Source organism: Passer domesticus, chromosome 6, assembly GCF_036417665.1.
Source record: "Passer domesticus isolate bPasDom1 chromosome 6, bPasDom1.hap1, whole genome shotgun sequence".
Classification (NCBI taxonomy): Eukaryota; Metazoa; Chordata; class Aves; order Passeriformes; family Passeridae; genus Passer; species Passer domesticus.
Genome location: NC_087479.1, coordinates 46,118,513 through 46,190,153, shown reverse-complemented (window position 1 = coordinate 46,190,153; position 71,641 = coordinate 46,118,513). Strand labels below are relative to the sequence as shown.

General features: G+C 39.0%; 2 protein-coding genes and 1 long non-coding RNA gene across 4 annotated transcripts in view; 1 reads left to right on the top strand and 2 right to left on the bottom strand.

Annotated features, from left to right (window-relative positions):
• The window catches only part of TOLLIP (toll interacting protein), a 23,959-nt gene extending 3,479 nt beyond the window's left edge, over positions 1–20,480 (top strand). Inside the window, exons 2-7 of one of the 2 annotated variants that reach the window (XM_064425186.1) lie at positions 3,335–3,484; positions 5,437–5,619; positions 6,673–6,825; positions 7,753–7,843; positions 11,417–11,437; positions 17,019–20,480. In XM_064425186.1, coding sequence (XP_064281256.1) covers positions 3,335–3,484; positions 5,437–5,619; positions 6,673–6,825; positions 7,753–7,843; positions 11,417–11,437; positions 17,019–17,233 — 813 coding nt within the window. In that variant the 3' untranslated portion in view covers positions 17,234–20,480. The remainder of the gene's footprint in view (positions 1–3,334; positions 3,485–5,436; positions 5,620–6,672; positions 6,826–7,752; positions 7,844–11,416; positions 11,438–17,018) is intronic. The other variant, XM_064425187.1, reaches the window with a different exon arrangement.
• A 5,982-nt stretch (positions 20,481–26,462) lies between these two features.
• On the bottom strand, positions 26,463–59,015 carry LOC135302319 (mucin-5AC-like). The gene is made up of 36 exons (XM_064422689.1): positions 58,991–59,015; positions 58,460–58,721; positions 57,930–58,044; positions 57,222–57,312; positions 56,286–56,395; positions 55,857–56,073; positions 54,792–54,917; positions 54,242–54,359; positions 53,255–53,393; positions 52,106–52,216; positions 50,987–51,056; positions 50,440–50,577; positions 50,191–50,355; positions 49,592–49,686; positions 48,692–48,818; positions 47,705–47,960; positions 47,089–47,141; positions 46,607–46,707; positions 45,697–45,848; positions 45,135–45,273; positions 44,934–45,047; positions 44,239–44,418; positions 42,753–42,992; positions 41,947–42,103; positions 41,660–41,788; positions 41,180–41,306; positions 40,439–40,482; positions 40,151–40,345; positions 31,201–38,931; positions 30,512–30,652; positions 30,086–30,306; positions 29,454–29,628; positions 28,250–28,293; positions 27,243–27,365; positions 27,046–27,144; positions 26,463–26,672 (listed from the first exon to the last, which is right to left on the bottom strand). The coding sequence occupies exons 1-36, from the start codon at positions 59,013–59,015 to the stop codon at positions 26,463–26,465; spliced, it is 12,540 nt and encodes a 4,179-aa protein (XP_064278759.1).
• A 101-nt stretch (positions 59,016–59,116) lies between these two features.
• On the bottom strand, positions 59,117–63,581 carry LOC135303406 (uncharacterized). Its single transcript, XR_010364898.1, has 3 exons — positions 63,367–63,581; positions 60,086–60,130; positions 59,117–59,182 (listed from the first exon to the last, which is right to left on the bottom strand). It is a non-coding gene; the product is annotated as an uncharacterized LOC135303406 (long non-coding RNA).
• Positions 63,582–71,641: the final 8,060 nt, after the last annotated feature.

Below are 71,641 nucleotides of genomic sequence, written 5' to 3'. Positions count from 1 at the left end.
GTAATCCTTCTTGCCCTTTGGAATGCTGGGTATGAGATTTGTCTTTCTCCTGATATAGAGGAGTTCCTCTAATCTCCACGGCCTTTCAAAGATGTTAAAGAGCAGCCTTGAACAAATATCAGCTCTTTCAGGACGTCTGGATGCTTCCTTTCTCATACCAATTTTTTCTTCAGTGTGCAAAGCATAGAATAATAGTTCAAAATTCTGTAATTCGCTTTTTCTTTCTTAAAAACAGTAAAATCATTTAAAGGAGAGTGGTCAGAAATTTTTGAATAGTTGGGTTTAAAGCTCTTTGATGTGTTGAAGACATTTCATGTTAGACTTCCATGGTAATTGCTAGTGTGGAAACGTTAATTATGGTTCTCTGAGTGTATTGTGTCTGGGGAAATGTTTCTGTAATATGAGGCATTTGTGATTGTGTTTGGCTCTGTGTCCCTTTCCCTTACACAGGTGCCAGTACTTGCACAATCCATGAGTTGAAGTTTCTGACAACTTAGCTCCCATTCCCTTCACCTCCAACCCTTGTTTATTTGATCAGGCTTTTACACTGACCCATTTTACAACTCTCTGGCACCATTTCTTGTTGCATAAGAAGCAGTAAGGTGAGACTGAGACAGCCCCATCCTCAGTTACGTCAAATAGCTGTAGAATATCACACCATGAGGTGCAGTTTTTATACCTGCAGCATTCTACTGTGAAGAGCCATTAAACTACCTCTTAGGTGATTGTAGCAGGTGGGAGGGGCATTGTTATTCTGTTTCTAGATAATCCATGTTTTTAAGATGCAATGCTGTCAGTAAAGTTTATTAGAAAGTGATTATAAGGCAGGCTTATTTTTAATTTGTCTTCTGAATTGTAGTTCCATCCCTGTCCTGTTGCTAAATGGAAATAATTTTTTGTTCTGCAGCTAGTGACAGAACACGCTTGCATTTCACATTCTTTCTGAAGTGCCATTAGAGGGAAGTGCTTTTGTTTCAGACTAGTTGTGGAGTAGGATCAGTGACACAAACTTATCATGTATGTTTTCCTTGCTTTTAAAATAAAAACTGTGACTGAATTATGGTTACGTAACTTTGAATTCAGGTTGGGAGGCAGCAATTATGTACCTGCTTTTAAATGCTTTGAGGAAGATGTAAATTGACCTGTTTTCTTTACAGATAAGAAGATTGCATGGTACTGATTTGTCTCCATCAATATGGTATCAGCTGATAATTAGTGTAATATGAGTAATGTATTTCCTTCAGTGAGCATCTGTGAACCAAATCTTAGTCAGAACTGAATATACGAGTGTGTGCATCTCCTCTTCTCCACTCTTCCCTTTTGGAGGGGTTTACCACTCAGATCTTTAGCTAACTTAGTTAACACTAGATAGTTTTAGTTTCTATGTATGTCAGCTCTGCAGTTCTAGGATAAGAGTGTGGCTTTGTGTGAGGTAACTGAATAACCTAGCTGCTGTAAGAAAACTTTGGTCTCCTTCATGGACTTTTTCCCCTTTGGACTTCAGTACAGAGACCAGTTTGTTTATTTTATTTTAGAACAGATATTGGTTAACTTTTATGAAATAGAATTTCAAAAGTAAAAGCTATTATTAGACTTGTGTTGTGAATGACTTCAGCTTTCCAATATCCAGGTGAAGATGGAGACAAAAGAGGCTATCCTGTTTTCTGGGAGTTTGACAGAAGGAGCTTGCATAATATGGAAATGGAATTTCAGGGATGCAGCCATCATTTCTCACTAAGAAATATTTGTGATGTCTATTCCTTGGGGTGCTGATAATAACAGATTGGAAACTTCCTAAGGACCAGGGCTGGAGGGGGACCTACTGTGTTGTAAATTCCATTTCCTTGCTAATTCTGGGGCCATTTCAGATCTTGCCTAAATAGATTGTTTTATTTTAAAGTGATATGTATTCCAGTGAGAAGGCTGTTAAAATACCATGTCTCATTGCCAGCCAAACTTAAATAAACTTTCCTTTAGTATTAACTTCTAGCCTGTTTTTTCTTTCCACTTCTAGGTTTTTAATTATAAAATTTTAAGATGCTTGTAAGGAAAACTGATTCCTTTTTACTCTGCTTCCCAATAGCCTAGCAGCAGGCATTCAGTGCTTCCTCGTGAACTTTTCAGCTGGACTTCCTTTCTGGCATGTGTCACCTACTGTTGCCAGGATCCTGAGGCTCTCACATAATCATACGAAATAGTCATACGTGTGATTTGGCAAGAGCTGCAATTTCTGTCTCCAAGATGCAATGTTGACATGCAAATGCTGTGCAGTCTTGAAAAGCTATGTCCTCAAGGCCTGTTTGCTTCTTAAATTATGTTCTGTAGGCATGCATCTGCCAGATGCATGATTGAGTAATCTTGTTAAGGATTGCAACATGAGAAATTGTGTTGTCTTTTGTCTTCATCAGGTAGACAGTTCTGTATTAAATATGTCATCCATTCTATAGACAGCAGAAATGAATACAGCTTAATTAGAAATTTTCTATGACACTTTTTTCCCTTTTAAAATTTTATTACACCCTTTGTTATTTTAAAATTAAAATCTCTCTACATGTATTTGAATTCATAATGTTCACTGAGTGTTTAAAACCTAGAAACAACCAGAGTTGTTGAATTGACAAATGATGGGTAGAAACTTTCCTTTATACTGTAAAGGTAACAGAAAATCCGTGGGGAGTGCTGATTCATATTGACTCATGTAACAGAAGTTCCCTACTACTACTTTTTGTCCTGACTCATTGTCATGATAGAGTAGATTTTTAACTCCCACATTGTTGTTTTGAATGGGGTGCAGTTTTGTCACCAAGGTTAGTTGCAGGCTGGCTGTGTTTAACACTAGAAAAGCATTAGGACATCTTTATTACATTGCAGGATTTGGGCCATAGGAAATCCTATTTTACAGTCTGTCTTAAAGGTGACTGTGGAAGTGACCTTTCAGATGAAAGCACTGTGCTGTGTCTTGGAATAGGAACAATTGGACACAACGTGGGTGATGAATAATTGAAAGAACTGGATGCCATCAGATATCATATATGAATGTGTTGTAGAACTCAGTGGTTGTGACTTTTGTATGGACTACTTAAATGTTTAGTTGCAGAGCAGCATTTGCTCTCTGTCCTACTTTTTTTTTAAGAGGCTTATGTTGGAAATTATTGTTTCTGAAAAGGAGAACATTTGCTACATGAGTTGGCAGTTTTGTCATTTAATTAGTTCTTTGTTCATGCTGTCAAAACAAGACTAAATTCTCCTTAATTTGTTACACTTTGACTTATATTCATCTCTTTCCTATAATAAAATTTTAAAGTCTTCTTTTTTATCCTCTTTCTTTTTAAAGGTATTTGTTGGTGAGCTTCCTCAAGATTTTCTTCGCATTACCCCAACCCAGCAGCAGCAGCAAATCCAGCTGGATGCCCAGGCAGCTCAGCAGCTACAGTATGGAGGAGCAATGGGTACAGTAGGAAGACTCAGTATTACTGTAGTACAGGTATAAATTATGCCATCCTTGTACAATTAAGTCATTTTAAATAATTAATGCAATTTTTTTAATTGGTGGACACAAAAAAATTTTGTGTTGGAATTTGAGTTACTAAGTTACATGTAAATGGGTAGTAATTCTTAAAGGTTTTGGTGCTTCATTTTTCTGTACATCAGCATTTTGTCCAGTTTCATGTTTCATCACTGCCTGATGCAGCAATTTCCTGTAAACCTTGCTCTTATAGCACATAATCAAATAAACTCATGAGGGTTTTTGCAGTGAACTGGTTTCTCTGAAAACTTCTGTTCAGAAGCTTCCTGTAGTTCCTGTACTTAATATTGGAAGACATTAGTAATTTTGAGGATATTATAGGGAATTACAGTTCCCTTATGTATTGTTCCACATCCTTCTCCTCAAAACTGTTCTCCAGCTAGTTGGTCCAAAGTCTTATTGTCATATTCATTGTTTTTCCTTTTTTGAACTTTGAGATTCCTGTCTGTACACTTTTCTTAGCCTATCAAGGTCCTTCTGAATGGCAGTACAACAGACAAGAGATACTCTTCTCTATTTGTCTAGGAATTTATGCAGGAATGCTATGGAATCATGGCTGCATATTGAGACATGTCGCATTCTGGATACAGGGCTTGCCATGATACAGTTAATCTATAGAAGATGAAAATCTGGTTGAAGCATACTGTATTTAAATGTGTTGATAAAGTATATCAAACATCATGCCTTAGTTCTGTTACTAATAAACTGACAGAAGATCAGAAAACATTTCTCGGGGGGTAATTTGCTGGGTTTTTTTTCCTTGCAGATATTTAGGGGTGGTGGTGAGTTTGTCTTAAGCACAGCTGATTATTGCCTTGTTTTTGATGAAAGTTTGATAAACTGTCTAATCCCACAAATCAGGAGTATAGATAGTGCTTAGTTTCTTCTTTTATTTTTAAGTCCACATTTACAATAAACAGTTTGAGACCTTTCTCACCAGCTCTAATGTATGAATTGATGAACCTGCATGTTTCCTGAAGGAGAAAAGGGCTTTCCAAGCTTGAAGTGCAGCCTTTGTGATGAATGTTACACAGTGCACAGCCTCAACTCTTGCAAGTTCTGTAAATAACTTCTAGGTGGGAGATGCCCTGGGGCACCATGTTTTGTCACTTGTCTTACTATAAAAAGAACCATGGGCTGTTTAGTATAGGTCAAAGAAACAGCACGTGCAAAAAGCCTAACTTCTGCTTGAGCACAGCTGTGCAGCAGTACTCAGTGTTGTGTTCAGGGCTGTCATCACCTTGTTTTGTTCTAGTCTTCTGATGTTACAGCAAAAGAATGTTGGATCTCTTCTGATTCTATACAGCATCTGTTTTTATAGTGATGTTAGGCCTTAACTTGTCCACTGAATTAACTACTGTTAAGTGTACATGCCAAAAGAAGTGTGTAATCACTTTGAAATGTATGATCTACTGTGACTAGTTTACCTCAATTGAACTGCTTTTGCAGGTTGTGCTTTTCAATTTTGTGATATTCTTGAAGGTACTGGATTTCTGTAATTCGTCCTTTAAAAGAACTTAAGTGAAAGAGGACAGGCTACCTATGACATTGCATTTGCGATTGTATGTTGGAGATGAGATACCCAGGGAAAAATTGAACTTGTTACTTGTAATCATGTATTTTGTGGTTTGGTATGAAGTAATTTATTTTAGCTACAGTGAAGATGTGCATTTTCTACAACAAATAGGCTAAAAAGATGTTCCTTTTTCAAGGTCTCCCAGACACTTAATGGTGTTACTGGTTTATGTTTTCATCTGAATGCTGTTTTTATTTTTTTAACTCTTTTCTGTCTGTCACAGAATTTAATCTAGTCCTTTGTTCAATATTTGGTTCTTACTATGAACTAATAATATTTAACTTCTCAAGTTAATGCCAGTATTATACACTTCCTGGGTTTCTTTTCTTTTCAGGCCAAACTGGCAAAGAATTACGGCATGACGCGCATGGATCCGTACTGCCGAATACGGCTGGGATACGCTGTGTATGAAACTCCAACGGCACATAACGGAGCCAAGAACCCCCGCTGGAACAAAGTTATTCAATGCACTGTCCCCCCGGGTGTGGACTCCTTTTATCTGGAGATATTTGATGAGGTCAGAACTGCTATATAATTTTTCTACCCCTCCCCATCTCCAGTTTGGACTGAGGTTTGTGTGAAACCTTGCAAAAAAGGAATGAATTAGCACAGACTTTTTCTCTGGGAGATAATAAATATTTTTCAGAATTCCAAAAGCAGCAATTCACAAGGCTTTGCTCTTCCCCAAGAGTATCAGAATTGTTACTTTTCTTTGGTAGCTGATAAAGGGGCATTAGCATGCTTGCCTGCAAAGGAAGAGAAGTAAAACATGTTTGAGTGCTATTTAAGCTCCTCTTGGCTACCAGAATGCCCTGCAGCTTTGTGTCCTTCACTGTCCCTATTAAAAATAGCCTGTTGTACAATGCTGTTTTACTTGAAAATTCTTTGGTGTTATTGTAACCTAGGAAGAGCTTGAAAGCTTTCCCAAGCTTGGAATTCCTGAGAATAAAACTATCAGCTACAGAGTATGGTAGTCACTGCTATTTATTAGGAGAAACTAAGACTTAAGAGGCTACATCTAAGGCTAAAGTCATGGTTTGCCTGTTTTTTTGCTGCCTCTCTCATTGTGTGTAGTAAAGCATGACAGTGCAGCAGCTGTGGTCATTACACAGGCGAGGCTTTTGGATGCTGCTTTGAGGGCTTGGCTGATTAGTTCAAGTGTCTGTTGCGTTGCTGCTACAGGGAGGCAGATCAGTACTTCTGTCTGCTGGAGTTCACAGGCTATCATAGTAAACAGAAGATGTTCATGTAATGGCCTCTGATGTGATGTCTTAAGATTCACACCAGCTATGACGATATTAGGATGCTGTATTTCTAGAGTGTTCTGCTTCAGGTCTTCAGTTTCTTGCTATTAAATATCTGCAATCAGTCAATAATCCCACTTAAAGTATCCTTCAGCCTTGTTGAAAAGGAGATGGCCAAAATATTTATTGACACTTCAGTAATATCAAAGGGAATAAAATTAACAAGGTTAATAGCATAAAACGGAAGTGTTAGTCAAGGATAATTTTAAGTTTGGGGTTTCTTGCAGGACAATTAATTTGGTAATATTTTTCAAATTATATTTCAGAGAGCCTTTTCAATGGATGACCGCATTGCTTGGACACACATTACAATTCCTGAGTCCCTGAAGCAAGGAAATGTGGAGGATGAATGGTATAGCTTGAGTGGAAGGCAAGGTGATGACAAGGAAGGAATGATTAATCTGGTTATGTCATACACGGTAAGCCAAGTTTGGGGTGTGAAGGGAGAGAAGCTTCTTAAGTAGTGGGACGGAGATATTTTAGAGTGAAGTAGATCTGTTGTACCATACTGGTGTTTGTGTGTGTTGTCATTTAAAATAATTATACCTAACTCTGGGAATAGCAGTCCAAAATATTCGTAAAGACAGTAAATACTTTGTGGTGAGGTGGCAAATGGGTATTTATCTTGTCATCAGAAGTTCCAAGCTGCTGTTCAGTGCACAGCTAGGAACAGATATTCCCTGCTCTTTGAAATTCACATTCTGCCCCAGATATGAACAGTTGTTTCATTATCCTGGGGAGAAAAGAGTATAATTAACCCTGAAAACTACCTCCCTGTTAAAGTGCTGTTCATAATATTAAATATTTTCAAGGATAAAACTGAACTGAAATATAACTGGAGTTATTGTGGTAGTAAAAGGGAATGGAGTTAATGTGATATTTTGTTTAACGGACTGTTTTGCCTAAAAAATAATTTATTTAAACTAAAATTTGCTTCAAGGAGCAGTGTACTGCTTTTAAAAATAAATAAGAATAAAAATCAGATTTTGTCTAATATTTATGATGAATATGTTGTATATGCATTTCACAAGACTAAGGCATGAAAGCTGATTGAACCTGTATTTTAAAATAATGCATTTTGATAACAACATTTCATCACTCTTGTGAAAGGTGAGTTTGACATGATGTGCGTTTATTGATTCGTGGGCAAATTAATTGCCATTTGAAAGATGGTAGTTCAGTTAGTTTGCCAGAGATTTGCTTAATATAGATTTGCACTCAGCATAGTCATATTGTACTGTTGAATGTGGATTTGCAATGTGATGATTTGTTTGCAAACACTTTTAATTGCTGGCATTTTTTTGGCTACTTCCTGAGTTGTTCTAATCTGTGCTTTTTCTGTCAAGTCTTTGCCAGCTGCCATGATGATGCAGCCCCAGCCAGTGGTCCTGATGCCCACTGTCTATCAGCAAGGAGTTGGATATGTGCCTATAACAGGTATGTTTTCTCTACTTGAAGACTGTGAACCTTCCAGATGAAGGTTTGCAGAAATAAATACCAAATTACTCCTGTTTTTTTCAGAATGTCAAGGAAGCTATAAATGATTTTTCTTTAACCACTTTCCCCATTATATGTTTTTATGAGAAGAGGGAACAAATTAAGTACAGGTCTGCCTTCAGTCTTGTATCCTGTTTAATAGAGCTGCATGAGTTTGATTCAATGGATTAAAATGTCTGTCAAGTTATGAAGGCTTCTCTTTTTGAGTATTTATTTTATACTTCGATCCGGTCTCCGAATAGTTGTCTAGCAGGCTGCACTTTAAGTTGTGCTTACTTAAATGGTGGCAATCCATGTCTGAAGCTGTTTGCACTTGAGAAAGTACCTCAGATGAATTGTGCTGTTGGAGCTGCAGCTTCTGTAGCCCACAACAGGATTAATTTTTCTGTGGTCTTTGAAGATGCTTTCTTGGAAGGGAACTCACTACACAGTATGTGAAGTATTCACAGCTCAGTGAATGAAAAATGTTAGGGAGCTCTGAGATAGCTCTTTTTGATGTATTTACATAACTACAGCAGGTACTGTCAGTGCTTTTGGTTGATTCAGTGAGAATATTGGAGTTGTAGAAAAAGATGTGTTAACTTATGTTTTGTAATTTTTCTGTCAAAGATGAAAAGTATAAAGTATGTAAATAAGTTTGAATTTGTCCTGCTTAGGGAACTGATCAGTTCAGTTGAGTTTGTGTGTCACTTACAGCTCTTAAAACCCCCACTTTATTCTATGGCTATCTATTCAGTAGTATGTGTACTTTTCAGGGAAAATAAGAGATAAATTCACATATTTTTAACTTCTTTGCTTGCAAGTTTATGAATTAATGATGATGTGTGTAGGACATAATTAAAGTGCTAAGGGATGACACAGCAGATACATACATTTTATTTTTCTTCTGTAAGACTAGCAGATGATTGAATTTAAAATTCCATTCACTGTAAAAACAAACCTCATCAACAGAAGACTGGGTATGTTTAGGAATACCTCCTGTTTGACTTTTACAGAGTTAAGTTAGAGCAAAATAGGGAAAAGTTGGGCTGCATGCTTTATTCCCTGATGAAAACATGCAGTTTGCTTCATTTTAGGTGTTTTTTATCTCTGTAACTTAATTGTCAGATTTTAAGTCTTGTCGGTGAAGTGCTTTGAACTGGAGTGCACGTTCCGAAGTGTGGTTCTCTTGTGTAAACCAGACCTTCTGTAGTGAACTTCAAACACAGTCATCTTGTTTAGAGTTAAAAGATCTGATAGAAAGTGCTAGCAAATTTCTTGAATAGATCAAAATACGAATATTCATATTGCAAAATTTCTGTGCCAGAGTATAAACAGAAGAAATGCAGCAGAGACTAGTTTCCTGTATAATTGAAATTAGATGTAGAACTGAACAGATAAAACTTACTGAATACCTTCAAACTTGCTATTTGAATACTGGACATTCAAATCATGATGTTCTGTAAATTATTTATCTTGAGAATATTTTCTTTTTTGACAAGTGAAGAAATAACTAATAATTTGCAAGTGATAGTAATGTCTTACCTTTTAGCAGCTAAGAATTTGGGGTCTATATGGTGGAGCATTGTCCTTCTACCAAGATCCAGCATGTTTGTTTTAATTGCTGCTATAATACTATTCTGTATTCAAAATTCTTCCTGCATCTGTGACTTGTATTTTTAAAGCATTGCAAGTTCCACCCCTGAATTTGAACTCCTCTTTTGTTCTGGGAAAGCTTGAGTGTATTTTCCTTGACTTCATAAATGCCAGACTTTTTACAAGCCACCTCTGACATGCATTTGGTACTTTTTACTCTCTTTAAATGTTACTGTGCTTTGTGTTTGCTGTTCTAGAATTTCTGTGGACACCATCAAAATTTGCCAAAGCACTGTGAGTTCTAAAGCTTTGACTTACACACTAATCAATGACCCACTCATAATAATTAGATGGATGTTTAGGTTTGGAGTTGGAAAGTGACTTGGCTGCATAATACTTTTGCTGTTTCATACATTTAATGGCTTAATAAAAGTAATTTCAAATTTTAAAAGGAAACAATAGTGCATCTTAGAAGACATCTTGGAGTTTTTTGAAATACTTTCTGTGTATTGAACTAGATGCTCCTTCTGAATTCTGTAAACTCTTTCAGAAAGGTGCATGGAAGATGCTGGCCTTCCTTGGGCAACTGAACTGTTTGTGTCTTCTGGGTCCATTCTGTTTGCACATTTCCTTTGTAACACTGTACAGTGTTTGCTCTCTTCCTTTTGAGACTGCTTCAGGAAGGGTAATGGACATCAGTATGTTCCTGCTTTGCGTATTTGTAGTTCAGGTTTTTTACCTGAGCAGCTAAATTAATGTAGTCAATAAACAAGTTGTGCTTTTCCTTCTAAAGAGTTGAAGAGCATCATTGAATAGTTTATTATATTTGAGATGAAGGGGATTCTGCTGTAGCAGACTGTCAGAATCAAAGCCTTATTTATGATGGAAATGGAGTGGGTGGACTAAAATGCTTATCCAGACAGTTTTAACAGTTACTTGTTAACTGTCCAAAATAACTGCTTTAAAGAGAGATGATTAAGTCAAATTTAGGTGTATCACAAAGGCCAAGCTGTTTTTCTGTATCAGAAGACTTTTTCTGTATCAGAAGTTTGAACACAACTTTCTAATTAACTAGCCTCCTGATAAATGCTGAAGCAGCTAATTACTTTTACACTCTCATACAAGCTGAGGTAAACAGTAGAAACAAGCAGGTAGTCACTGTGGTAAGCAGATGACCACAAGTAATGCTCATTTCCTCATCTGGTGGTAGGTAGAGCTCTGTTAAGAATAGAAGTGGCCATGGTATATTCTTGCACCATAGTAATTAATTGCAAAATTTTTTAAATTGAAAACTTCTGACAACAGCTGTTGCTTAGAAGCTATAGCTGCCAGAAGTGGTGTATCTATGGGTTGGGTATGCAAAAATTAGAACTTGTGAACCCTGTTGTTGTTATAGAAGTTGAGTTTATCTACCACCTCTTCCTGTTTCTTTTTCTAAAGATTACTTAATTTAAACTGTTGATTATTTTGACATACTGGTACTTGCAGTGTCTTCTTTTAGTGCAAAGTACCAGAGACAGCGAGCTAAAAGTGTTAGTTCAATAAGCAAGCTGATCATAGGTTAGCTTGTGATGTTACTGGTATTTGTTCAGAAAACTATGGATGTATGTTGTCCTTTGTGGTCTGTAAAATATAATCCTTGCTGCAAACACCTGGTGGCTTACTAATTTTGGTAACATTTCCCCTGATTGTTACTTCTGCATAAACAACACATTTAGGGAACTTTTACAGGGTGCTGAAACAAATTAGCTGCGAGACTGGAACCTAATAGCATTAGTTTTTTAGTGTTAGGTAGCTTAGGTTTTACCCAACTGCCTCATTTTATCCAATTTTCACCTTTGGAAGGTAAATAATTAATATCCTTTTAAAAATAGATTAATATTTCTTTCCCATGTCTTATTCCTTTCCCCTTGTCCCTTCATTTTCACCTGTCTTTAGGGCTTGAGTACTTTGCTCTGGGTAAGTTTCCAAGCTCTTTTCTCACTCCCATCCTCATTGACTCAAGAGTCTTTGCATGAACCCACCTAAACAGCTTTATTTGTTACAGCAGACTGCACAACAAGGTATTGCCACTTGGTTGTCACAAGTAGAACAATTTAATGCCTCTTCTGCAAATTCTTAAAGCCTCTGTAACCTGTTGGAAAGTCTTTAAAGGCATCTGCTCATCTTTGAGCTATAATGGTTAAACTGATTGCTGCTGACAATGTTGATGGATATAATGTGATGTTACGATAGTCTTCTGAAGCTGTTGTATGTCAGTGAGCTATACTAGGTGATAGTATTGGTTTTCTAGAAGAGAAACATAATTCTTGCAGTTGTTTGGCCTACTGCGACATCCATGGAGAAGCAGTAATATCATGACTTTTGGTAAACTTGAAAGCAAAAAACTGAGTTTTGCAATGACACTGAGAAGACAACCGCTAATTTTCTTAGTCTTAATTTCATTAATGAATCTTTAAATAAGCTTTCCTTTTAAGAAGTGATACTTTTTTCATCAGTGCATATTTTTCGTGCATTTCTGTTTTACATCCATGTCAAGTTAAGTACCTGACTAGAACTCTAAAGGCAAATCATGTTACAGGAAATCAATTTTCCTTCATTTTAGACTTCCTTTACTGTGACACTTCTGATTTTGAATTGTGCAAAGTTGCTGTGACACCGCTATCTCTGATAAAAGCATTGGTCTTCAATCAAATACATTCAGAAAATTTTAGAATTACTTCTTGTGAGATATGATATAATTTCTTGATGCCCTGAATTTCAGAAAGATGCTGTAGATAAAAACTGTTGTGGTTGTCACAATATATTTGGTTTATTCAGAACAGTGAAACTTTAGCATTTTTCTGCTGTTTCATACACTTAATTTTTCCAGTAGTTTGCAAAGAAGCAACATTTTAAAAAGTGAGATGGTATGCATATTTTAGTAGTGAGATTTTTCCTAGAGCAAATATCATTAAGACCTATTTTGTTTTTTAGAAAAGAATTACCAATTTCTTCATTTAAATGAAAGAATTCATGCTGAGAAGGTTCCTGAGTTTACTCTGAAAGAGTCTGTGGATGGGACAGAATGTTAATGAGTTAAGAAATTAAATATAGGGCACTTGACTGAAAAAGAAAATAAAATTACAAGTGTGTAATGCCTTGTGTGCAGCTGGAAAAAGCTTACCCTGTTAATTCTGCTTTGATGCTTTCATTGCTGCTTGTAGCAACTGACTTGCTATTGTTTCATGTATTGGAATGTCACTGCTTATGCCAGCATGTTTGCCATTGCCATTTCACTGAATTGGAAAAATGCTCCATTCTTCTGATTTATAACATGTACCTAATATCTGAGAGTAACACAGGAGTTCACAATTCCACTGGTAGTGGATTCTTACATTGTTTAGTTCCAGTTTTCACCTGTCAGTGATACGAAGTTTTTTTAGCTTAAAGCAGCTTTTTATTGAACATTGATAATTTGGAAGCTTATTATAACTTTCTCTAATGACTGCATATATGTATCTATTTGCTAAATTTCAGTGCATAATTCTTTAAATTTATGCTTAAGTTTTACTTTCTGTTTTGTAAATCAGAGATTATGGATGCTTTTAGCCTGAGTGCGGAAAAACCCAAAGTACTCTTAAATTGGTATTTGTATAGCTTGAATATTGAATTTCATTAATAGTAAGCATTTATCATGGTGGTATTTATTAAAAATCTGTGATATTAACTCCATTTGTGTGCAGTCTAGTTGTAGACAGCATAAGCTAAAATTATAAGGGCTGAGAAAATGGGTTTTGAAAATTATTGGTGAGAACCAATATGGACAAGAAATTTCTTGTGTCTTAAATTGATTATTTATATTGGAAATGCTTTTTGAGTACTGCCTGTCCATATGTCTGACTTCATAATTACCTATTTTTTATGAAAGCAGCAAGAAAAACTCTCTTCTAGTCTTGATTTTATTTTGGCACTGATAAGATACTGAAAGAGTATTGGTAAGCTGTAGGATGCTGTGGGACTCGAGAAAAGAGCCTAATGTTTAATTTTACTTAATACTTTAAACTGACCTCCTGTATTGATAGTTCATACACTGTTTAGGCTGAATATTGGTTAATGTTAGGGTGTTGATGACTTAGTAAAGTCTTGGGAAGTTTGTTAGAAGTAAAACATAACTTCTATTGCTCAATTCTTTCAGGTGCTTTGCGACTTTATTTTTTTGAGGCCACACATCTTCTTATGTCCCTTTTAAGTGCCCACATTGTAGACAGCATGAGGAATGAGTTGAGGTTTGTTGAAGCTCTAGAAGAGGCAGTGCAAAATGATGCTGTGTGATTGAGTGTATTTGCAGTGCTTGTGAGGACTGCACAATGGTTTGCCTCCAGGATGTCTGATGGGCTGTGTTGAAACACATAGTGCCAGACAGAATTCCAGGGACCATGGTTCAATGGCCATAAAAAGCTGTGGAGCCAGGGTTTAGGGTGTGCAGAAAAGGTGACAGATTCCTGTGGTAGAGGTGTGATGCAGATGGCTGGGCAGAAATATGGTTCCTGTGTGCAGGTAAAAACTTTATGACATTATAACTCAGTATAAACCTTTTTGAGTAGATGCAGCCTGTGTGTTAGACTTAAAGCTTCTAGGTTCCTTTTTTTTTTTCTTCTAATAAAATTTAGAATTATTAAAAGAGGAATTTTAAAATCAAAATTGGAACATATAGATAAATAGGGAGGTGTTTACTAATCAGTAATTAATCCCTTCAGATAGGACAGGAGTCCAAGTTGAGGAAAGAAATAGATAAGAGTATATCAGATGAAATCCTGGGTGCAGTGCTTGCAGTCAAACTATATTCATTGAGTACCTGGTCAGCCAGAGTTGAGGTTTAGCTCATCCAACCTTGAGTGTAAGTTATAATATAGCATTTTTATGCTGACAGAAGAAACAAGTCACTGGGATGCTAAAACATTTTTATGCATTAAAGTGAGTATAGACATTTCTGACTAAATAGTTAGAGTGAAGGAAATCTTGAAGAGACAAGGTAAGTATTGAAACTGCTCTTTTTTGTTTTAGGATGTTAGGTCTGAGTAGAAGTAGTATAATATAATTGCAGTATTTTCAATCACATAGGTACTTCAGTCATGTTAAGAGAGATGAGGCTGCAAAGAGGCACTCTTGAAAATTATCTTAGTTATACATACGCTTTGTTGTTACGAGTTTTGAGCAGCTAGTCAGAATTCAGTAGAAGAGAAGCAGCTTCTGATCTACTCCTGGGTAATATACGAAAGCTGGTTCTCAAGATGTATGATGGTGATGATGCAAATAGTTCATCCATTGTTTAACTTACAGAGATGTAATTAAGGTCATATATAGTAAGCAAACAGATGAACTAAAAACTATAAAGGAAGTTAGATGTTCAAAGAAAATGTGCACCAAATTAAAAAAACCCAAAACCAACACTCAGAGAATCTTAAAAAGTGAGAAGTAAAGCAGTAAAGTATGTTTCTGACAAAAATTGGTAGATCTCCCATATATGGGAATGTGAAAGTCTTAAATTATATGTTAAATCTAAACTGGTTATGAGATTGAGTAACAAGGCTTTTGAAGATCAAATGCGTAAAAGAAACAGAAATTATTTATTTTAAAGAAGCAGAAAACCTAGAATCATGTATGTATTTAAATAATGATAAAGATATAAGTATGTAAGGCAGCTCAGGAAAACCTAGTTGGAATGTGAGATCATAACAGGTGAAGGAAGCTTTGCTTTCTGAGGACTGGAGGATAGCAAAGTAAGGTTTCAGTTAAAAACATTTTTGAAGTAGCCATTTTCTCTCTTGTGTAGAATGATTAAAACCCAGGAAGACTAGAATGAGCTGCTTTGAAGCAAACAGGTAACTAGGTAAACTTTAGGAGGAAGTAACATGGTTGTGTAGGAAAAGCCTGTATGTTAAAATTCACAGGAATTTGAGTGTATAAGAAAGAACAGTGTGGTCTGTGTATATCACCTTCTCAGCTGCATTTGTAAAGTGCTATTTTCTGAGTATTCTTTCTATCATATGATATTCTGATACAATAAAGGTAATCTTGTGGTTTAATATCCATTTTAAAAAGTTGATGAACAAATAAAAATAGATGATTATTCATCTAATGAAAGGAGTTGAATCTGATGCACCTCTTTGGTGAGGTGCATCAGATTTCTTAAAAAATTAAGTGAGTAGACTAAGGCAATTTGTCATACAAGAACTCTTAGCAGTTTTCTAAGCCTCTCTGACTGCCACAGGTTGCAGAAGGATCTGATTGTAATAAAAGGGAAATAAAATCATTTATTAAATCTGGTGTTAAAGTATGTGCAAAGGATAATCTTAACTAATCTTAAGTAATCTTAACTAATACTTCTTTGGTGACAATTTCTCAGTTTGGTCCTTACAGTACAGGAAGGTCTTCGAATTATTGTAGGCTACTTTACAAAAGTATCAGGTGAATAGTCTTTGAAACAGAGCATAAAATGCTTGAAAGCAAATAGAGAACCAATACTAGAACTTTGTTCTGTCTAGCTGCAGGTACTTCTCCTTGCCCTACCTTAGAAATTCTACAGGAAACTGCAGAAGCTAGCACATAAAGGAGTGAGACTAAGATAATCAAGGATCTGAAACTACATAGAGAACAAGTGAAATACACAATTTTCAGAAGTGATAACAAAAAAATGTAGATATCTACTATTATCTGTTTTCAGTTTTATACTAAACAAAAGGTAGAGTTTTCAGCAATGGTCATAGTGATAGATGCTCTTATGTGATGAAAAAGGGATTTTGTCTACTAATTTCTTTTAACAGGAATAGGAATACTCATTTTCTGAAACTGTAAACTGCCAGTGCTTTATTTTACATGGATGTACAAGAAGTTAATGAAAAATGACAGGTCAGATGAATTTTGTCCTTTGGAAAAGAGATGAACAAAGCAGTGTGTGCCCCTAGAGGTGTTGCTCTTTTGCCACGTAGCGACTTTGAAGGCTGGATGGAACTTAAGCCTTATTTGTGTGGTCCAGTCTTCTTTGCTTTCCTTTGAATACGCTGAAGGTTACATTCATTGTCTTTCTAAATATCAGCTGTGTATATTGCTGATGTAAAACTATTTTTTCATCACAACATAAATACACTGGGAACTAAAATATGAGGTGGGAAAAACCAACCACACCTTTCTGCGATGAGCTTAGTGTCTGATTAGTGAATTATGTGTGAACTTGTTTAATGCAAGTTGTACCTAATTTTGAACAGTACCTGTTGCCATGGTGTAGTTTATAACTTCTGGAATATAACCTTGGGGTGAGAGCCTGTTCCAGAATAATATTTTCCAGTTGCAACAGTGTAGGTATAACCTCTGCAATCTTCTTCCTTCTCTGGAGTGCATGTTAAAATAAATAAATGCTGAAGTTGGTGGGCTGGGGACAAGTCATGAGCTGCTTTTGTCTTCAAAATCACTGGGGTTTTTTGTTGTGGGTTTGTAAATTATTTTTTCCCCCTACTCATGTATGTTTTGTGGCTTTCTTTCTTCTGTTTTTAACCTGTAGGGATGCCTGCAGTCTGTAATCCAGGCATGGTCCCAGTGGCAATTCCACCTCCTGCGGTCAACCCTCAGCACCTGTGTAATGAAGAGGACCTGAAAGCTATCCAGGACATGTTTCCCAACATGGACAGGGAAGTAATCCGCTCAGTGCTAGAAGCTCAGAGGGGGAACAAGGATGCAGCTATCAACTCCTTACTTCAGATGGCTGAAGAATCATAGATGCCCACTTCCTGTATAGTCCCTGTCCTCGATGCCACTTATTTTTACTTGCCAAGCCAGGGATTTAGCTAGAGGAAGAATTTCCCAACAGCTTTCTGTTAGTGCATCGTGTGTGACAGATTGTACCCCTTTTCTCCTTGGACAGTTGGATCTTCTCTTTCTTTCTCAGTCTGTACGTACTCAGTTTAGCTTATGTCCTACCATAGAGCAGTGAAGCATCTTTACTATCAGCTGTGCCCTGTGTGGCTATATTCTGATGGGATTGGGAATAATGCTGCTTTGTTTCTTTCTCTCCCCCTTTTCATAAACTTGCTCTTACAAAGTAACTCTATGCAGTACAAGATTTACTAGTGTTTGTTAGATTGGAAAAAAAAAAAAACTTTCTGTGGAAGGTTTGCTGTTAAATACAACTGATTTGTTAAAAGTATTTAGGTTTCAGCAAGCAGCCTATTTTTTCCCAAAAATTAAAGGAGAGACCCTTTCTTATCCTGTGGTGTTTAGTTATTACTGATATATTCACACATTTTAGATGGAAGATTTTTAATTTAATAAGCTAAATTTCTTAGGTTGTACTGTTGGTATTTGTAATGGGCATCTTATTCAATCTACTCATTGGGCACTAAAGCAATATATTACCTGGTGTGCATTTGGGGCTTTGTCCTCCCACATAGTATTGTTATGTATCTGTAAAATCTTAGGAGGTAACTTTTAACTTTTACAGTATGTATTGCTGTAGCAGAGAACAGGACTAAGCCCTAATGTACTCCTACAGTTAATTGCACTCTAACTATTACTTCTGCATTCACATGGCTATTTCAAAGGTTAAGTGCAGAAGTACAGATACTTATACCTGGAAAATGACTGAAGCCGTAAAAAATTATTTGAGATGTTGTCTAACATTAAAAAAAGGAGGAATTTATTATCTGGTTATAAAGCTTCATTATTTATACCTATGTTCCAGCAAAGTTATTGCTTTGCATTAGTGGGAAAATGATTGTATTTTTCCTGTAATGAGAAATAAGCATGAAAAGTAGCTTCAGGGTCTTAGAATGGTATTATGAATTGCTCAGTGACTTTTTAGACTACAGCTGCTGTAGTCAGTTTATTATTATTTGATGCAGATGGAAATAAAATTCTGTGTGAGAGACAATTTAACATATCTGAGTTACAGTCTGATCCTCAGAGGAGGTGTTTGTATTTATTGTTAGAGTAATTTTTTCAAGTAAGAGTTGATTTTGGAGCTGCAGAATCATACAGTTATGCACCAGTTACACCTGTCGGATAAATTTCTGTGGTGTCTGTTCTTGTAAAGTAATGCACTTTAAATAGTCTGCACCAATTTATTTTTCCAGTGATGTGCAATGTTGCTGTTTGTCTCTTTAATGTTTGATTTCAAATACTTTCTACAATAGCCATAGACCTTTATATTTTCAAAGTTGAAATGAATGTATGCTTGAAATCTAGGCTCTTGAGTGATTCATGAGAACATTAAAGCCAGCTTTGAAATAGGGAATGATGACCCATATTGTCTTCTTCACCAAACTTTATGTACTATGTTTAAAATATTTTCTTTATTATCTGATGGAAAACTGATTTTATCCCCCCCAACCTACATTCAAGTAGTCTTTAGGTAGCACTGGCAGTAGAACATGAATATTTATTTTTTTAATAATTAAAAGTAATACTGAAACTTAAAATACAACACCAAAAGTCATCTCAGTTTCTGACCTTTTAAAGTCGTCTTTTCATAATGTACAGTTTTAAGTTATGTTATGAATACCTTAACATCTTAAATTTCCCATTAAAAGCATAAGTGTCTTTGAACATCCTCCAGTTGGATTTTGAATAATGAAATTCAAGGCTATAGTTCTGTGTGCTGTAGTTGTAGAATTGCCATACTTTTGTTTTCTAAAGTTAAATGGGTATTCTTCAATAAACTAGTTTTGCCCCTTCCCTACAGTCATGGTAAATTTTGTGATTGGTCAGGTGTAGAGGCATTTGGTCTTTATAAAAGCAGAGTGTTTTGTGACATCATGACCCAAAAGGATGAATGTTGGTGAGGATTTAATGCTTAGATACCTCCAGGAAGAGTCCTGTGCTCTAACTTTTACATAGGTAGCATGAATTGCTAGGGACGGAACAATTCAGGGAAAATGTACATAATTTAAATTTTTATATTAAAATGGTGGGATTCATACACAGCTTTTCATAAAAGCAAGTGGTCATGGTTCAACTTAATGGCTGGTAAATTGTACTGCATCCTATTACAGCTCCATTTCAAGTGCAGAACAAAACCACCTTTCAGTCCTAACTGCCAGGAGGGTAAGTGCAAAAGTTAAGCTAGCCAGGTTTATTCATAAACTGACTCTGGCACTCTGAGGGAGATTCCTGTTCTTAGATATATTTTTAGTGTGTATTTCTTTTCATAGGCAAATGTTATTCAAAACAGGGTACAAATATGAGTTGAAAATAGGATATGTAGGAGCAGTATGGCCAGTAGATGGATTTCATTATCGTACACTATACTTAAATATTGTTCTGTGGATTTTTTTGTCTTTATTTAATTAAGCATTAGAGATTAAACTCTTACATCAATATGTGCTACTTTCTCTTGTTAAAAAGAACAAAGTGATCACCTACTCAGCTTTTCAGCATACATATCCTTCCAGTTGAGCTGTTTGTTGTTAGGTTTGAACTGGAGAGAGATGAAAAAAGACAGGAAGTGTTTACTTTAGGGTCTGTAAAATTAAGGTATTGGAACTGAAAGTCTGGTTTTTTATTTAAAACAAACAAATCGTCAGTCATGATTGTAGCTTTTGAGAAAATGCTAATGGGGTAATACTGTGTTTGATGCTGCTCCTCTGCTCAACAGCTTCAGCAGCTTGGAGCTAAAGCCAGCTGTGTAAGACAGGCATCTGCTAAAAGTTAGTGCTCTCAGTATAGTTTGAGTCCTGCCAAGAGCCTCAACTTGCTAAAGGTAGGAACATTTTTTGTCTAGCTAGATCCTTGCAACTTCTCTACTGCTCTTTGCATCTGCTGATGGTACTGAATGGGTTTATTCCCCCCTTATAAACGTTATTGCCTGTTTGGTTGATATGTAATACCCTACAGAGGATGTTGTGTTGCTGTAATTATTCTGAAGACATTGTTTCTCTGTACTGAGGTCCAGTGTCCAAATATGTTTCTTGCACTCTAAAGTACATTAACTTTTTCATTCTAATTTAATAAATGTACCATCTGAATGAAAGTGTATTATGTCTCTATTGGAGAGCACCACAGTGTGAGTCTTTGACTGATCTAAAATTCAAGTATTGGTTACTGTCTTCTATTCACTGTCGAACATTGGTTGGCAAACTACACTGCTTCTTAATGGGACCATCTGATGGGAACAGTAACTGTAAATGCTCAAAAGCACTTTGAGAATTCCTCTACAGGTAGGTGCCTCTTTCTAACTCTTCTAGGGGCTGCTTTCTCAAGGAAATATGCTGGTGTTGCAGGTCTGGAGGACAGAAGAAGGCAGTACTGATGCTGCAACTACTGTTGTTTGAAGGACAGCATTGGAGAGCAGGGGAGGAGGGAAGAATGGCATGTGGGTGTGGAGGGAATGCTGCAGTGTGAAGGATTGAGGACTCTGGATGGGAGTGGTGTCCAAGTGAAGAGTTATGAAATGGATCATGTGTGCTATTCCAGCTACAAAAAGAGCTGGCTTTATCTGCTAATATATGATAAATGATTTTGAAAGATTTGGTTTGCATAGCATCTCTTCCTAGTACTGTGATGGTAAAGGTATCTGGGGCCCTCTCTGACTTAACAGCATCACCATGTGCAGTGATGATTGTGATTATTAACCAGTCTGAATATTACTGTTATCAAGCTAACATTTTGGGATTTACTGTCCAGTCACAGTGTGCTTTGTCTCCTAATCAAGAGTTTTGGTTTTTCTAACAAATGATAGTTGAGAGGAATCTTTCACAGCTGGTTTTTCTTTTATTTATTTCCTTAAAGTATTGAGTACCTGCTGTGAAATAAAACTGTGTTAGAATTGTGCTTTTTTCTAGCCCTTGAGTATCAGTTTCTATCCCAACTTATCTTCAAAGGTTACAGTTTGCTTTCACATTTCTCCATTTTGCTGTGAGAGATAGGAAGAGTGAAAATTAGTATAAATAGATGCTGGTGTTCCTGTGCTGCTGAAGCATCTATTTAGCATGTTGTATTTTTATTAGCTTTTTCATTTCAGTGTTAATCATTGATGATGAGTGGGGGTATAAAGAGAAATCAGTATATTTTGAATATTAAAACATTTCAGAACATCAGTGTGAGCAAGGCCTCTAGGAGAAATGTATATATGTGTTTTCTTAGAATAAGAAGGGAAAATGAAAACCCATATTAGCAATCTTCTTTGCAGTTTTTAGTTGTAGCCTACTGAAGACTTGAGCTTTCTCTTCTAGATCCTCAGGAAGCTTAGTCAGAAAACCGAGTTAATAAATTTTTATGCAGCAGTATATTTTAGAAGTATTTTCTTTACTGTCTTGCCAAAAAGCATAATTAATTTTGTAAGATATACTTGGGTTATACTATAACTTTTGAAGGAGAATTTGCATATAGACTGGAAAAGTGAATTTATGGAAGCAAGTAGATTGAAAATTATCTGAGCTACATATGTATTTTCATGGATGAGAGAATTATAAAAGTACTACTGTTTGAAGTATTCGAAGAGTTAGAACATGTTTTTAAAACATCTCAGTGTATGAAAAATAGACCATTTTTATAAGTTTAATGTATTTAACATTGAAAGAGAATGAAGGATGATTCGATTTATTTTAAAATTATCTCCAATTATAAAATAACTCCAGTGAATTACACTTTCCATGTCTCTGGGGTCCATGTTTCTCTGTGGATTACCAGGAACTTAGCACTCACAGGACAATGTTTTTCTGGTTTAAATTTGTTACCTCTGTAATAGTCATCAGTTTAATGTGGAGTATCAAGTTGATTTAAAATGCTTAAAGCTATTTGTAAAATTATTCTTTAAGTAGTTATAAAAGAGTATGTACTGGGGGTAATGGTTACAAATTCCAGCCTCGTATGGCTAGGACACTCCTCTGTGACTACCCCACCTTCCCAGGTGCCCTTGTTTAATAGGTACAAGGCTCTGCAAGTGGAAACCAAAAGATGAGGACGATGGTTCACCTCCATAGGAAGACTCACTAAGGGGAAGTTTCCCTGTGCACTGTGTTGAAACTGCTTCCAGAAAGAAAGAAAGATAAGGTGTTGGCATAGTTCCAGTGAGGGGAACAGAAGGTCCAATTTCCTGGCAAGCCCCACTTCACAGGGAAGTCATCTGCTTCCCTGGGACCTGGGTTACAGATGAGATGAGGAAACTTTCAGCTCTGATACAGCCCTTGAATTATTACCCATTATTGCTTTCTCATGTAGGCAGTTACGAAGTTTGCAATATGAAGGCCAAGGAGAAGGCCAAGGACAATCAGAAGAGGTTTCAGGGCCTTGGGACACCTGGTTACTATGGGATCAGGAGCATGAGTAGTGTTCTCCTTTATCCTTCCAGTTGCAGGGAATGGTGAGGGAGGAAACAAGAACCAGCAGATCGATATTTGGTGGCAACAGCTGGGTGCACCTGTCTCAGACAGGAGAAGGATCTTTGTACGAGGGTACAGTGCTCGCTGAAAGAGCATTAAAGTGGATTGAAGGGGAAAAGGGCTAAACCCAGGCTTGCTGGACATAAACCTGGTGGCTACACAGCAGTGTTGGACCAATGGAGGGGTAGCAAGATCCTTCACAGTGCTCCGTGATGTATGAGTATGCTGGAGCACGTTTGAAATACATGCAGTACATGCAGCATGAGGAACAAACTAAAGGAGTTGGAAATGAGCAAATAAGGAGTTTTTTTTCATCTTTATGCCTTTTATGCCAGTGGGAAGAGCTATTTGGACATGGGTGAAGGAATTTTACCTAGTTCAGGAAGAGGGCTAGAGAATGTACCCCTCTGAGTCAGAATACTTCCTGATGCCATTCATTGGACTCTGTGTCATTTAGGTAATGAAGATGGGTATTGAACAGTCACCAGAACTGAAAAGTACTGAAAGTTTTATTGATCAAATAAAACAGCTTTGTCCCTGTTTTTGAGATGTGTTAGGACTATTATGTCTATAAAAAGGATATACAATAATGCTTTCACTAGGATCAAGAAGGGCAATGTAGATGCAATGTTTTCTTGCTTTATTTTTTAGACTCCTTAATTCTTTTCTGCCTCAAATACAGGTTTTGTGATGAAGCATGTGCTTGCATATTTCTGTAAGTTACATGAGGTATTTTGCATTCATCTGTTTTTACTCTTCAATACCGTAACATTAAAAAAAACCCCAAACACTGCAATTTAATTGACTTTTTTTTAATTATTTTTACAAGTAAGACATGAAAAAAGAATGTTAAAGAAGGAGCACAAGTTATTTTTGGGAAGACCTGATTCCAGCTTCTCTATGGTCTCTGCTTTCTTTTTCTAGTGATCATATCCTCAGCTGAGTTGCCATTCGGAACCAAGCGACACAGCCTGTTGCAGTTGGGAGCCATATTTGCTAGATTGTTGGAACTGGGAGTCAGGTGCTGCAGTGGTTTCTGAAGAGCAAGCATTCACACACTGGCAGTTTTCCACGTAGAGATAGGTATAATTTATGCTGGTTCCATTTTGGCAAGTCAGGGTCACCTCTCTTGTTTGGGTGCTGAGTTCCTGGCAGCAACCACAGTTGTGTTCCATCTGGTTTGCTTCAAGAGAGTACCTGTGTTCCACCGGGGGGAAAAAATGCATCTTGTTAAAAAGACACAGAAAACCCCCTCTGTGATTTTTGTTTTGCAAGTGTTTGGTTTGGTTTTGGAGTTTTTTTAACATCCTCTTCTCCTTATCACACACACTTATGAATGTGATTTTCATTGTCTTCAATAATGAAACTGTTCTTGCTTCCATTGAATCCAATTCAGTACAGTGGAATCACATGAACACATTAACTTTGTTGCTGTTCTGCAGTCATAGAATTACATAGTTGGAACAGACCCTTCAGATCATCAAGTCTAAGCATTAACCCAGCACTACCCAGTCCACCACTAAACTGTGTCTCTTAAGTGCCACACCTGCATGTCTTTTAAATACTTGAAGGGATGGTGACTGAACTGCTTCCCTGGGCAACCTGTTCCAGTGCTTGACAACCCTTTCAGAAGAAATATTTCCTAATATCCAATCTAAACCCTTCCTGGTACAACTTGAAGCCATTTAGTCTCATCCTTTCACTTGTTACCTGGGAGAAGAGATCGACCCCCACCTCACTACACCCTCCTTTCAGGCAGTTGTAGAGTGTGAACATTTCCCCCAAGCCTCCTTTTCTCCAGGTTGAACACCTCCAAGTCCCTCAGCTGCTCTTCAAGACTTGTGCTCCAGACCCTTCTCCAGCTCTGTTGCCCTTCTCTGGACATGCTTCAGCACCTCCATGTCTTTCTTTCAGTGAGAGGCCCAGAGCTGCACACAGGACTTGAGTTGTGGCCTCACTATGGCTGAGTACATTGCCCTGGTCCTGCTGGCCACACTGTTGCTGATCCAGGCCGGGATGTTCTTGGTCATCTTGGCCACCTGGGCACACACTGGCTCATGTCCAGCTGCTGTCAGCAGCACCACCGGCTCCTTTTCCACTGGGCAGCTTCCCAGTCCCTCTGCCCCAGCCTGTAGCACTGGCTGGGGTTGTTGTGACCCAAGGGCAGGACACAGCACTGAACCTCACACAATTACTGATAAAGATATGCAGCAGGACTGGCTGCAACACTGAGCCCCAGGAAACACCACTGGTGACCATCCCTCTGCTGGGGTAACCACTGACACCACCCTCTGGGCCTGGCCATCCAGGCAGTGAACAGGTTTTTATGCAGTAAACAGTCCACCTGTGCAAGCTGTGAGTTCCCAGCTTCTCCAGGGAAATGCTGTGGGAAGTGCTGTCAAAAACTTTATAGAAGTCTTTGTAGACAACATCCACAGCCTTTTCCTCATCCCCTAAGTGGGTCACCCTGTCCTAGAAGGAGATCAGGTTGGTCAAGCAGCAGCTGCCTTCCCATACCCATCCTGGCTGGGCCTGATCCCCTTTTTACCCTGTATGTACTCAGTGATCACACTCAAGATAATTTGTTTCACGTCCTTCCCTGGCACCAAGGTCAGGCAGACGGGCCTGAACTTCCCTGGGAGCTCCATAGTCAACCAGACTGCTGACAAATTACAGAAACTGGCTTTGTAAGCACCTTCTCCAGCAACCTCAGTACCCTTGGGTGATAAATTAACTTGACAAACCAGATAAAGGAAGCCATAGAGATTTTAAATGAACTTTTAGAACTTACATTGAGGAGCCAGGACAACTTCCTTCACAATATGACAGCTGAACAGGTTCAGAAGACTCACAGTCAGCATGGCTGATCACAGTTTCCTTGGTGTAAGGCTTGCAGGTTTTAGCTTCATAAAAAAAGGGGAGGAGAGAAAATATACTTCAGTTCTTTAGTTCTGAATTAAAGGAATTGTAAACCAGTTTCAAAGTGCTTGATGTCCGATTACTGAAAATCTGCAGTAAGTGATGGGATAGGTACTGTGTAATGTATATGGAGTTGTCAGATTACTCTTTGATTTTGGCTGTAAAGTGCATTTGGAAGATAATGCAGAGGCCTGAGTATTGCTGGTTTGATTTGTACTATTCAGTATTAAGAAAAAAAAAAAAGGCATTTTTCTTTTTAATAAAGATTAAAACAGAGGATCTTCTTAAATAGACTATGTGAAAACAGGGTGAGTGAAGAATCCTTCCATTCACTCAAAGATAGTTACAGGTTAGTAAGTATAGTGCTTAGAGTATAGTGCTCTTCAGGCAGAACACATAAACACAGCATTACTTACATTTACATATTTTGCAGCAGCCATCAGATGTAATCTCTGTTTCATCCTTTGTAAAAGAAGAAGGATTTGTATTAGTACATGGATGAAAATCATGAGTAAAATATAAGAATATTAGTTAGCACTACACATACTGGGCAGAAGGCTTCTCTGGGATGAACCCTGAATGAAACAATAGATGACTTACTGTCCTCACCATAGGAGTCTTCAATACTTGTAGCCTCATAAGAAAATACAACGCTTTTCTTATTATCAATCACAGAACAAGCCTAGTTTCATTCTAAAGACATTCCTGCAACCTCAGTGGAAGTGATTTGCTGTAGTCTTCCTTGTCCCTCCTTGTTCATTTAAACTGAATTGAGTCAATGAAAGACTGCTAAAACTTACAGGATCGCACTCTGTGGGGTCGTACTCAGGGCATACTCTTTTAGTTTCCACTGCAACAAATTGATCTTCAATTTTTTCACATTTGTAGTGGCTGCACTGATCAAGTGGCAGGATCTCGTTAACCTAAGATTTTATAAGAAAAGCAGAAGTTTTTTTTTTTTAATTGTCATCAAGTATGTCTGAGCTGATTAAGTTCTCACTCCTCAAAGATTCTCAGATGCTTCTGAACTTCTTTCAAGTGGCAAAAATTAAATTCTACAAACTGTAGCTAGCTTGAAAGTTTAAATCCTGGCTCCTTATACCGTAAGTTAGAAACCATTAGTCATAAAAATCAAGAATTTGATTCTAAATAATGTTCAACTCAGAAAGCTGATACATTGTTTTTTCAGAGTAATTTCAGTATTTTATTTTTACCAGTGAGGGACATGAGTTGACACTTAGCTGTTCTACCTTGTATGGGCTAACAGATAGATCTGAAAATGAAAGGAATACTTACATTGAGCACATGAACAGTGTTGTTTCTGAGTTTGACTTTGCAAGCTACTTCAATACACTTCCCACAGCACTCTCCTTCCTCAGTCATGTACTGGTAACCCTGCCCAGAAAGACATGAAGGAGAAAGTATGTTGAATTGGGGATGGAGAATTCTAGTCTTGCTGTAGCTGACTGGGCAGCCTAGAGAACTGAACTCACCAGCGGGCACGATGTCTCACACTGAACTGTTTCACAATGCATAATGTTTGCATTAGTCTCTGGATCCTTCTCAGAACTGCAGGTGCACTTCTTACATGAATCAATTACTACTGACTTTCCAACCTGCAAGACAGGGAAGGAAAAAAAAAAAAATGAAAAAAACATTCAAATGCCAACAGTTTCAATATAATATAAAGGCAGAGTTGAAAGCATTGCTGAGAACCACTAAGGTTGCTGAAACTCAAGTATGACAGTTCTCAAATTCTCTATGAATGTAGATTTTTTTGGCTTTATGCCTTGCAGGAAAGCTCACATTAAGAGGAAACTAAATGAAGCAATGTAAAAGGGAGCAGTAAATTAATTAAATTAAGATTGGTTTGTACTGGCTAATTTTTTTACCAGCTTTTTAATGCTTCATTTAAGAATATTTTTTCCTCTATAAGGTATGTTCAGTGGTTGTAAAACAATTTTAATTTAAAAGCAGGGATTAAAATAGGCCTTTACATATGCAGATACATAAGCAGACATCTAAATTTGCATATGAATTTTAGTCTTTCTGAAATGTATCCCCAAAGATTCCAGTGCTAATATTTAAATTACAAGTTAATGACCTAAGCACCAATTTTAGCAAAAGGGTTTAGGTATCAATTAAATAAAAAATGTTAACTTTGGGATTTTTAAGGTGTTCTGGGTTTATTTCAAAGAGCAATTGAATTTGGGCTATTCATCAGATTGTCTGGCAAAGTCATTAATTACAGAAGTGAGAGGAAGCTTAAAAAGAAAGTACATCACTAAAAATGGTACATTCTGCTTTTATACTATTAGATGAGGAAGACTTCTGTGACAAATTTGATTTTGACTTTAAAATACCCAAACAATGTCCAGTTAAGGGCAACAGAGAAAAACCCCCAAAAGCATGTACTGGGTAAAGAACTTTCTCAAAGACTTATTTTGGTAGAAAGGATGTAGTTTTCACTTCCAGCAATATACTGCTATATCATTCTTACCGTGTACAATGTTCCATTAATCACACAGACATCAGGTATTGGTTCTAAAAAACAAAACAAAAAATAAATTCAGAATAACTCAAATTGTGAGTCTTCCTGAGAGGTCAAGATGTTATCAGGTTTTGTTAGTAATGCAGAGAGTACTGAAAAATTGAATTCAATCCCCCTATGTACTTAGACTTCATATGTAGTGTAGCTGAATGTTTAAGTAAAGTTTCGTCATTAAAATCAGCTGGCAGAGGTGGAGAGAAATGGCTTGAAACTCAAGCTATGCCTGAAAAATCCCTTTTCTGCCCTTTCAATATCTGGTTCAATTCAAATTAAATTAGTTGTTTCCTCTGGGAACCCTCAGCCTCCAAGTGATAAACAAAGATGCTTCAGTTATTGATTCTATATGACCTTTCAAAACATGGCTTGTATAGAAGATTGACCCTGTGGAAAAAGATATTCCTACCTAACGTAAATCTGACAACATGGCAGAACCCATCTATGTCTTTCACAGTAATGCTTTAAACTTTCCTGTTCCTTTGTTTTGACTTTCCTTTTTCAGGCTTAATTTATGGGTACTTTTTTCTTTTTAGTCTATTGCACAAGTATATGTACATAAAATATATGTATATAAAAATGTATATTTATAAATAAACTGATATAACTGTAGGATTTTTTTATTTTCATGAGGATCTGGCAAGAGTGTAAGTATAATTATTACTTTTCATACACTGTGCATTCAGTTACTGATTACAATTTACTTTGCTTTACAATTTACTATTGCTTCCTGTTACTTGGTCTTGTAGTTCACTGTTAAGCTTTTTTGTGGCTTATTCTGGTATTTATGCATCTTAGTTTAGTTGCATTTAGGTTGATGTTAATGTGCTCCAACGTTCCATTAATAACATGAAAAGATGCATTGATAACATTTATAATTATAGGTACAAAGATAGTTGAGCTACATAGACCAGCGAATGTTCAAAATATTATTCTGCTCTCCCACCCATTCTCTCATCAAAGTTAAATGAAAATAACATTATTTTTTTAAACAAAGCTTCAATGCATATTTAGCAAAAATCATTGTGTGTTCACTGAGACAGAAAAATTTAAGAAATATTTTGCTGTTATTCTATACATTAGAACTTCCTTAGGTATTAATGGAAGTGCAAATGTAAATTACTGGAGTGCTATTTATACATGTATTTTTAATACTTACGGCATTCAAATGCAGGACAACATGGGTCTTTTTGTGGTAGTACAGCCATGGGAACAAATCCTAGGTCACAAATTGTTTGCTGAGCTGTTTGGCATGGGAGTGGCTGGCATTGCACAGTAGCAGTGAGGGAGTCACAGACACACTTCTGGCATTCATCTATCCACTCCTCTCCAGGCTGAAAATATGTAAATTATTTATTCTTAAATGCTCCTTCATGCTAGTTGTTTAGTTTTAACCTATGATATACTCTCAAAATTAGTAGAAAATTCAGATTTGAGTTGTTTTAGCACATCATTTAAGAACAGGTATGCTAAGAATAACCACAGAATTTTCTTTTGCATAAAAAGAATGGTATTTTACATTTCACAGCTAGTCTACTTACGTCTATGAAATGTAAATGTCTTTTATTAAAACCAAAAGTCTTTGCCATGGTCTTAGTGAGCTTTTCCACCAAGAGATTACTTCAAAGTCTGGTAATGCCAGGTTAAATAATTGTGAGGTCTCAGGTCACTTGTTACATGACCAACTTTGTTATTGAGCTACATAGAGGTTGATTTAAATTGGCTGTTAAAGGACAGAAATTGGTCTGGTTTTGCAACAGTGGTGTATTAGAAAGTAGGGAGGGGAACCACCTTTCGTGCAGGGTTGACATCAGTGCAGTTTCTTTCTACTGAAGTTGTGGTGGTTGTTGCTGTGGTTGGTGAGGCAGCTTGTGATGTAGTTGAGGGGGCGACTGAAGGAGCAGGAGTTGTCACAGGACATGGCCCATAGAAGGGCTCAATCTCACATTCTTTGCTGCAAAGTGCATAAAAATTACAGCCAGCTCTATCTGTTCTGTTGTATACCACTTCCCCTGCAGATGAAAATTGGAAGAGAAATTACAAGAATGAAAACACATAGGGAGAAAAACCAAGAAAATATTGTAAAAATCTTAAGTGTATTCATGTATAAAATATTCTGTGTTTAGATGATTTTGAGTTGTTATGTTTAATTGAATAGAGTCTTAGGAGTTCATATTGCTTATGAAATTTTTTATAATTGTAAAATAAGACACTTACCAGGAGAAAATAAAGTTTCAAACACATGACAAAAGCATGGAGGTATTTTGCTGGATGTAACAGATGTACTGGTGGAAGAACTGAAGGTTGCAGGAGTGCTTGTTGTAACATGACTTGATTGTGATGTACCAGTTAAAGCTGCTGTTGAATACAAGTAATAATTTAGTTTGCGGGTACAGGATTTTGATCTAATAATTTTAACATCTTCGAGAAGTCTATTCAACGTTCTGGCAAACCAACTGAACATGTTTCTTGTATTCAAATATTTGACCTATTCATAACTGGAGATTATGGAAATTTTTTCATTGGACATTGAATAACATCTGGCCTTTGGCAAATCTGACAAGATTTACCTCTAAAGTTTTGAAAAGTTTCAACTTTTTAAGTAAGTATTAATACTACGAAGTTAACTAAGCTGACAAATATAAATACTAGCAAAAAAGGGGGAGATTGATTTAAATTTTTTTCATGTTTTTTAACAAATAGAAATGGTCATAGGTTAATATAATCACAGACTGGTTTAGGGAAAGAAGCAACACAACACACATACGAATGTTGGTCTAAAGAAAATGATTCTTGTAAAATTATAAAAAGTATACAAGGACATACATGGGCTGACAGTGGTGTTCAAGAAAACTGTTAGAGTGGTATTTTCTACAGGAGGACAGAAGAATGTTATAAGACTTTACCTGGAGTACTTCCAGACTGAGGAAGAGTGGTAGTGAACGCAGCTGAGGGGCCAGAAGTGGTTATTAATGTTATTTCAGGTGAAGTGAAGACAGTGCTAGTGGTGGTAGTGATGATGGTTGTGCCCTCACTAGCTGAGGCCATGCTGCTGGGGCCAGCTGTGGTGCCTGTGGTGGTTCTTATTTTAACATCAGGGTGTGTGGTGGGAGATGTTGGAGTCTGAGTTGCCACAGTGGAGGTTTCTCCTGGAGCAGATGTTGCAGAAGTTCTTGTGGTACTTCTCTCGGTAGTCCTGGATGTGCTGGCAGTGCTAGTGGCAGGGATAGGTACTGTGGTGGTTCTTATTTTAACTTCGGAGGGTGTTGTGGGAGATGATGTAGGCTGGGTTGCTGCAGTGGAGGTTTCTCCTGGAGCAGAGGTGGCAGAGGTTCTTGTGGTGCTTCCTGCTGTGGTCCTGGAGGTGCTGGCAGTGCTGGAGGCAGGGGTAGGCACTGTTGTTGTGGGTGGGGTGATGGTGGTTGTACCTTCAGTCACAGGGGGAGAGGTGCTGGTGGTGGTAGTGATGATGGTTGTGCCCTCTCTGGGTGAGACCGTGGTGCTGGGGCCAGCCGTGGTGCCTGTGGTGGTTCTTATTTTAACATCAGGGTGTGTGGTGGGAGATGCTGGAGTCTGAGTTGCCACAGTGGAGGTTTCTCCTGGAGCAGATGTTGCAGAAGTTCTTGTGGTACTTCTCTCGGTAGTCCTGGATGTGCTGGCAGTGCTAGTGGCAGGGATAGGTACTGTGGTGGTTCTTATTTTAACTTCGGAGGGTGTTGTGGGAGATGATGTAGGCTGGGTTGCTGCAGTGGAGGTTTCTCCTGGAGCAGAGGTGGCAGAGGTTCTTGTGGTGCTTCCTGCTGTGGTCCTGGAGGTGCTGGCAGTGCTGGAGGCAGGGGTAGGCACTGTTGTTGTGGGTGGGGTGATGGTGGTTGTACCTTCAGTCACAGGGGGAGAGGTGCTGGTGGTGGTAGTGATGATGGTTGTGCCCTCTCTGGGTGAGACCATGGTGCTGGGGCCAGCCGTGGTGCCTGTGGTGGTTCTTGTTTTAACATCAGGGTGTGTGGTGGGAGATGCTGGAGTCTGAGTTGCCACAGTGGAGGTTTCTCCTGGAGCAGAGGTGGCAGAAGCTCTTGTGGTACTTCTCTCGGTAGTCCTGGATGTGCTGGCAGTGCTTGTGGCTGGTGTGGGCACTCTTGTTGTTGTCGGGATGATGATGGTTGTACCTTCAGTCACAGGGGGAGAGGTGCTGGTGGTGGTAGTGATGATGGTTGTGCCCTCTCTGGGTGAGACCGTGGTGCTGGGGCCAGCCGTGGTGCCTGTGGTGGTTCTTATTTTAACATCAGGGTGTGTGGTGGGAGATGTTGGAGTCTGAGTTGCCACAGTGGAGGTTTCTCCTGGAGCAGATGTTGCAGAAGTTCTTGTGGTACTTCTCTCGGTAGTCCTGGATGTGCTGGCAGTGCTAGTGGCAGGGATAGGTACTGTGGTGGTTCTTATTTTAACTTCGGAGGGTGTTGTGGGAGATGATGTAGGCTGGGTTGCTGCAGTGGAGGTTTCTCCTGGAGCAGAGGTGGCAGAGGTTCTTGTGGTGCTTCCTGCTGTGGTCCTGGAGGTGCTGGCAGTGCTGGAGGCAGGGGTAGGCACTGTTGTTGTGGGTGGGGTGATGGTGGTTGTACCTTCAGTCACAGGGGGAGAGGTGCTGGTGGTGGTAGTGATGATGGTTGTGCCCTCTCTGGGTGAGACCGTGGTGCTGGGGCCAGCCGTGGTGCCTGTGGTGGTTCTTATTTTAACATCAGGGTGTGTGGTGGGAGATGCTGGAGTCTGAGTTGCCACAGTGGAGGTTTCTCCTGGAGCAGAGGTGGCAGAAGCTCTTGTGGTACTTCTCTCGGTAGTCCTGGATGTGCTGGCAGTGCTTGTGGCTGGTGTGGGCACTCTTGTTGTTGTCGGGATGATGATGGTTGTACCTTCAGTCACAGGGGGAGAGGTGCTGGTGGTGGTAGTGATGATGGTTGTGCCCTCTCTGGGTGAGACCGTGGTGCTGGGGCCAGCCGTGGTGCCTGTGGTGGTTCTTATTTTAACATCAGGGTGTGTGGTGGGAGATGTTGGAGTCTGAGTTGCCACAGTGGAGGTTTCTCCTGGAGCAGATGTTGCAGAAGTTCTTGTGGTACTTCTCTCGGTAGTCCTGGATGTGCTGGCAGTGCTAGTGGCAGGGATAGGTACTGTGGTGGTTCTTATTTTAACTTCGGAGGGTGTTGTGGGAGATGATGTAGGCTGGGTTGCTGCAGTGGAGGTTTCTCCTGGAGCAGAGGTGGCAGAAGCTCTTGTGGTACTTCTCTCGGTAGTCCTGGATGTGCTGGCAGTGCTTGTGGCAGGTGTGGGCACTCTTGTTGTTGTCGGGATGATGATGGTTGTACCTTCAGTCACAGGGGGAGAGGTGCTGGTGGTGGTAGTGATGATGGTTGTGCCCTCTCTGGGTGAGACCGTGGTGCTGGGGCCAGCCGTGGTGCCTGTGGTGGTTCTTATTTTAACATCAGGGTGTGTGGTGGGAGATGTTGGAGTCTGAGTTGCCACAGTGGAGGTTTCTCCTGGAGCAGATGTTGCAGAAGTTCTTGTGGTACTTCTCTCGGTAGTCCTGGATGTGCTGGCAGTGCTAGTGGCAGGGATAGGTACTGTGGTGGTTCTTATTTTAACTTCGGAGGGTGTAGTGGGAGATGATGTAGGCTGGGTTGCTGCAGTGGAGGTTTCTCCTGGAGCAGAGGTGGCAGAAGCTCTTGTGGTACTTCTCTCAGTAGTCCTGGAGGTGCTTGCAGTGTTAGTGGCTGGTGTGGGCACTCTTGTTGTTGTCGGGATGATGATGGTTGTACCTTCAGTCACAGGGGGAGAGGTGCTGGTGGTGGTAGTGATGATGGTTGTGCCCTCTCTGGGTGAGACCGCGGTACTGGGGCCAGCCGTGGTGCCTGTGGTGGTTCGTATTTTAACATCAGGGTGTGTGGTGGGAGATGTTGGAGTCTGAGTTGCCACAGTGGAGGTTTCTCCTGGAGCAGATGTTGCAGAAGTTCTTGTGGTACTTCTCTCGGTAGTCCTGGATGTGCTGGCAGTGCTAGTGGCAGGGATAGGTACTGTGGTGGTTCTTATTTTAACTTCGGAGGGTGTTGTGGGAGATGATGTAGGCTGGGTTGCTGCAGTGGAGGTTTCTCCTGGAGCAGAGGTGGCAGAGGTTCTTGTGGTGCTTCCTGCTGTGGTCCTGGAGGTGCTGGCAGTGCTGGAGGCAGGGGTAGGCACTGTTGTTGTGGGTGGGGTGATGGTGGTTGTACCTTCAGTCACAGGGGGAGAGGTGCTGGTTGTGGTAGTGATGATGGTTGTGCTCTCTCTGGGTGAGACCGTGGTGCTGGGGCCAGCCGTGGTGCCTGTGGTGGTTCTTATTTTAACATCAGGGTGTGTGGTGGGAGATGCTGGAGTCTGAGTTGCCACAGTGGAGGTTTCTCCTGGAGCAGAGGTGGCAGAAGCTCTTGTGGTACTTCTCTCGGTAGTCCTGGATGTGCTGGCAGTGCTTGTGGCTGGTGTGGGCACTCTTGTTGTTGTCAGGATGATGATGGTTGTACCTTCAGTCACAGGGGGAGAGGTGCTGGTGGTGGTAGTGATGATGGTTGTGCCCTCTCTGGGTGAGACCGTGGTGCTGGGGCCAGCCGTGGTGCCTGTGGTGGTTCTTATTTTAACATCAGGGTGTGTGGTGGGAGATGTTGGAGTCTGAGTTGCCACAGTGGAGGTTTCTCCTGGAGCAGATGTTGCAGAAGTTCTTGTGGTACTTCTCTCGGTAGTCCTGGATGTGCTGGCAGTGCTAGTGGCAGGGATAGGTACTGTGGTGGTTCTTATTTTAACTTCAGAGGGTGTTGTGGGAGATGATGTAGGCTGGGTTGCTGCAGTGGAGGTTTCTCCTGGAGCAGAGGTGGCAGAAGCTCTTGTGGTACTTCTCTCAGTAGTCCTGGAGGTGCTTGCAGTGCTAGTGGCTGGTGTGGGCACTCTTGTTGTTGTCGGGATGATGATGGTTGTACCTTCAGTCACAGGGGGAGAGGTGCTGGTGGTGGTAGTGATGATGGTTGTGCCCTCTCTGGGTGAGACCGCGGTACTGGGGCCAGCCGTGGTGCCTGTGGTGGTTCGTATTTTAACATCAGGGTGTGTGGTGGGAGATGTTGGAGTCTGAGTTGCCACAGTGGAGGTTTCTCCTGGAGCAGATGTTGCAGAAGTTCTTGTGGTACTTCTCTCGGTAGTCCTGGATGTGCTGGCAGTGCTAGTGGCAGGGATAGGTACTGTGGTGGTTCTTATTTTAACTTCGGAGGGTGTTGTGGGAGATGATGTAGGCTGGGTTGCTGCAGTGGAGGTTTCTCCTGGAGCAGAGGTGGCAGAGGTTCTTGTGGTGCTTCCTGCTGTGGTCCTGGAGGTGCTGGCAGTGCTGGTGGCAGGGGTAGGCACTGTTGTTGTGGGTGGGGTGATGGTGGTTGTACCTTCAGTCACAGGGGGAGAGGTGCTGGTGGTGGTAGTGATGATGGTTGTGCCCTCTCTGGGTGAGACCGTGGTGCTGGGGCCAGCCGTGGTGCCTGTGGTGGTTCTTATTTTAACATCAGGGTGTGTGGTGGGAGATGCTGGAGTCTGAGTTGCCAAAGTGGAGGTTTCTCCTGGAGCAGAGGTGGCAGAAGCTCTTGTGGTACTTCTCTCGGTAGTCCTGGATGTGCTGGCAGTGCTAGTGGCAGGGATAGGTACTGTGGTGGTTCTTATTTTAACTTCGGAGGGTGTTGTGGGAGATGATGTAGGCTGGGTTGCTGCAGTGGAGGTTTCTCCTGGAGCAGAGGTGGCAGAAGCTCTTGTGGTACTTCTCTCAGTGGTCCTGGAGGTGCTTGCAGTGCTAGTGGCTGGTGTGGGCACTCTTGTTGTTGTCGGGATGATGATGGTTGTACCTTCAGTCACAGGGGGAGAGGTGCTGGTGGTGGTAGTGATGATGGTTGTGCCCTCTGTGGCTGAAGCCTTGGTGCTTGGGACAGCCGTGCTGCCTGTGGTGGTTTGTATTTTCATAGGCTCTGTGTGTTTTGGGGTGACGATGGTGGTTCCTTCTGTTGAGAGGGTCCTTGTTGTTCCTAGAGTGGTTGTCATTTCTTGCTGTGGAAGTGTTGTGGCAGCAGTTGGTGTTCCTGCAGGTTTTGTTACTACTGTGGTCGTTTCTGCTGGGAAGTATGTTGTCGTGGTGCTTACAGTGGTTCCTGCGGTTGGCACTGTTGTCTGGCAGTGTTTTCGGTCACAGCACAGCACTGAGACCTCGTAGTCGAAGCAGGTGGGGTACTTAATAGTCTGATCCTTATTTCTGCACACAAGCCCCCTGTCAAGACTGCAGTCAAATTTCTGTTCCATTATTTTCACAATTGTGTCAGGGTAGTCTTTAGCTCGGCACTTGATGTCTTGAGGCTTCTCACACAACTCATAGCCAGCAGCTCGGATGTTTTCAAATGTCTCTAAATCTCCATTTTCGCTGCCTGGAGTAGGGGAGTCCACATTAAACCACTGTGTCCAGGCACAGCTCTCCACCACGCAGCTGTCAGTGCTATTGGACATGCGGATAGTGGTGTTGCCTGGAGTTGTTGTTGTGGGTGGGGTGATGGTGGTTGTGCCTTCGGTCTGAGGCGGAGAGGTGCTGGTTGTGGTAGTGATGATGGTTGTGCTCTCTCTGGGTGAGACCACGGTGCTGGGACCAGCTGTGGTGCCTGTGGTGGTTCTTATTTTAACTTCAGAGGGTGTTGTGGGAGATGTTGTAGTCTGGGTTGCTGCAGTGGAGGTTTCTCCTGGAGCAGAGGTGGCAGAAGCTCTTGTGGTACTTCTCTCGGTAGTCCTGGATGTGCTGGCAGTGCTTGTGGCTGGTGTGGGCACTCTTGTTGTTGTCGGGATGATGATGGTTGTACCTTCAGTCACAGGGGGAGAGGTGCTGGTGGTGGTAGTGATGATGGTTGTGCCCTCTCTGGGTGAGACCGCGGTACTGGGGCCAGCCGTGGTGCCTGTGGTGGTTCTTATTTTAACATCAGGGTGTGTGGTGGGAGATGCTGGAGTCTGAGTTGCCACAGTGGAGGTTTCTCCTGGAGCAGATGTTGCAGAAGCTCTTGTGGTACTTCTCTCGGTAGTCCTGGAGGTGCTGGCAGTGCTGCTGGCAGGGATAGGTGCTGTTGTTGTTCTTATTTTAACATCAGAGGGTGTTGTGGGAGATGTTGTAGACTGGGTTGCCACAGTGGAGCTTTCTCCTGGAGTAGAGTTGGGAGAGGTTATTGTGGTGCTTCCTGCTGTGGTAATCTTGGAGGTGCTGGCAGTGCTTGTGGCTGGTGTGGGCACTCTTGTTGTTGTCGGGATGATGATGGTTGTACCTTCAGTCACAGTGGGAGAGGTGCTGGTGGTGGTAGTGATGATGGTTGTGCCCTCTCTGGGTGAGACCGTGGTGCTGGGGCCAGCTGTGGTGCCTGTGGTGGTTCTTATTTTAACTTTGGAGGGTGTGGTGGGAGATGTAGACTGGGTTGCCACAGTGGAGGTTTCAACTGGAGCAGATGTTGCAGAAGTTCTTGTGGTACTTCTCTCGGTAGTCCTGGATGTGCTTGCAGTGCTTGTGGCAGGGATAGGTACTGTGGTGGTTCTTATTTTAACTTCGGAGGGTGTTGTGGGAGATGTTGTAGACTGGGTTGCCACAGTGGAGGTTTCTCCTGGAGCAGAGGTGGCAGAGGTTCTTGTGGTGCTTCCTGCTGTGGTCCTGGAGGTGCTGGCAGTGCTGGTGGCAGGGGTAGGCACTGTTGTTGTGGGTGGGGTGATGGTGGTTGTGCCTTCAGTCACAGGGGGAGAGGTGCTGGTGGTGGTAGTGATGATGGTTGTGCCCTCTCTGGGTGAGACCGTGGTGCTGGGGCCAGCCGTGGTGCCTGTGGTGGTTCTTATTTTAACATCAGGGTGTGTAGTGGGAGATGTTGGAGTCTGAGTTGCCACAGTGGAGGTTTCTCCTGGAGCAGATGTTGCAGAAGTTCTTGTGGTACTTCTCTCGGTAGTCCTGGATGTGCTGGCAGTGCTAGTGGCAGGGATAGGTACTGTTGTTGCCACAGTGGAGCTTTCTGCTGTAGTAGTTGTGATTTGGTACCCTGTTGTTGAAAATTGTGATGTTGTTGTTGTTGTTACTGACGTTTCGGTCTGAGTCGTCGTTCTTTCTCGGTCTCTCATTGGTGTTGTAGTTACTTCACTTTCTTGTTTTTGTGTTGTTGGTATGATTGTTGTCTGTACTGTAAATGGAGTTGATTCTACAGCAGTAGTTGTGAATTCTCTTGTGGTTGTGGTTGTTGTAGTTTGTGCTTCTGAACACGGTATGTATCTGCAGCATAATATTCTGAGTTCATAATTATAGCACTGCTTAGATTCTTGGTCCTGGTTATTGCATATTAATCCCCTGCTTTGACTACACTCTACAGTTTGGTTAAGGTTGGTGATTTCAGTATCTGGGTGTTCTTTGGCTCTGCACTGAACATCGCTTGGGTTTGTACACACACTGTATCCTTTATCCTTGAGATTTTGATACGTTTCATAATCTCCACTGTCCTCTTTGTTTTCAGGCTGAGTGGTGTCATACCATTCTGACCACACACAGACATTTTTCACACATACAGTTGTCATTGGTGTTGCAGTTGTCGTTTCTGTAATTTAAAGAAGGAAACCTAAGTCTTGCCTGTTCTTATTAAAGAGAGTTCCAGGAAGAAATGATTCATCTTCCATACCTTTTTTTATTGTAAATAATTTTTTAATATTAGATCGTATTTTAATGAACTTGCTTTAGCAGTCTCAAATTTAATTTCTAAAGTAGGTTTTGACTTTTTGCCTGTCTTATTATTGTAGAGGTAGTTTCTTTGACATCTGTAGCTAAAGATAGGTAATCTGATATCCTTTGCACAGTTTGTCACTGCTTAGATAATAGATCAAACAATTGCTTTGGTATAAGTAGAGGAGGTTTTATTCTCCCTGGCATTATCTCTGTATTTATTTACACTTAATTGTGTAACCATGCAGATTTTAAAATATTTTGACCAGTTAATGACTTAGTTCAATATTACCACATGTAACATATTTATAAATATAAAATATATAGTTAACATATATGTATTTTATATGTAGTACTTTATAATACAGACTACACATATACTATATATGAAATATATAATCTAACAGGTATTTTCCATGTATTTTAATAAGACTTCATATTCCTGGCATTATGAAGATAATAATGTGGAACAGATACTACTTTCTCAATATGAACATTATTTAATAGATTTAAATTTGAATATTTAGTTCTTGCTTTAGTATAATTTTGTGGATATGTTTCTCACAATTACTCAGAATTTGGTCATTGTAATTAATTAACTGCAGGAATAATATAGCAGTGTACTCCAGAAGTAGAAGGAAACTGTTGGTTTGGGTATTAAACACAATTATGAAAGGTTCCAAAGAATGGTTATAAATAGTTTAAACATTCCCTCAAACTAAATTTCTTACCTGCTCACTAATTTAAGAAATGGCAGCAACTGTCTATGTTTTCAGAAGCTGGTCTAGAACTGCTAGGGTTTTTTGCAAGGAAATGAGAAGATTCTCCAGGATGTAGTGATTAATAAACTCTATTAATTTTCCCCCTGGGATCACCATGATAAAACAGAGGAGACTGAGTTTGTAAGAAATGCTGTATTCATTTCTACATCCTTAACTATTTTTTTTCAACTAAAGCTGCCAGGTGAACTGGCAGATCCAGCAGAAGTCAATAGTTTCAAGTAAAATTATATACTGTTAACTGATGAAAAGGTTCTGTCTTTCAGGTAATTTTTACTTACAGATTTTTGAGTTATTTTAGAGATTATTCGTGCATACCTGAAGCAGCAGTTGTGGGCTGACTTGTGGAAAATGTAAATGGGGTTGTTGTAAAAATGCCACATTTAAAGATGTTTCTGCTTATTGTTCCATTGACATCGCATGTTGCACTGAAACACCATCCAGTTCCATCTGTGGTGTTGTAGATGAGTTCACCATATTTATAGCTATTCCCTTCATAAATGCAGTTGCAGGCTGTAATTCAGAAGTTTATTGTCAGTTCATGCATCTATGAAAAGATAGCATCCAATACTTCTTTTTCTAAATAATTTTTCTTAGCTTTCTTACCTTTATCATCGAACTTGCACTGTAAACCTTCTGATGTGCACTCACTGAAACAGAAAGCATAAAACCCCATATATTTTGTGATTGTGATGTAATATTATTAGACATCTTTCTGACAGATACTGGCATCAAAAGGCAAGGGACTTTGTGTTTATTCCTAGAGTATTCTGTTGTTTTGGTTCCTTTTTGGCCATTATTTTCCAAAATCTTCCTTTATATTAAACCCGAACTTACAAATAGAAGTGAAGTGAAATATTATGCAAAGTTACAGGTAGAAGTCTCAAGGAAGACTTTCCTTTTTTCCTTCATAACACTTTCCTTGCATTTGCAATGTTTTTGTACTAAAACAGAAGGCTAAAAGTGTAAGTCTAAATGCTCAAATGAAGCAAGTATGTTACAAAATCCTTGAAAGCAGGTCACTAATAAATATCTTTACTCATGGCATAACATTTTTCCTGCCACAGGAATGTGAAATAAATATAGCCTAGTCATAAAGGACTTCTTGTTCTTGATGTATCTTAATGCTGAGGATTTACAATATAATTGGGAGCAAATTCATTAAAACATAAAATCACATAAAATCTTCTTATTAATGTAGTAGGAAAACTAGCATTAGATCGTAAGGCATTATTTCATCACAGGTAGCATGAGCTGATCCTGCATGTAACAGGAACATACAACTTCCCCCTGGAGTTTTGATCTTTTTTCCCTTGTATATGATGAGGTTGGTGTGTTAAGTCTTACCATATATTACATTCATCCCGCTTATATATCTTTCCATCTTCATCATCATAACAGTCACAGAGACTAACACACTTCATCTGATCCTCATTAAAATATGGCTTGTCTGGTGGGCAGTTAGGGTAGCAGCCTGAAGGTGGAAAAGGTAAGAATGAGATACAGTCAGCAAAAGTTTTCTTTGCACCAAATGCATTTGCAGGTCTTGTTTTTAATAGTCATCATGTTTTTACTTTATGTTTTGCAATAGCTCCAGGAAGAAATGCAGAGTTACTAGCATCAGCAGAGCCCATCCATAGAGATGGGCTTAGTCCTGGAGATCTTCTTACTGCAGTTTCCATACTCTGCCTCCATTCATGTGCATGTAATGGTATTAGAGAAAATTCAATTGTGCAAATGCAGCTGTTGGAGGAAATATACTTCATCAAAGACAATTTAAAATATGGCAATATGTACCCTCTAGGAGGTACTTGCAGCTATTTTTACCTTCTAAACCTGGCAGGTCATTGAGGCATTTTCCACTTGGGTTCTTACAGGTCTTCATACAGGAAGCACCACAAGGTTTATAGTGCCATTCGCATTCTCCTTGCTGATTGTAGTAATCACAGAACAGTGCTAAGGAGAAACAGAAAGTTGAACATATTCAGGGAAAGAAAAAAAAAAGAGCAAATAGCTTAAGCATGAAAAATTGACACAGGGAGATATTAATGCACATATGTAAGATACTGTACACTTCGCTACACTTTAGGGAGTGTTTATGACACAAAACTTACGACAAATTGTTGGGCTTCTCCAGGCTACGCATACACCAACTTCACTGCATGCTTGAGCATAGGCAGCTACTGCTGTACAAAAGCAATCACAGTCTCCTCCAGTGTCACAGGCACAAGCATCTGTCACACATGCTTGGTAATATTTTGCTGGTTCAACCTGTTATTAAACAGAAATATAATACTATGCATCCTTCCTTCTAAGTGATTTCTTACCTTTGCTAGAGTAGTTTTCTTACAATTGTAGTATCCCAGAGGAAAGGCCTACATTGGTAATTTCTTTTTCTTTTGATAGACACTGTAACACACCTGAAGTGATGCCAAATGATACATCCAAATCATGTACTGCCAGATTGTTAGAAACCTAGACTTGTATCCGGGTGTAAGATTAGATTAATTTAAAAAGAAAACATCAGGCAACTGCAGTTACCTGACAACATTTGTTATGTATTTAGTGTCAGGTAAAGGCTATGCTGACACTTCATTTCTATATTATTATTTCATTGAGCTTGTCTTTTCTAGCTGGTATATGAGAATTTTTATTCAAGTCAGGCTGCAAGGAAATAAATATAATTATGAAATTATTATTATTTCGTAGTTATTTTTCTTTTTTAAATGTATTTTTATTTCTTACAAGTAGGAACTATAAATCTATTCCATTGAGGGTTATTCAGACTGGAGTTTTCCTGGCACAATTTGAAGTGAAACATATTATTAAACAAGGCATGCATCTTAAAACCTATGAGAACAGCACCTTCAACAACCCACAGACTTAGTTTTCCCAGAGTAAATGTCTGCCCTGGTAATACCTGGGAGTGACAGGCAGCAAAGACATTGCTGTTGATGATGCTACACTGCTTCTCTGACCAGGATTTCCGATAAGGGTTGGTAGAACATGGGTCCTTGACACTGGAAGCATCAGGGCATGTAGAGGATACTTTCCAGCTGTTTCCAAACTCTAGGACATTCTCTACTACAGATTGACTCCTTGTAGTAAAGTCATTGACGCTGTTACCATCATAATTTCCACAGAGACCACAGACCTGGCCCTGCAAAAGGACGTAAATAAAAGAATAATGGATGTGAGAAAACTTGAAACAAAATCTGAGACTAAAAGAATACTTAAAGTCTATCTTTTAGAACGGTGGCATTCCATTCTATCAGTCCTAAACATCTTCATACTCTGGGATAAAGGAACAGCATATGACCACTAAGGCTAGAAGGATACTGTTCTTAACTTTTTTTCTTTAAAATATGAACAATAAAACCATCTTTGTCATCATAAACCTTCTGTCTTTGAGGTAGATTTTTAACAAGGAAGTGAGGACTCACAGCTGATTAAGCTTTTAATTTAAGCCTTGTTTTATACAGTAGCTATACATATAAAAACAACCTTCCAACTATTAAGTATTACCAGTTCAGCCACCTAATCTATTAATTGAGTCTTTACCATTAAGTCTGCTCACACATATATAAAGAAATTACATTTTTCTTGTGCATCCAGAAATATCCCTCATTCTGAATGTATGGATCTGTACAACTGTGAGAGGCTGCAATACGTGCTTTTTCTATGAAACTAAGGTGCACACTTTCCATACTACTACTGTTTTTACAAAATGCTGGTGAGTGATGCAGGGAAAGAACCTATGGTACTGAAAAAAGTTGGTTCTAAATTATGCCTATTTTAAATACCTAATTTAAATGTCATTGTGGTATGCAGTAAGATAGAAAATTCTGTATTTACTACAGTTTTTTTGTGACTATATATCATAAGGTAAGAGAAGGAATATGAAAATTTGAATTAATTTTCCTTATCGTCTGTGTAGTTATATGCTTGACAAATACTTGGTGGCATAAGAGAGGCTTTTACTCATTATACAACCCTTGTTCTTGAAGTGTGATAATTTGTGTGTCAATGAGAACTGGAAATGATGGATTATTTTCAAGATCAAGCCTATTCAGTTGATTTATACACCGATAGTTATGTAATTTTAATAAGTCTGATAACCTGTAACAAGGTTCCGTTTGTAATTTCAACAAAGTCAAGTCCAAAATTGTGTTTTGCCAACTCAAGTTCTGTCAGGCCAAATAGGCACTGTAAGCTGCCTTCCAAGCTCAGAATGGCAGCAGGATGATGACAAGGCTTCCTGAGGTACCAGAGGAATGGAAAGCAATGTGGGATGAACGGCAGGAATGCTAGAGACATCATTGTATGGGAACCTGGCAGGGTCTCAACAAGATTCACACCCAGTCAAACATGGACAGTAAATTGCCATTGAACTGCTAGTTCCATACCTTGAAACCAGGGCTGAGCTTGATGAAGATGCTGGTTTTCTTGTCCCACATGAGGATCAGCCCGTTTTTGGTCTCAATGACCAGGTACATCCCCATATAGCGGACTGTGTATGGCACCTCATCATTCTCTCCTCTCTTTACGACACTGACACTCTCTTCACTCAGGATCAGCTCATAGCTCTGAAACAGGAGGAAAAGGTAAGGAGAAATGAGCTCAGTAGCTGCAGCTGTGCTCTTCAAACATGTTTTTCTGCTTTAAGAGTACTATGAATAGTTTATATCATGAAAACAAATAATCTGAATGCAATAAATGAAAGCAATATAATTCAAATTTCAGGTTCCTGGAAGTGTGGTAACAGATATTTTGAATGGCGTAGGTTAAAAAAGTGTCTTTTGACAGTCATGGAGGCACTATATTGTATACAATAAAAGAATCTTCTGACACAATAGGCTAAATTTCTGCCTTTAGACCTTTACTTTTCCCAGGGATGATCTAAGATAGTGTGGGAATTTGAAAACATAGAAAGGTAGGAAGATCTATCAAATATTTCACTTTAATCCAATGTAAACCTAATTTAATAGTTGAATTGCCTTTTAAAATATTTTCCAAATTCTTTGAAGCAGTAGAAATCTAGGCTTCTCCTAAGCCTTAGCAGGTACAAAACAAAACTGCTGTATATGTAAAACCTTCTTACCTCTAAGAAAACTTTGATAGACTTTGAGCAAGTTGTCCCAGTGTTGCCACAAGGAACATTTTCAGTGGCAACCCTGAAGGTCCCGTTGACTGCTCCACTTTTCCCACAGTGATCCTGAATAGAGAATAACATTTAAAAATGTATTATTTTTACAGATAGGATCAAGATTACCTCTGATTTGCTACTGCTAGCTATCAGTACCTGGACTAGTGTGTATTCACAATTTCCATTGAAGCTGAATCTTTTGTCATCAAAGGTATTATAATGACCATCTCCATAAACAGTACAAGTGCCCAGACATTGATCTTTGGTGCATTCCCACTTCCTATTCTTGCATACACTAGAAAAAAAAAATTAAATATTTTAATAATAAAAGAGCTTACTCTTTTGTGTAGACATATCTGAACAATCAATATTTGTTTGACAACCCATCCCTGCCAAATGCTATATTTTTTCTGGAAATAAAACACTCTTTTACATTTTTCATGTAAAGCATTAAAGAAAATTCTGTTCTGCTACCTGAATACCTTAACTGCAAAACTAGGTACTTAATGAACCCTGTACTCCTAAAGGTTTCCTCCCATTCTATGCTTTGGCCATCTGACAGATATCAGAAGGCAACCTTCTCATACTGTGTAATCCAAAACGAAAAGATCTAAAATCCATCAACTGATTAGGTTTGCAATCCAAATCTTTTACGATAAAAGGTCTTCAGGAAGGCAAATGATAGAACCAGGAATGCTGCTTCTGCAGATATACTTACCAGGTGTTACAGTCGAAGTTGATCTTTTCCCCAGGCTGGTACATGGCTTCATTGTGAATACATGGACATTCGTCTTCAGGAATACAACCACCCTTCCCATCTAACACAAGCCCATCTGGGCATATGCAGCCAGATGTACATTGTGAGCTATACTGGGAAAGATAAAAGAAAAAAATTTTAGAGTGAAATTATCAATTATAAAAAGGAAGAATAATTATCATTAAAGGTGCCTTAAGTTGCTGCCCAACTTAAGTAGGAGAGAACTATAAAGTAATTAAAGGGTAACAGAACAAAAAGTTATTAGCCATAGATTTAATAAAATATAAATCTGTCAAAGAGAAACGTTTTATGCATACCAATCCTGATTGTTCTGGAACCTGTGAAATTTAAAACACATTGGCTCTTGCACTTTGTAGTGGGTGCTTTGTGACTGAATGGACTTTTAAAAGAAAGACAAGTAATATTTCTTTCCAGTTTAGCTGAGTTGTATTGAAATCTATTTATCTCATATGGTACTTATGGAAAGGCATGTGCCTACCAAGAGCTTTAGTGGAGTAACATGATTAGATGCAGCATGGTATGAGAAAATCATTTCTCCTAGCCATTTTTAGCCTTTCCTAAAGAAGGCAAATAAGCAGTAGAGCTCTAGATTTTTCACTACTAGTTACTGTTACCTGCAGTAGCTGAAGAAAGGTAGACACTAATCTTAAGAATTAATTTGGATATTTATTATTATATTTTGATCCAAGGGTTCCATTGTTAATGCTTCATAACATCATTTTAGGGCTTCTGCTACAAGAATAATGTATCTGTGGTGTAGGTTTGGAGTTGATCCAATAGATAATTACTTCAGCAGCAAGAGCACAGACAAAACCTGGAAGTACCATTTCATTGGCCATGAAATACTTACACACTGCATATCCAGAGTCTGGCAACTTTTTTGACATTCTGCTCCAGTTGTTCCTGCTGTGTTGTTTTGACAGTCAAAGTAGACCATGGGAGATTCACAGACTAGAGGAAGGAAAGAAGTGGTACAGGGTTTATTCCACAGCTGTAGCCATTTAAACCACCTATAAGTTCTTTGGAAATTCCCTATTTCAGTTAGGAGAGATTGTTGTCCCTATTCAACCTGCTGATTAGATTCACTACAGAGTAGTGGATTCCCCCCCAAAAAAACAACCAAAACACCCCCACAAAATATAACAGAATAAAAAGTCTTTATGTAAAAAGAGGTTTTACGATTAATCCAGTTCACTCCTGCCTTTTATGATAACTGTAGCACTATGACTGAGAAATGCTTCTATTAAGAATCCATTAAGAAGAATCAATTCTGTGAACTATTCTGTGCAAGATATGGTAAAGAGAAAAAAGTAAGTGGAAGACTATTTTTACCTGAAGTAGGATTTGGTGCTCCAATGCAATTCAGTCTTCCCTGGACACAAGTGCTGTAAGAGAGGGAAAAACAATCTATTTTATTATCTCCTCTCAAACCCAGTATTGAGATTGAGATTGACTGATTGTCAAGTTTCAGAATTTTCGAAGGAATTGCAAAAACCTGTTTTGCAGTCTCAGGAAAGAATTTGTCTCAATACCACTAAATGTGCTGATTTCATATGATATCCATTGTTGTTTAGCAGGAAAATTCATAGGTTGTAATGCATATATGTCATTGCTTATTACTTACAGTCTCATAAGATCTCCTCTTGTTTCTGTTGCTGTAATTTTCTACTTGAAAGATTATGGAATTAAATAAAAAATGCACCGAAGTACAACTGCCCTATCAATCTAGAAATATTACGGAATCATAGAAAACTTTAGGATGGAAAAGACCCTTAAGATCCTTGAGTCCAACCATTAACCCAACACTGCCAAGTCCACCACTACACTATGTCCCTAACTGCCAGATCTCTATGGCATTTAAATTCTTGCAGGGATAGTGACTCAATCAGTTCCCAGACTTCAATGAGAAAACACACATTGTTTGAATGTTTTAAAAAAGATTACTTACCATACATGCCCACTTTCATGGACCACTTCTCCAAATGGTACAGGAGACCCTTTGTAGTAGCAGGGGCATTCATTAGCAGGCACACATTTGCCACTGTCATCCATGTAGGTTCCATTTACGCAGGTACAGCCATCAACTGGGACAAACTTGATGCTGCATGTGACATCAGGCTCACTCAGAGAGCGGCAGGTGGGCTGGCAGGAAGAGATGGTATAGCTGTAGCTCAGGGATTTGGGACATGAGGTGGTGTATTTTGCTTGAGAGAGGAAAATAAAATAGATTGTTAATTTCAGACAGTAAATTCTCATGTGAAAAAAGAAAAATCATAGGCAGTAGTAATAACATGTAAACAATACACCTCTGCTTATGTTGCATATTTCATGTAAATGTATTTCTGAATAATTTCAGAGTTTGATCTGAAAAGCTATTGTACATGTGGAGTAAATGATGCATGCAAAGAAGATTTTTTTCAAATGGAAGTTCATAAGGAAACCTCCATTTGGTGCTGCCATTCATTGCCAAGATGCCTAAACTTCTTGAGGAATGAGACAAGATATCTTCCTGAATGTCATCTGCTATGCTGAAAACAGACATACTGGGTGCGCAGAACCCAGCATCAAAGACATGAATTTGCAAGTGTTCTGGTTGGTATTACTAGTGCTGTTATTCTAATACAACACATTATCTCTGCAATAACTTGTGATTCTTGTAAAGCTGCAGTGAAACTCTAAGTTGCACAGAAACAGGTGGAGGCATTTCCATAAAAACAGCCCCTTTCATAATCAAACCACATCTCCCTTCTATTCATATTCACTCTTGCCAGCAATGGATTGATTTTAAGGGGACAGCAGAGAATTACTTCCAGGAGTGCACTTAACAAAATCCCTTCCTCATCACTTACTGATTTGTCTAGAAATGAGTAGAAAATAATCTCTGAGCAGCATTTTTTACTGATGTGTGTTCTTAGGAAATGTGTAGAGCACTTACTGCAGACATCAGTCCTCCATCCCTGCAGCTGGATTCCTTTTTCAGCACAAGCTCTCACATAGGCAGAGAGAGCTGCACACAGACAGTCCTCACTATTTTCACAGTTACATGTGTCAAACATGCAGTTCTAAGAATGGAGAGAAAAATAAGGTCCCAGCACTGGTAATACTGTCAGTCTTTAAAAAATAGTGAACTTTATCTTTCAAGTCTATTTCCTTAATCTTTCTTCAGATATGCTCACTCATAGACAACAGTAACACAGCTTTATCACTTTCTAGTCTTTGTCTAAGGTTCCTGGCAGGGGAAAATGCAGGTAATGAAAATCCAGTCAATTACTACAGTTATAATTAGGAAATAGTGGTCTTAAAGTCTGTTATACATTTTGCAGCTTCTTGGTCCTCTGAACCTTTTTAGTGGATATGCTGCACAACAGCACCCAAAGCTCTTTCACAACGTGCAGTCCAGACGCCCCATTTCACCAGCGTCAACATCTGGGTGACTCCTAGTGAGAAGAGTGGTTTGCAACACGTTGATAGTAGAATGATGGTAATTAGGTAATGGGCTTTCTGTTCCAAGCAGTTATTAATGAGATGCCAGGCTGATAAGGTAACAATTGACTGATATGCAAACAAGCATTTGACAAGCCTTTAAATACACTATCTGGCTTATGTGTAAAACCATCCGGGAGTAAATAGCTGCCTTTGCATCGGCAAACAAGTCAGGATCTTGAAGCCAAGACTGACAACCAAAATAAAGCAATGTTGCAACACAAAGAGAAACACATGCTGAAAGAAGGAAGTACTGCACTACAGCAACGGGGATACAGGCATTGCCTAAGACACGTCTGGAACAGCTCCTATTTCTATTGTTTCCAAAGGGAAAAGCAGTCGGGCAAAGTACCGTGTGGTAAACAGCGGGATTCACTGCATAGTGACAAGCAGCAAAAGGTCCTGTGCTGTTAGTGAGCAGTCCACACCAATGCTGAGCGTATTTTTCTGTGAAATGAAGACACAATAAAAATGCACATTACTCTTTGCACTTCATTAGTCACAAACCCATGCTTGCCCTGGCCTAAGCAGACAGTTCTGGCATTTCCATTAAATCTCTTCTTCTCCTGTCTTTTTTTTTTTTTCCCCCACTCAGCTTGTGGGTCATGGTTCCTAAAACCAAAGCAGAGGACTTGCTGAAGGAGATGAATTAAAGGTTTCCAAAGATGCTCCTGTAATCCACTTCTCTGACGCCAAGCTGTCAGCTTGGACATCTACTCTATTTTCAGTGACCTTGCAGTTTGCTTCACTTATGCTTCTGTCACTCTTTTTTTACATTGTTGGCTATCTTCAGTGTGTTCATTTTGAATATTTGTTTCCGATTTCAGATGTAAGTTTTTATCAAATATTTAAGTCTTTATTTTTTTATCTTTGCTTTCCAACAGATGTGTTTTCCTTAGAGATTAGCAAAAAGAAAAAAACAAACCAGAAGAAATTCCAAGAAGCACTCACCATTATCAATGCTGAGTGCACAAGGATTCTCAAAACTCTGCTGGATATTAGGGCATGAAGCCTGAGTTTTCCATGTGTTAGCAAATGCTGATGCTGTTCCTTCAATTATTCCACTTATGACCTTGAAGTCATCAGTTTGGATGTTATTGAAATTTCCACAGAGACCTGTTGAAAAGGAGTGAAAAGTTTACACTGCTCTGACTACAAAAAGAGACATTGATCAAGGAGTCCTTTATTTCATTCACTCACCACAAGTGTGGTTTTTGAAAGAAGCATCCAGACGCACAAACACTTGCATCACGGGTGTGAACTGCACCTCAACCTGGACGCCAAAGCTTGTGTCCATGATCATGAAGAATGAGGAAGGTCTGAACAGGGTGACATTAGCTACACAATGAGAAACAAAATGGTCACTTTCTGAACAAGGCCAAATGCTGAAAACACAATACTGTTCTTTTTTAATTTCTATTGCATTTTTTGCAAATTCAGAAGTGAAATAAAGATCTGGAGGTCAAAGATATCACATGGAATCCTTAGTTGTTGAAACAAAAATAAAATTTATTTCTAAGCAAGTGTGAGCACAGGGGTAGTAACAAAAAAAGAGGTAAAAGAGGTAAAGAGATGTCTTCTGCCTTCACTTTTGTACAGTCAGAAGGAAGTAGATCTGAGAGTAATCAAATCAGGAGACTGTAAATCCTGTTTGCTACTTTTTGTGTGTGCTTGTCCAGCATGACACCAAACATCCCACTTTACTTCAAAAGCAGTCGTGTAATTTACTCTTAGAGGGAAAACCTACCTGCTGACATGGGCAGCTGGGTGTAGATGGAGTTCACAAACACACCGCCATCAGGTTTGACCTCCACGATCTGATAAGGAAGAGCAACAAAATGTGAATCCTGGAATGGTTTGGCTTGGGAGGGACTGTTAAAGGTCATCCAATTCCAAACCCCCTGCTGTGGGACACCTTCCACTAGGCCACGTTGCTCAAAGCCCCAGCCAACCTGGCCTGAACACTTACAGGGATGGCACATCCACAGATTCTCTCAGCAACCAGTCCCAGTGTTTCACCACCCTCATGGTAAAGAATTTCTTCCCAATATCTAATCTAAACATGCCCTTTTCAGTTTGAAGCTATTCCCCCTTGTCACATGACCTCGTGCCCTAGGCACAATGTAGGCTCATTTTAAGGACTAAAAGTCTCTCCAGAGCTTTCCCTTCTCCAGGCTGAACAACCCCAACTCTCTCAGCCTTTCCTGACAGGAAAAGTGCTCCAGCCCTGTGTTAGTCTTTGTGGCCTCCTCTGGACCTGTTCCCACAGGTCCATGTTCTTCTTATGATGGGGAGCCCAGGCTGGCCTTCTGGGCTGCCAACCATGTGTGAAAAATAACTATAGTCTAAAGAGTAATAATGAAGAGGACCCCAGTGATATTAATTAAACCAATATTCAATAAAAAGGTAGATCTTTGTGATTTCACTTCCCACTTATTTCTACTTGGTACACTTTACTAATTTTCCCTGCCAGGAAAGAATTACTTTTAAAGGGACTTTTTCAGCTTTTTAGGGGATTACATTATCTTGTTTTCTTTGAACACATCTTAGTGATTAATTACCTCACAAACTGTTGTAATCATAATTACTAACCTTGAAGCTCGTGGTCTTTTCTCATCTAATTGGCAGAGAAAATAGCTTTTTTCTGCTTTGTGAGTACAATGTGTTTCTTAATGAAATCCACAAAGCCAAATTTATGGCTGATCTGATTTTCCTAACAAAATCCACTTCTTTTTGCTTGATTAAAAATATCATCTACTCATCATACATATGCTGAAAACCTGACAGAGAAATGCAGCTGCCCCACTGATTAAGCCCTAGTTTCTTTCCTCCCCACATTTTTATTGTGCTTATTTTGCATGCTTACAGTTTGTCCTTTATTCATGTTGAGGGTCACTGACTTCAGGCAGGTCTCGGTGTCGGTCAGGCCACACTTGCGTAGTTCTGCCAGGATGGTAAATTTTTCATCTTTACAGTCCTGGGGAAAAAAAAAGTCATTTCACAGAAGACTAATTACAGAAGTTTTCCCTATAACATTTTCTCTCAGTTCTGAAGAAGTATTTCTTTTTCTGGAGAAGATACAGACTGTAGCAAATTCCAGAGCTTCTTTGGCTGAAGATTCAATTTTTCCCTGTTTGAAATATTAGGAACAAGAAATGTAGAATCAAGATTTTTTTGATTGTATCCATATGGATGTCAAGATGGAGATCCATATTCATATTTGGTGGTTTTATTCATGACAACTTCCAATGTTTGATTCAATTCTATTGTAACTCTCTGTAGCTGGTATCAATGCTAGACAAAAATTTCTGATAAAATATGTTTTAGGTGAACAGTAACATACAACATTTTATTTCCACTTATTGAATGGTGCAGATGGGAAAAAAGGAAAGCAAACAACAAACAGAAAAAGCCCCAAAAAGATCAAAATATTTCACCTGCACATCAGTAATTAAATATTTTAATTATAATTAATTTCCAAATTTTCTGTTTATTCTGAGTTATTTTTAATGGTTAAAAACATTTAAAATAAAAACATTTAAAAGCTAAGTGAAATGCAATTAACTTGAAGTGTTTTTCTGTATTTAAACTCCACAAAAATGAAAAAAAAAAAGGCTGGTTTGTAATCTTTATTTTTAAGAACAGTTACTGTAATTTTTAGAGTTGTACCATTTGTCCAAATACCTTATAACAGAGTAACATGGCAAAAATTATGCAACCCAGTAAGAGAGCTAGATTAGCTGTACTGAAGGTTGCACACTAGGCAAATTCTTAAAAAGACAGTGCTCTTCAATTACTCTCTCACAGAACTGGAAATTTTCCAGTGAGCAGCACACATGGTTGCATGACATCCTAATAATTACCTGATGATTGTCAGTGAAATGGCAGCGTGGCAAACACCTGGCTAAGTGGCAGGGAATTTAATGTCTGTATTCCGAAGTGCTAAGTTTAGTAAGTGTTTTCTTTCTAGAAATCTATAAGGCTTTATGACCTAGAAGTACCCTCTGAGTCCCACCTTAGAGAGGACGTAGGTGCAGTCTCCGTGGTGATCATAGTGCTTCTTATCATATGTGGAAATGTGGGAGCCTCCCACGACAGAGCACGTTCCTGGGCATGACTTGTCTTGGCAGCTCCACTGGCCTCCATTACAGGTGCTGGAAGAATAGAGTTAGGTGAAATCAGTAAGAGTGGTCCAGAACAAGAGGACGTACAGTGCTGTTAGGTGCAGCTGCTTTGCTATTGCTTTTCCCTTCAAGCTGTGGTTTGACACACAGGTTTAAGAGTTTCCAAGTGCGGCGAACTTGTGATGCAATGTATTAAAATCAATTTCTCTGGTAACCATTCTCCTTGCTTATCTAATTGGTTTCCTTCTTTGGATAGGTGAACTCTCCAAAACAGATTTGGATAAATAATTGTGTGGCTTTTTTCAGGTAACATAAAGTACAATGACAAGTTAAAATATCTTCTGGGTGGTTTTCTTGTTTTGTTGGGTTTTTTTTTTGTAATACAATTGTATCATGGACTAATAAAAAAGAAAAGGTAACTCCACATCTGCTCCTGATGCAGACTGTGTCTATTTTCAAAGCTGATGTGGTAGAGCACAGGTACAGGATTAATAATTGTGAAATCGAGCTTGTATTGTGTCATCCCTTGCTTTCTCCAGAGAAAATAAATATTTGCAAATACATTAATGACTATAACTTCATTCCCCTCAGAGAATTCCAAATGTTTGAACAAAATAAACAAAGAGGAAGCATTTTAATTGATTGATGAGAAATCTAAACATTGTAAATCCTTGCTTTGATCACCATGAGATAGAGTGCAAAGCTAGTGATGGCTGTTGCTAAATAAAACAAATAATGTTCTTTAGGGGTGCTTTGGAAATGTAGCAGTCAGTTAAATACACACATCAATTACCCGTGATGCAATTGCATATAATAAACTATTAAACCCATTGAATATATGAGAGGAAATAGTGAGTTAAAAAAGTAACAAAGGTTACCAGGTCTGGCATGGCTCTGAAAAAGAAGCTCCCGTAGCATAGGTTTTGCCATTGTAAATACAGGAGCACTCCTGCTGGGAAATGCAGCCAGAGTTGTTGATGTCATCAAATACAGTCCCTAAATTAAAAAAAAAAGACAAAACCTTGATCAATTAAAGACACATTTCCTATACACCATTTTATTTGTTATGAATCCTAAATATTTTCTTAACAAGAGATCTGCAGTTGTTGTGAGTGGACACAGCAATACAGAGAACTGTGTCAGACTGCAGAGGGAAGGATTCAACCTTTGTATTCCTAAATTCCACCTGCTCTGAAAGAGGGACTTGGTTGAAAGATTAGTCTTGATCTCATTGCTCTTCTTGTTTCCTGCTTTCTGAATATTGCACGTGTTGGCAATTAATTCACACATCTTTTCTCAGCTGACACTTGACAAATACTTGTCACTTGCAGCTGTGAAAAATACAACTATATGAGGCTTAAATCCCATGGAACCTACAGGTAAGCTCTTGTTCTTTGAGATCAGAGATGTGAGTACTTAAGGACTTGCCTGGGGGGCAGAAACAGCCATCAATACAGTGTTCTTCACAAAACAGAGATCGTTCAGGATTCGTGCACGTATCAGTACAGGGGGAGTTGCACTCCTGGTACTGCATGTTGTAAGGACACTCCTTGGCTGAAATTTAAAGGAAGAGATTTTTTTTTAGTCAAAAGCATTTCTAGTTCTCTATACATGTAAATATTTATATCTATTTAAGTTTGTAAACTAGATAAAAAAACAAACAAACAACAACAACAAAAAAAACAACACCTCAAACTGCAATTGACCACTAGCTCTCAAAATTTGCAACTTTAACCACCTAAATCCCTATTTTACAGTTGAGATGTGCATTCTATGACTCTGGTGCTGAACTGGCTCAATGACTGATTTCTGGGGACAGCAAGGTAACAACCTCAGAAAGCCAGCAAGGTCTGTTTCTACAGGCTCCCTTCCCTATGAACACCTGTACTGCTAGTGAAATGTAAGACTTAAGTTCCTAAAGCTTTAGTATATTTGCATTTTGAGATACCATCAGAAGGACAAATAGCACCTCATGGGCTTTTGTTTTGGAGCAAATGCTGGTGACACTATCAACAGCTACCCCATAATCAAGTATATGTCTAAATCAATACAAACTCATCACTATCAAGCAAGAGGAGATAAATAGGTGATTAGTTAGACATACACCTGTGAAGATCCAATCAGTTAACTGAGAACAACAAGTGCTAGCGCCATCATGAGGAAAAGAATCAGGAATGCAAGCAAACAAGTAAGCATGCCTCATTCTTCCTTCTTGTTTTTCCTTTATGTGCTTCCTTTACTGTACCGGTTCATTAAATTACACTTTGGTTCTCATTAGAGTACCCATGTTAGTGTTTTGGTAGTGTTTAATTCAGTTTGCATTAAAATCCTTAGCTCTTTTGCTGAAGTCTTCATGCTGGAACTTATACATCAGAATTTTCTAAAGGATTCAGTTGTGAACAGGCTGTAACTCCTCCTGCATCCTCAGCATTATTTGAGAGCTTGTTTGTTAGTTACTGAGCATGAAGCAGGGCTGTCTCCAGTGATACTCACGGCACAGTTTTGAAGTTCTCCAGTCCAGGGGCTGCCCACCAGCATGAGCACACTGCCGGGAGTACTCAGCGAAGGTGTCACAGATGCATGTGCTGTTTTCAGATTCTGCAGAGCGGCACAAGTCATTTTGGCAAATCTTGATGTAGTCTTCAACATCAACTAGGTCATTACAGTCTGCAAACGCAGAGCTGGTCAATGTTTTCTCACAAATGTCATCCTTTGGAGGAAAAAAAATAGACAAATCTCAGTAAATAGAAAGAAGTTGGGGGGTTGGTATTGTTATTTTTTTGTAATTATTATGTAATATAATTTTATAGCTCTCTTTAAGTTGTTGTTGCCTGAGGGCTTTTGCTATTGGCCTGTATGAAGTTGTAGAAGGGAATGGATAAATTTGAAAGAAAAACAAAAGGAAAGTCAAAAGATCCTTACAAGATTATCAGAGCAGTTATATGTCGGGATAGAAGTGGAGTCTTCACAGTGTTCTGTTGGCCCATCCATTTTCTGCATATTCCCAAACTGCAAGGCTGTCATCTTAATATCTGTAGAAAAGAAGTTTAATAATGAATATCAGAGGTTTTTGTTCAAAGCAACTGCCTGTTATCTTTTTTTTCTCTCAAAATTTGGGCCAAGGCTGGCCAAGACAGTCAGCTCCCTTAAGCTAAATGTGATCATCACCTCTTCCAAAGGAAGCACTACATCACTACCTCAACTTACCTTGTACAGCACCCGGGAAAAAGCAAACATTGGAAAACAATTCTCAGCCTATTACATCTAGATTTTATTACACTAAGATTTTTCCCAGAAAAATAACAAACTGGTTTTGGATTATCTTCAGCCCATTCAGAGCAGAGGAAAAAAAATCTAAATGGGAATTTAGAGAACGGAGATTGTTGTAAGACAAGGTTTAGGAAAATGTTCAAGCTGGGAATAGTTAAAAAGATAAGATCTTACAAAGACTATGCAAATAAACAGGGAAATGTGGATATACGGATTTTGAGACAAAAATGAAACTAGAAATGTACTGTCTAGAAAATATAATTGCCTTTTGTTTTATTGAATATATTCTATATTTAATTATCTTATTAGTGAAAATCTGCTCATTTTTATGGAGTTACCTGATTAGTTTTACCAGCATGGTTTACAACAGTGGCAAGCAAGAGATGCAATCAGTTGTTAGCATCAGTACTATATTTACACTCAAAGCATTAATTTACATAATCTGATCTCTCTACTACATATTTTTAAATAGAGATTGAATCATATCTTATGGGTAAACTATTTGACAGGATGGGAAAGAGGAATGCTGATGATGTCAGCCTGTTTGAGATCCTATAAACTTTTTTTTTTTTAAATTAAAACACTTACTGTTTGAAATGAACTCATTGTATATGGGAAAGCCGTTGAAGTCACCACAAAGTCCACAAGTCTGATTGGCATATTTCTCATTCAATTCCAGCTAAAATGATGAATAGCAAGTTGACAGAAGTTAGTATAAATATTCTAAAGTATATTCAAGACCAGAGAAAACAGTTGCATCTGCTGTCTCTTAGTATATCTTGTCAGATCTGTGGAATTTTATTTAGCAATTTAATTCAAGCATGAAGGATAGAATAAAGACAGCTTAGATTTGACTGCAGAGTCCAAGCTATTGATACTATTGACACACACTTCAAATTTCACTGTACTACCTATACTATCCTTAGCCACTGTATATTGATTCTTCAGAAAGAAAATCAAATCCACAGAAAAAAAATGAAGGCATAGGAGAGTGAAATTCTGCTAAAAAATATATTTGAAGGGGTAATTAGGCCCTATAATAATACCAATAGCTAATGATACAATGAAAGTGATTTTTTCATCCTGTTTTAAACAGATGCTTGCCATTCACTAGGTATAAATCCATGTAATTTTCTTTAGGACTACCTGGACGCAAGTCTCTCTTTACTAAGAAAGAATTGCTCAACAGTGTGAGATAAGAAGGCAATAGCAATCCCCATAACAGGTAGAGCCAGGCCTAATCAAAGATTAGCTCTGTTCTCTGAAGGGGTAAACAGGTCCAGGAGCAGTTCTTACCAGAATGCTGTCCTTTTCATTCCACAATAACACAACACCGATTTTGCTGCCGACTTTCACATAAATGTTGCTCTTCTCTATCGTAATAGCAGATTGACTATATGGCAGCTGAACTCTGGGAAAAGGCAGAAAGAATGCTAGTTAGCTTCTGACCCAAATGTTTGATAAGAAGAAGGGAAAGTCTTGTGGTGTCCACCATCTGTAGGAATTCAAAAATAGTGTATTTTTGGGAAAGAAAAGCAATTACAGAATAAGATGGTCCAGCGCTATCAAATATGGAAGTAAATTTGGATTCAGCTTCTCAGAACATTTCATCCAAATTTTATTCTTGAGGCAATCCTTAATGGAAGGATTTATTTTCTATGACATGAATTAATAGCATTTTATTCATAATTTATGTTGGTAAAGTTGTCAGATCTATTAAAGAATACATAATTGTTCCGCCCCCCCCGCAAAGACACCAAAATACTTGGCAAAGATTGGGGAAAAAAAGCCTGTGGATACCTAAGAAGCGTTATGAGTGAACTCACCTGTTGCCATCGACCATGACAGCATCTTTTGTTAGTTCAGCAACAACACCTTCGATTTTCATGGTGATGTGGTTGATTGTTGGAGTGTTTGCCACCACTTCACGCCTAATCTGGATGTTGAAGTCCTCATAGGGAGCGTTGCAGTGGGAGGCAAAAACGTAATTACAGAGCCCAGGGAAGGTGAATATGTCCCCGTCGAAGGTCTTGAAGTGGAAGTTGCCCCATGTGCTGCACACACGGCCATTGTGAGCAGGATTAGCAGCTGTGAATTAAGACTGGCTGTTAAAAATTACTTATAATCCCCAGACTCCACTTGGGGAAAATCAACTTGTCCAAAGCTTCATTTTCTCACTAAATGTTTTTTGCCTGCCTAGCTCCATTTGCTGTTTTCTATCTAACCACTATACAGCTGTGTATGCATTAATCACTCATATCTCTTACACATACCCTGCAAATGGTTACAGTTATGTTCAGCTAGAGCTCAATTAGTCACCTTCACTTCAGCTAAGAGAACAGTTTATTTCTAATCACCATGTTTCTCTTCTGAATTATCCATGGCTTCCTTTATCAGTACCTTTCCCCACCTATATTAAAGTCTTCTGTCTATACCCATTAAAACTGAACACTTACTGAATACCCTTAGTTTCCTTTACTTACGTGTTATTGCTAGATTTGTTAGCAGTGGTGAGAAGACGTTCCAGTTATCTGAGATTTTGATTGAAGCTAGAAAAGAAATAAGAAAGAAATCAAAAACTAGCATTACAATACCTAAATTTGCATGTAGGATACACCCAGGAAGGACTAGAGAGTTAATATGCCAGACCCAAGGAAACAATGTTAAGCCTGTTTTATTTTACACAGGTTAAAATTAGACAGTAAAATTTGAACTCAGAATACTTAAGTCATAAGAAAATTGCTTTCAGCTGTGATGTTCTGCATTTGCTACACATTAACCTTGACCTTTTTATGAAATTGTGCTTCATTAGAATATTAGAATTCTTCAGAGACATAGAACAATACAAAGGGCTAAGCTGTACTAAATTAGCCTCTTACTACTACAAAAGCAAAGCTGCCTTCTCATTACACCTCTTCTTTCTAAGGAGGGAATAAAAACCTTAATTATCACCTTTTCTCTGTTTTATATTTTTCTATTAAGGGGCTGAAAACTCTTCCAAATGGCCCCACATTGGTTGTACAGGACAGACACAAATCATTACATGGTAAAAGTCAGCGAGGATGGGTTGCCTTCTTGGTTTCAGCATCAGCCACTGATTTCACAACAGGCCCAAGTGGTCTCACTTCCTTTTTTTAAAAGGAACCAAGCATCACTTTGGTTTTACATGTACATGTTCATGCAGATATGCATACAGCCTCTACAAACACATTTGTTTTCTTAGTTAACTATTATTATACAAATATAGCCATACTGTGTAATATGTATGTGTGAATTTAGTAACTGGTGTCTAGTAAATATATTGCTCTTCTTAGAGAGAGAGAGATGTTAATAAACATTTCTTTTCATCTGGCACCACTGGCAATATGCTAAGGAGGGTTTTTTTAAGGCATTTTTATTATTCAGTATGGATGTAGCAAATAAATACAAATATACAGTAGAAATAAATGTACCATTCTGTAGAAGACTCCCAGACAACTGACTTCCAGTTTGACCTCCTGTGAAAAAATTGTGAAAAGCATATTAAGAATAATATTCTGTACCTGAACTTTTAAAGCAAAGCATTTAGCTAAGATCAAAGGACCCAGATACAACCCTGTAAAACACAGGGGAGAGTCTCCTTTATCTTATCAGAGAAAATGAAACAGGCTCCTCAAGAAAGCTAAAATGTTATTATAGAAAGAGACATTCTATTACAAATACTCAAAGTTTCTAACCCAAATAACAAATGTATTTTGTAATATGCTTTACAACATATTGTAATCCAAATAACATATATCTGCTTTCTTTATTTCTCTCAAAACTCACTGAAAGATATTCTTATAATGGGATAACACCCCTTATTTCACTGCTGCACTAGATCTCAGTAATATGTGAGACAATACAGGAGGTATTCACAAAATGCAGGTGAGTCATTTATTAAAATTGTTGTGTAGAAGCCAGGTTACAAGAAAAAGCATGGAAGTGGTTAAAAGAATCAAGGGGCTTCAAGCTTCATCCAATAATGGCTGCAGATATTTATGAGTTTCTTTAGTGCCTAAGCATAGGGCCTTTTCTCAGGGAGCAGATGGGAAGCATCCAATATGGATCTAGGTTTGCTCTACAGCTGGGTACAAGCAGGAACCTCTGAGGGACAGTACAAGGGCCACAGCCTGAGCAGTAACCCAGAAGTAACCTCATGAACCAGGTTTCCTGTTCTACCCATCTACTCACTCAAAGACCATTCAAACTCACCTCTGCAGAAAACTTTAAGCATCGTGCTACAAAGCTATTTGACCAAGGGTTCTTGCTACAACACCTGAAGCAAAGACCTTTGAGAGCTGACAAATATTCTCTGGAATGCTTTGATTCCTAGAAAAAGACTGACCCTGACCTCCTGGGTTGACATTCTAAGATCTTGTATTTTATAAGTAAATATATCAGGCATTTCCTGTAAAAATTGAAGGGTTGCCACTTTATTTTGTGAAAGACTGAATGCCCTGAGGATGTGATAACTGTGCTTGTAGCAGATTGACTAATAGGTACCTTTAACCTGCCAAGTCTAAATCCTCACAGGATTAAAGTGATGAAATTACTAATATCTGAATCCTTACCTGGGTTATGTGAATGAGCACTGTAGGTGTCTAGTGAATTTCTCAGTCAAAGCAGAACTGCCTATGGAGTTTTCCCTAAGTCAGACCCCCTTTTCCTTATACAATAGGTGAGAAGAGTTCACAAAGAGAGCCCCAAGAGATTACTGGCATTGCAGCAGAGGGTTCTGGGCAACCCCTCCATAGCTAGAAGTTGCTGCAGTGTATGCAGTTTCTTTCAGCTCAAAGCTTTTAATTCTTTTCTCATTTTACTTTGTGCTAGACTGCTAGTGATGTGCAAATAACTAACGTGGGACAGAGTTCAACCATTTTCCATTTCCTGCCCATCTTTGAGTATCATAGATAATAATATTAAGTAAATGTTTTCACATCATTATAATTTATACTGATTATAATTTATGAAAATATAATTGGTGAAAAAATTGATACAGATCAGGTAAGAGAAATACCTCTTTAACTCTACATAATAGGCTGAAGTTTGCTTTCACATAACATATCCATAGGAATCTCGGCAGGCATAGAATCACAGAAGGTTTGTTTATTCTAGTGCAGGAACCTTTGTAACACAGCAAAATAGATCTATATATGCAGTTTGTTCTGTTAATTTTTCTCAAGGAAACAGCAGGAGCCTTTGTTTACTTAGCAAATACATCATTCCCAAGGAAATTCTACCTGCAGTGGTTTGTTTAGCAATTACACAATGCCACGTTGTTTACTGTGATAAAAATAAGTTTCTCTCGGTTGTAAGAAATTTACTCTTTGATAATGTGGAAACTAACCTGATGATTACAAATTTTTGGATGCATCCTGGAAAGTCTATGTCCATCTGGTAATTATTGTTGTCACCAGTTTATAAAAGTTAATATTTGACACAAAATATAAAGGCAGTTACACAATGTTTGAGGAGATGGCATGGGATGGGACCATTATTCTTTAGTCCGGATATCGGAAAATATTTCCCACAAGGTGTGTTTCAAATAAAGAGGTGCTTGCTGGGCACTGTCTAATCACCGCTCATTTGTCAAAGCAGGTTATCAGATTAGCACTGCACAGGAGAAATAACTTTCTTGTTCCATGAAGGGCTGAAAACACTTCTGACCAACACTGCATAACTCCAAACAGAAGTTTATACTCTATGAGATCGGTGTGTTTTCAAGAACAATATAGATCAGCTAGCCAGTGATTTAGTGTTTATTTCACAAACTATAAAGCAGCCTTAAATTATATTTGCACTTCTCAATATTTTGAAAATGATATGCAAGATAAATTTACCTAGGCAATCTGCAGATCTTAAAATGTCAGCTGACAGGCCAGAAATTACTGTACATGAACAGGACTGACTTATCAAGCTTGTACTCCTGCAAGTAGCTCAAATTCGATTGGTCCCATCAACTTAACAGGGCTCCTCATAATAATAAAAACTGCCAAGACCAGCCCTGATGACTATAATACTGACAGGTAAAAAAACCCATCCAAAATAACAGATTGTTGTGTCCCTGTCCTGCTCATACTCAATATCTGTAATTTATATAAGTATTTTGCATAGGGTATTATAAATTAGTTACTGCACAATTAGTTACTGAAAATCCCTGCCATATGAATATACCCTCCTGGTTTCTTTTGCAAAAGAAGTTGCAAAAAATGTTGAAAAATCTGGTGTTAGCCCCTGGTAGGTGACAAAATATTGAAAAAGATTGACCAGTGGTCTGATCTAGCTACTGGAAAATGCAGTGGTTTATATTTCATAAGAACCATAACATTCATAAGGAATTATAATACAAAATGCAACAGGAATAAAATGCTTTTTTAAGGCATATGGGACACTGAAAATCTGACATTTTAAGACATGGATAAGAGTTTTTTTGGAGGCATATGGGACACTGAAAATCTGACATTTTAAGACATGGATAAGATTTTTTTTTAATTTGATCTTCAAGGCTACTTTCCATATGTAGTTATATACAGAAGTTTGAGGCAATATTAAATTGGTCCAGTTAATAGATAGACATTTAAAATGAAAATATATAAAGAAATTTTGTCAGCCATCTCTTATATGAATCAATTAGTATAGATGTTTAAAATATATTACTAGGTCTAAACAGAGTAGTGTTTCTTTTCCCAATTAAAAAAAGAAAATTTCTTACCTATTTGATGGATACAGCAAACTGCTAACAGGAAAGCCCATTCTGGTAGCAATATCCCCCTGCCAAACCCCATCTTGAGTGGAGTTTGGCACAAGGATGTTTGGTCTAAACTTGATCAGGACTGCAGTTCACCTGTGCTTTGTCGCTCTTATATAGCAGGTGACTTTGGCTTCAGTCCCAGATTGATTCAGAGAGTGTAGAAAGGTGAGGTTTGGGGGATTTTAGCTATTGAACAGGTAAACAGAGGATGCTCTTCCTTCCTCAGAACTGGCCACTATTTGCATTTTGGGAGGAGTAAATACATTTACGTATGTACATTTTAAGATTCTATCCACTAAAGAAGTGATTGCAAATAAAATGCAACTCCTCCTCCACAAATAACAGGTCCTGGAACAAATTTAATTTGGTGTTGCTTTACAGTTATGCAGATGGACGGCAAGTAAGTGTTCCAAGTTTTTCAGTAATACAATTGATGCCAGGCAACTTCTTGGCAAAAAAACCCCACTGATTTCTGAAATTTGTGGAATATTTAATATGTGGGGACCCAGCATCGAGAAGTCCCTCTATGCTTATTGGGGCAGCTAATCTTCTTGTAAAAAAAACAGAATAATAACCTTGAAGGGTGCTGCAGTCTCATGTGGCCAGTCTGAGTGTATGCCATGGAAATCCCCGTGTGTGGCACTCACAGGCATCAGGCACCCAGATGAGAAAGACTCACTCACACCTATCCTGCATTTGTTAGAGGTGGCCTTAAACCTTAAAATCTACTTTTCAGTTCTCTGGTTTTGTCTTCTCATAGAAAACATCAGAAGCCAGCCAGCCAGCCAGTCTCGTGGCAGCTTTCTAGGACTAAAAAGATTGATTATAGTCTGTGATCATGATTACATTGTTTCAGAATCATTCTTGTTTAATTCCGTTCACATCCACAGAGCTATGAGAACTACAAATTAGTGAAACAGGCAACGAATCAAGGGTATAAGGCTTGCCAGTAAAGGTTTAACACACCTTTTTTTTTTCCTGAGCATTGCCTTTTTGCAGTTTTACTGGGCAATCATTTCAAAAGCAGGAACAAATGCATACTACAATAAGTGCAGACAGTATTTCTACTTCTTGTCACTTTATCTTTTTTAGCTTGGCATTGGAGGTTGGATGAGTTACTCCAGGCAGATTTCTGTCTATTTCCTAGGTCAATGGATCTTACTTTAATAGTAAAAGATGGACAAAACTATTCAAAGTTACTGAAACAATTCTTTCAAACTGCTAGGTTTGGCAAAAACAATTTCCAGTCCAGCACTTGGTATATACATCATTTTTCCTCAATTCACCTCAGCTTTAGCCTCCTCACAGTTTTCCAGAGTGCAGGTAGCTGATGGATTAAAAAAATCTCCATCATAAAGAATGGAATGAAGGATGCTGCTCAGTGGGGGATTTAGCCAGAAGGATTTGGGAGATATAACTTGGGGTGGGGGAGCCTCAGGAGTAAAGAGAAAAAAACCACAAAAACTAGGATATGTGGAGAGGCAGAAAGGAATTTCTTTGGGTAAAATGGGACCGTTTTACCTTCTACATGTCTGTAAGATGCAGTTCAACAATGTCTGCTTGTGTTTATCATTTCTGCTGAAGCAGGGGAAGAACACAACTTCGGGAAGGTGTTCTAATGTAAAATGGGATCACAGCCATAACGTAAGAACCTTGGGTTCTTACCAAAATCCTACCCTGCAATTATACATTTTAAAATATTTCCGTAAAAGAATAGGGGTGTATAATGCAATATTCCATTCAGGAGTTACTGAATTGAATGATGTAATTTTCTTTCCATTTCTTCCAGTTGAACCCCTATTTCCACTTCTGTTTAGCCCTAAAGAGATCAGAGCCTCACATAGTTAGTGCTATAAATGATTTAAAAATAGGGTTTTTTATGGAGTGTTATCTGGATTTGATTTCTGGATTGAAATCAGTGGAAGCGTGCTATGGCAACATTTTGGCCTGCTCTAGTATAAAACATGTTCTCTCTCAAAATGTCCAGGATGTTTAATAAAGTTACATCTTCCTAATCACTAGTAAGCTGTTTACACACTCTAAATCTGTATCTTTATGCTTCAGCAAACCAGGAGAAAAGAAAATACTGCATTTCCTGCCCATAGAACATTGTTTTATTCTGTGCCAGTACTCATAATGAATATAAATTCATCTGTACATAGAGAAAGCAAATGGTTTCTTGTTTACGTGACCAGCTAGCTGTATTAAACAAATATACTCTAGTCTCACTTACACAATTAGACAAGCCACCCAACAAACTCGGCTTTCAGCAACCAACGTGCATGTGCCTTTAGCAGTAGGCTGTTTGTGATGGTTAGGAGGAGCAGAGCTTGCCTCCCTTCTCAGTTACACCCACCTCTGCATGAGGGAATTAACAGAAAGTCAGGATCTTCCTGTGCTGCTTTGAAACATGCGGAGAGAGTTTCTTGTTTTCCACTGGCTGTGTAAGAGCAAGGCAATACTGATAAAGGGATGAGCTTTCTGAGGGGCAATCAATGCTTTTCATACTCATCTAGTAAAGGTGATGAAGATGTCCATACCTAGGATGATTAGGAGTGTCACTGGCGTCAGGGCTGCTTTCTGTTTTGCCCTGTCTCTTTTAACGGAACTGTTGCTAGGCAGAATGCTAATATCAAACACTTCCTCTCTTTTTCTAAGATAGTTTTTAATTTTAGCTCTAATAACTCTTTTTGACCAAAGCAATGCATGTCAGACTTCAATATGTTATTCCACAAAGCATTTAGCAGTGCACAGTTGTTGTTCAGAAGGCTGTCCCAGTTCTACTCAAAGGTGTTCTTCAAAAGATATTCTCCAGGAATTTTGCTCAAACCTTTCTATGTTCTGGAGTTGGTTTGATTGCTACTGCTCAGTCTGAGTCTGAGATTTTTGATCTCTAGGGATGTTCAGACATGTTCCAGTATTCAGCTTATTCAACCTTACAGCCTCTCTCTTCCTCCCTCTCCACCCCAAGGAGTGGATGAAATTGTTAATAACATTAACAGGTGCAGAAGAAATTCACAGAATTCACATAGTGACTAGGTTGGAAGAGACCTTCAATATCATTGAGTCCAACCCAAATTCAGGTCACTCTGTTAGGTGGCTTATGAAATTTTGAAAGCTATAAGTTTTTTTTTTTTTGTTTTTTAACGGTTGCTAGGGGAATTACATCTGTAGATGAAAGTATCACAAAAATTACAAGGATTTAAGCAAACATGTTCATTGGTTACAAGAACTGCTTCAAGTGTTTCACAGAGATTAAAAAACAGTTGTTCAAGGACTTCTCAGTTTCCCAGATAACACAGTGAAAAGAGTTTACATAGGAGCAAGCTCTCACCTTCTGTTGTATGGGGGAAAGAAACTCCAGAACCAAGTTTTGAAGTGCTTTAATAACAGAAACTTAGCAGCTGTTTTTCTGTTAACTTGTATCAGGAATATGCCAAGGGACCACATTTTTTGGTTTTGGCTGGCACTAAAACAAAGTACTTTCATTTCCAAGAGGAAATTTTCAGGGAAATGTCAAAGGCATTATTTATTTATTTAGTGCATTTTTTTCTGTTTTTCTCAGTTTTAACATGTGTAAAAACCAGAAGCTTGTCTTGACATCTCAGTATTAATTCTATGGCAATTATTTCAGGATAGATCTGTAGAGATGACAGACACCAGTTACTGGAAAATTATTGGAAGTCATTGGAAGTTGACTGCAACAGCCAAGGATATGGCTGACAAATACTCTTCTCTCATTTTGGTCTTGTTTCAAAAATCTGTACCAATGGATTAATCACTAAAAGTACCTCTTGTAAAAATCAATCAAATAATTCTGAGGATGGATATAAAATCTCCAATTTTACCTTTTTTTCTTGCTTTCTCGCACAGAAGTAGGAGCAAAACTTGTGACATTGACTGTACTGGTTTAATCTAAAATTGCAAATGCCAGATAAAACTTCAGTATCATATATACTATAAATACCATAATTATAACCTGAAAGTAGATCATATAACATGAGGGTGGCAAAGGTAAGCATTCAGAATTTAGGTAGTGGTAGTAGTAAGGCTTAGTAAAAACCCAAATCATCTGAACACAAATCAAGCCTTTTGTGTTCACATTACAGCTCCTGTAGAGATAAGAACTTGTACCTCCTCACAAGTGAGATAAATCAGAGGCAGCTGGGACAGCGGGTTTTGTGTCTGGCTTGGGTTTGTGCCCAGGCATTGTGCCTCAGATCTGTGAAGCCATTGCTTGCCATGTCAACTGGCAAAATGAAAGAATTGGATTGCTCAGAGAAGAGCCCATTGTGGAGTGGAAAGTAACGTAACATAATGACAGCCTGCAATTAAGGTCAACGAAGTTGGTATTAACTTAAGCAGAGGATCTGGCACACCCTTTCCCCAAGCTCTGTAGAGGTTTAGTTGCTGTCCTCAGCTTGTCCTGCTGAAGTTTTCTCACCTGTCTCTGATAGCCTCGGTCATTCTTTCCTTCCATCAGTCTACAGGTTACTCCCCAGGGTTTTACTTTCCAGCCCTTCCCAGGGATTCACTCTCCACCCTTTCTTTCAATGCTCTGTTACCTTCCCCACAATAAATATGTGCACTGCCACTGTGGAAGAAAATGCTGGATGCTCTCTGGCCACGGGCTCCTTTCCCTGGTTCTTAGAATAAATTATACAGTCTGGGTTTTTTTAGTATAACGTGGCCCACATCATAGAGGTTTCTCCAGAGAAAACAAGGCTGAAAATCATGTGGAGAGAAAGTTAAACTCTATCAGTGCATGGCAGATGAGCTCTGAGTTATATACTGTTATCACATTTTACTTTGCTATAGTAATTTTAGAACTGGTTATGCAAGGTACTGTGGAAAGTGGAAGAAAACTTTCTAAGATTGTCTAAATGGGAAAAAAAGGGTGAGAGCTAAGAGCAGTGAAGGTTAGAAATAATTTTTCAGCAGTATTAGCCCATGTACCTTAATTACAGAGTGACACCTTAAGTGTGTGGGTTTGTATTATAGCTTGTCTAGTTCCAACCTCGTGCTGTGGAACACCTTCCACTAGGCCACGTTGCTCAAAGCCCCATCCAACCTGGCCTGAACACTTACAGGGATGGCACATCCACAGATTCTCTCAGCGACCAGCCCCAGTGTTTCACCACCCTCATGGTAAAGAATTTCTTCCCAATATCTAATATAAACCTGCCCCCTTTCACTTTGAAGCCATTCCCCGTTCTCCTGTCTCTTTCTGCCCTAGTACAAGTCCCTCTCCAGCTTTCTTGTAGGCACATTTTAGAGACTGAAAGGCTTCTCTAAGGTCTCTCCAGAATCTTCTGTTTTTCAGGCTGAAAAACCCTCTCAGTCTTTCCTGACAGGAGAGGTGCTCCAGCTCCCCGATCATCTTCGTAGCCCTTCTTTTGACTCATTCCAACAGGTCCAAGTTCTTCTTATGCTCCAGAGCTGGATGCAGTGCTCCAGATTAATTCCCTCCCTCGAGCTGCTGGCCACACTGCTTTTGATACAGCCTAGGATGCCATTGGTTTGACATCTGGAACATCAAGCTTCTCATCTGCCAACACCCCAATCCTTCTCCTCAGAGCTATTTTGATGCATTCTCTGCCCAGAGATGTGGTGAATCACTTTAACCATGTTGAATGTCCTTAAATTCACTGTTGTATTTGTTTGGTGTGGCAAGGTTTTCACAGCAGGGGGACTATAGGGCTGATTCCCCACATTCCATAGAGCCAATGCCAGCCAGCTCCAGCCAGAACTCAAAACTGAGCTCTTCCATGATGCTGGAAATGACTCTGGGACAATGTATTTAGGAAGTGGAAATAAATTACTCCACAGAAGCATTGCAGCCAGAGGAGTGAGAATATGTGAAACAGCTCTGCAGGCACCAAGGTCACTGCAGAAGGAAGGGGAGAAAGTGCTGGAGCAGAGATTCCCCTGCAGGCCATGGTGCAGCCCAGAGTGTGCCCCTCTAGCCCATGGAGGTCCATGGAGGAGCAGAAATCCACCTGCAGCCCACGGACCCCACACCAGGGCAGGTAGATGTCCAAAGAAGGCTGTGGCCCTGTGGGAAGCCTGTGCTGAGGAGTCTCCTGGCATGTGGCATACAAGCCAGCACATCAGGGCACTTAATTCAGCTGAAAGCACAACTTTTCCATTGTATACCATGTATATCCATTGCGTGAAACCTGGTGGGTTTTTCACCTTCAGTATTTGTCTGGTTCTCACAGTGTTAGGATGATGTTTATAGCTCTCATTTGGTTCATCTGGCAGGATTTCAGCTTTGTTTTCCTCTTGTGCATAGTGCTGAGTTCACCTTTCTGGACTAGAATCACCACCAATGCTTTCTTATCTGTTTGGCATTTTGTTATCTGTTTGGCACTATTGTGGGTTTGCTTGTCTTTTCTTTGTTTCATAAAGAAATAAAGATTTTTTTTTTCATAAAGTGCTTATTCTGTTGTATACTCATAACATATATGAGCCAAATCTGACCTTTTGAATCCTTGGTGGGAGACTTCAATACAGTTCAATTTTTTCTTTTGTTTTTCTTCTTCACAAGCTTGTCATAGTTATTTCTTCTGTCCCAATAACTGCATATACCCCCTCATTTTAATGACTTTTTAGTTTCCCAAACCAGTCTTGAGTTTGTATTTTTATTTCTTTGCCTATTTCAGAATCTGCTGTTGAACATATTTTGGTGTACTTTTCCTTGTGAGGCTTTCTCAGTGACACTTGATGAGTCACTTCTGCACATGTTCTTTGTAAAACTTCACATCTGAGCACACTCATCGTGCTGCACATATCCTCAAACCTTAATAGACTAACATTGTGCCCATATTGGCAGGCAATTTTTAATTCAGTCTGAAGATTACAGGCTCTAATTTAACTCTTATCTGCAAACTGAGTTTAGAGGCTCAGCTGACCTTCTGTCTGAGTAGCCAAGCTTATGATTCTGTCCCTCCTTGTCAGTGGATGTCCTGGCTTCAAAATGTCATCACCCTTTTGTACAAGATTATCCACTGTGAATTTAATTATTTTTCTATAGTTTTGGGGGGAAAAATAAGTGGTTTATGATTTATTATTCCTCCAAATTCTTGGGTACATTAAAATAGTATGTTTTATAGAAGACATATTTGTGGCTTGAAATTTCTTGGAGGGAGCTTCTAGGTCATACAAGTACTCATCTTCTAACACATCTAATGTTGCAGTACCAGCCTTTTACTACTAATTCTGTTTCCATCTTTGTTTTCCTAACTCATTCCTATTTAAATTTCAGAGATCCTCTTTAGCTGTTAAAAGCCACCATGAGATTGCTAAATGTGCTTCTGCCTGCTCAGGAACAGGGAATCAGTGTTCTAGTTTAATTCCTTTTCCTACATATAGTCATCTTCCCTAAAATGCTTCCTAAAAGTAGGATTTTCCAAATCCCTAGGCATTGCCATGTACATAGGACATCACAAGAGCTGCCACTTCCATGAAGGAGAGGGACTGTGACCCTTGTGGCTGTGACTGGTAAAATGCTCTCCATTTCTCATTTCATCTGTCAAACCCTGGTGAGTACCAGACACTGGGAAGAGAGCCTGGCCTGGGGCTGAGTACAGCACCTGCTCTCTGAGGGTGCTCTGCAGCCAGAAAACACAATGAGAGGGGCAGAGCAGGAACAGGGGTAAGCAAGCTTCTGCTTTCCACAGATCATGGCATCACCCTCTATTTTAAGACCAAGCAAGAATTACGGGACAGCAGACTGCTGCCTGCCACTGCTGGGGTAAATAAAGCAGTTGAACTGATTTTCAAACCACTTACAACTCATTTAAAGTACTTAGTAAACACAATCTGGTTATTTCTGCCTATGTCTGTGTTTAAACATGGACAGGACACAATTCAAAGTAAGAATCTTGGTGTTTCTTTGACCGCACTGCTTGACTAATTTTAGTTGCAATAAGTGGTTTCCAGAGCAATACATCTGTATTGATTGTTGTTATTATTTTACTGCTGAGGTGAGTTGCAATTTTAAGTTTTGTTTTTTACAAACAGAAAGAACATGCAAAACAACTCACACTTGGCTTAAATTAATTGCTATTCTGCATATGGTATTTAGGGGCCAGTCAAAGCAGAATGTCGATGGATCTCAGGCAGTCAGTTTATTGTAGCTGAAATAAGTATTTAAACCTCTTAACTCTATTCTTTTGAGCATCTAAATCAAGAGTAATATCAAGGTAGCTTATTAAACTGCATTGCATATAGA

Excerpts from the sequence above, each read along its gene's own strand:
- LOC135302319 (XM_064422689.1), bottom strand. The coding sequence starts at position 59,015 with ATGGATAATTCAGAAGAGAAACATG. Across the intron at positions 58,722-58,990 it reads TAATTCAGAAGAGAAACATG|CTGCTAATCCTGCTCACAAT; the intron begins GTGATTAGAAAT and ends CTTAATTCACAG. Across the intron at positions 27,145-27,242 it reads GTGAGACATCGTGCCCGCTG|GGTTACCAGTACATGACTGA; the intron begins GTGAGTTCAGTT and ends CTTTCTGGGCAG.